The sequence below is a fragment of the Humulus lupulus genome, chromosome 4 (genome assembly GCF_963169125.1).
Source record: "Humulus lupulus chromosome 4, drHumLupu1.1, whole genome shotgun sequence".
NCBI lineage: Eukaryota > Viridiplantae > Streptophyta > Magnoliopsida > Rosales > Cannabaceae > Humulus > Humulus lupulus.
This window is the reverse complement of record NC_084796.1, coordinates 247,621,705-247,693,793: the sequence shown is the minus strand read 5'-3', so window position 1 is coordinate 247,693,793 and position 72,089 is coordinate 247,621,705. Positions and strand designations below refer to the sequence as shown.

The 72,089-nt window shown below is 33.9% G+C and overlaps 5 protein-coding genes and 2 long non-coding RNA genes across 7 annotated transcripts; 6 read left to right on the top strand and 1 right to left on the bottom strand.

The window, feature by feature from the left end:
• The first annotated feature begins 16,015 nt into the window (after positions 1-16,015).
• On the top strand, positions 16,016-16,603 carry LOC133833152 (uncharacterized mitochondrial protein AtMg00810-like). The gene has a single exon (XM_062263405.1). The coding sequence runs from the start codon at positions 16,016-16,018 to the stop codon at positions 16,601-16,603; it is 588 nt and encodes a 195-aa protein (XP_062119389.1).
• Positions 16,604-25,134: 8,531 nt separating this feature from the next.
• Positions 25,135-26,910, top strand: LOC133831602 (loganic acid O-methyltransferase-like). The gene is made up of 3 exons (XM_062261971.1): positions 25,135-25,290; positions 25,437-26,099; positions 26,414-26,910. The coding sequence occupies exons 1-3, from the start codon at positions 25,204-25,206 to the stop codon at positions 26,741-26,743; spliced, it is 1,080 nt and encodes a 359-aa protein (XP_062117955.1). The 5' UTR covers positions 25,135-25,203; the 3' UTR covers positions 26,744-26,910.
• A 1,035-nt stretch (positions 26,911-27,945) lies between these two features.
• LOC133831601 (loganic acid O-methyltransferase-like) lies at positions 27,946-30,115 on the top strand. Its single transcript, XM_062261970.1, has 3 exons — positions 27,946-28,105; positions 28,286-28,945; positions 29,608-30,115. The coding sequence occupies exons 1-3, from the start codon at positions 28,043-28,045 to the stop codon at positions 29,935-29,937; spliced, it is 1,053 nt and encodes a 350-aa protein (XP_062117954.1). The 5' UTR covers positions 27,946-28,042; the 3' UTR covers positions 29,938-30,115.
• A 17,425-nt stretch (positions 30,116-47,540) lies between these two features.
• LOC133829519 (uncharacterized) lies at positions 47,541-48,195 on the top strand. Its single transcript, XR_009891818.1, has 2 exons — positions 47,541-47,756; positions 47,917-48,195. It is a non-coding gene; the product is annotated as an uncharacterized LOC133829519 (long non-coding RNA).
• Positions 48,196-48,955: 760 nt separating this feature from the next.
• LOC133829518 (uncharacterized) lies at positions 48,956-49,628 on the bottom strand. The gene is made up of 2 exons (XR_009891817.1): positions 49,395-49,628; positions 48,956-49,234 (listed from the first exon to the last, which is right to left on the bottom strand). It is a non-coding gene; the product is annotated as an uncharacterized LOC133829518 (long non-coding RNA).
• Positions 49,629-56,589: 6,961 nt separating this feature from the next.
• LOC133833151 (uncharacterized) lies at positions 56,590-58,010 on the top strand. The gene is made up of 2 exons (XM_062263404.1): positions 56,590-57,586; positions 57,666-58,010. The coding sequence occupies exons 1-2, from the start codon at positions 57,527-57,529 to the stop codon at positions 58,008-58,010; spliced, it is 405 nt and encodes a 134-aa protein (XP_062119388.1). The 5' UTR covers positions 56,590-57,526.
• Positions 58,011-59,942: 1,932 nt separating this feature from the next.
• Positions 59,943-62,341, top strand: LOC133829517 (UPF0481 protein At3g47200-like). Its single transcript, XM_062259227.1, has 2 exons — positions 59,943-60,901; positions 61,505-62,341. The coding sequence occupies exons 1-2, from the start codon at positions 60,013-60,015 to the stop codon at positions 62,131-62,133; spliced, it is 1,518 nt and encodes a 505-aa protein (XP_062115211.1). The 5' UTR covers positions 59,943-60,012; the 3' UTR covers positions 62,134-62,341.
• The last annotated feature ends 9,748 nt before the right edge of the window (positions 62,342-72,089 follow it).

Here is a 72,089-nt window from a genome sequence, read left to right as displayed (position 1 = left end):
CCAGTTCGATTGCGATTTGTTCACCAACTTTTGTGAAAAGAACGGCATAATAAAGAGTTTTTCATCAGTGGCTCACCCTCAAGCGAATGGTCAGGTCGAAGCCGTTAACAAAACTCTCAAGAGTTCACTAAAGAAAAAGTTGGAGGAAGCAAAGGCATGATGGCCCGAGGAATTGCCTCAAGTCCTTTGGGGGTATAGGACCACAGCTCGGACATCAACATGACATACCCCGTTCTCTCTAGCATACGGCTGCGAGGCAATGTTGCCTATCGAGGTCGAAATCCCAACGATCCGAACTCAAATTTACGATCAGAATTCAAATCACACTCAGCTCGAAGAAACCCTAGACTTGATCGAAGAAAAAAGAGAAGAGGCTCAGCTGAGAAATGCCGATTACCAGCAACGCACTATCAGATATTTCAACAAGAGGGTTCGAGATCGAAAGTTCGGAATGGGAGATCTGGTGTTGAGGCGCGTATTCTTAGCAACCCGAGATCCAGCAGCTGGAGTGCTCGGGCCGAACTGGGAAGGACCATACCAGATAGAGTCAGTAATCCGACCTAGCGTATACAAACTTGCAAGATTGGACGGGAGCCTAGTACCGCAAGCATGGAATGGCGAACACCTTAGACCTTACTATCAGTAGTATAGGAAGTGTGCTGCCTGTAACCATGATTTTCTATATGTATTAGCTTGTCTGTTTTTGAATTCCATCAAATAAAAGATCTATTTTGTTCAATATGTAATCTCTTTTTGTTTTTATTTTTATTTTTGCAATCTCTCTTAATTTAATAACCTATGGTCACACTCATAGGATATTAAGGGGGCATCATTGGTATATATACCATTAGCTTAAAAAAATAAAAAAATATATACAAAGTATTTGGATATAACCAAGTACGCGAGTTTAGATAGTTCGGACATAACCGAATTATCAAAAACATAAAGTATTTGGATATAACCAAGTACGCGAGTTTAGATAGTTCGGACATAACCGAATTATCAAAAACATAAAGTATTTGGATATAACCAAGTACGCGAGTTTAGATAGTTCGGACATAACCGAATTATCAAAAACATAAAGTATTTGGATATAACCAAGTATGCGAGTTTAGATAGTTCGGACATAACCGAATTATCAAAAACATAAAGTATTTGGATATAACCAAGTACGCGAGTTTAGATAGTTCGGACATAACCGAATTATCAAAAACATAAAGTATTTGGATGTAACCAAGTACGCGAGCCTAGATAGTTCGAACATAACCGAATTATCAAAAAGTATTTGGATATAACCAAGTACGCGAGCTTAGATAGTTCGGACATAACCGAATTATCAAAAACATCAAGTATTTGGGTGTAACTAAATACGCGAGCTTAGATAGTTCGGACATAACCGAACCATCAAAAACCTAAAACATTTGGAGTTGACCAGATGTGCAAACTTAACAGGTTTGGAACAAACCGGCCAAAAAATTGATCGATGATAAGTAGGAACCTAAACCTACTTCGAGATAAGTCGAGATCGAGGCTGGAATATCTTAAAGAAAAATAGTTTCGAACTCTTAACCTCGGAGCAAAAACTGAGGATGAGGAAAAGTGACTAAACAAAAAAGATATAACCAAATCATATATGTTACATACCATATAAGTACTTCTGGGTTCATGGTTAAAGTAATATCCGACCTTGATAAATAACGAGGTCGGAAGCGGATAATTCGAACAAACCATGCATGAATGCATCGAGTTTCAAGCCTAAAATCCAAACTATGTTTGTATGAATAAATAAACATAACTAATTCATCAACAAAAAATGTGCAAAATATTTCGAGCCAAGAAATGTAAAGCATGTAAAAGAATAGTTAAAGAAATTGTATCAGCCCCGTGGGCATGAATTAAAATAATTACAAAATAGGGGGACGCAGCCCCAATAAATGATCTCCCCAAGGTCAGATTCAAGGAAGAGGAGTCTCCTTGGCCTTCTCAGCCTCAGCAGCACCAGAGTTATCAGGATGAATAGCATGACTATCCTCCTGGGGCCCCTCCGAAGTGGCCTCCTGAGCAGCTTTTTCCTTCTCGAACTGGGCAGCTTCTTCCTCCTCGAGCTGAGCATTCCACCTCTCAAGAAGAGTCGCCTCGTGAGGGCCTAAGAAGCTGGTGTCCAGATCTTCATTGTAGGCCCACATCCGGTACATGGCCGAGTCGACCGCCCTCTCTTTCTTCTCTTTGTACTCGGCAAGGAGACGAGCTTTTGCATCCTCCATGATGTCGAAGGTGGCGGCCTTGTCCTCTTCAAGCTTCTTATTGGTCTCCCGAAGCTGGGTGATCTCTTTTTTATGCTCCTCGAGCTCGACCTTCATAGTCTCACGCTCCTTAACTCCCGCCTCGAGTTTCGCATTCGCTGCCTTCAGATCATCGCTCACCTTGAGGTGAAGATCTTTCGCCTCTTGAGCATGAGTCTTGCTCGAATGGATCTGATGGTTTAACTGGTAATTGAGCTGAGCAGTGAAGGCAAGAGCCTGGAAAGGAAATAAACCACCATTAGCTCCAGGTCAGTATGATTACAAGTAGAAAATGAAGGAGTATAGAAGAATACTTACCGCGGCGGTGTGCTCGATACTTTTCTCATAAAGGGCAGTGCAGTCTCGGGTATCATTTAAGCACTGCCACTGGGGAGCTTCGAGGCTGCCATAGCTCTGGCCGATCCGGGACATGACATCCGAGACCAGCGTGGATCCATGGGATCCAGCAGCATTGTCCACCGCATATGCGTCCATATGGGTGGAGATTGATAGCTTCTGAACTCGGGAAGCAGAAGGCCTTTTTGAAAGCGGAGCAGAGGATGATTGACCCACCACAGGAGGTTGGGGCTCAACCATGATGGGGGTACCAACCAGCGTAGTCGGTGCCACCGCAGAGGCGACGGCCTGCGAGGATGGCGCCGTCGTGGAAGTGCCAGCCTGAGTAGTCGACGCAGCAACAGAGCTCGGAACCGGCGGAGCAAGGGGGGGTGTTTTCTTGGACCTCTTAGAGCCTTTGCCCGGCTGGCCGGTCTTCAGCGACCCCGCCCTAGGGCGTTTGCTCCTCTTGGCTCCAGCAGTGTCGATGAGGGTGTCAAGGTCGGAGTCCATCTCGCCTGAACAAGTCACAACACGGTGAGTAAAGTGAAGCACACAAGTTGTTTCAGTATCACAGATATAGAGTGATGATATAAGAAACCTAACTGGAACTCTCCCCCGAGCTCGAGCTTGGGGACCATGAAATTCCCCCGTCTTCAGAGGAGGCGGGGGGAGTGCCTTCCCTATAGGTAGGTGATAACCTCGAGAGGTCCGTATAATCATTGGTCCCATACTGCACAGCTATCCCATTCCACACCTCGTCCGTGGTGTACATGGTGTCGTATTTCCCGAGCCCACTATCAAACCTATGGACACAGTCATCTACCCAACTCCATATGTAGAAGTGGTATCTATCCTGTGGGCACGAGACTAACCTATTGGGCCTGTGTTTTAGTAAAGTGGGGGACCACATTCTCGAAGTAGGGAGGACTTTACCTTCATCTGAATCCGAGCTCGAAGCCTCATCATTGGCCTCATTCCCAGATCGCGGACTCCTCAGGTGAACTGGGAGTGATGGCCTCGTTTCTCTCCTCGGAGGAAGGGCGCCTGTGGGCAGTGGCACCTCCTCTCAGTGTTCATATTTTTTATTGGACCAGTCAGAGGTTGACTGGCCCTCTCCCAACAGCCCACAAGCTCGGAGCTTGCCCTCATGTAATAGGTACGAGAGAGACCTCCTGCCATAAGGGAGTTAGAGCAAGGCCTCTCTGTGCCCCTTCATTGCTTCATCAGGGGTGGGACGCTGAAAGTTAGCTGAAAGGCGAAACACATTTCAACTGAATATGGATTTAAGAACTAAAGTCTCGAGCACAGAAATAAAGGTAACGAGAATACTTACGAATCCGCCTGAACGAATAATGTCGAGACGGGGACAGACCATCTGTCCAGAAGAAGGCTCTTTTGAAATCAAGCGGGTGGTTGGGAAGATCCTCAAAAATCTTCGTCTCCTTGGGGTAGCTCGAGAGGTAGTAAAAGCCATCCCCTCCCCGAGCTCGAGAGGGGTTACTTTTTAAACAAAAGAGATATAAAATCTCTTGAGGTGAAGGTCCTTTCCACCCCAGCTCGTGGTACAAGGACCTCAGGGCAGACAGCACCCTGTACGAATTGGTGTTGAGTTGGAATGGAGCCAACCCAACGAAATCAGTAAAGTCTTTGAAAAAAGACTTCAAGGGCAGCAGTGCTCCTGCCCTCATGTGCTCCTGGCTCCATGCTGCGTATTTCACTGTGGCGTCACGGCCGCCAGGGGCGAAGCAGCTCCGTTCTTGACCAGTCGGAGCTCGACACTTCAAGGTGCCCGACAAACCAAGGCCATGGAAAGCCAGGATTTCAGTTATTTGACTGGTTGTGGTAACCGAGCTCCAGTAGAGCTCGGCCTCGAACATCTCTCTCCTCGGCTGTGAGGAGGAAGGTTCCCCCATTAGTGAAAATTTGAGCTCTCCGAGGGGGTATGCGACAGTAACCTTTAAAGTAGGATCGAGAGGAATCGGCCTAGGGCCTGAATTAGATTCCGGATAGATGACCTCCCGAAGAACTCTCCTCTTCCCCTCTATGACTTCGTCTATTTGACGGCGGTAATGAGCTCGAATGTCCTCTTGCTCGCGCGCAAGCTCGTATTCTCTTATCCGACGTTGATTCCGGGCGAACAACGATTCTGGGCTCGGAGATTTTGGCTCATAAGGGATTGCCAGCGATGACCCCCACAGTCTTTCCAGATTCTGTGACATCTAATGAGAAAGAAAAAATGGTGAGGGCCATGCATACAAGAATCATGAGCTCGATGGAATGAGCTCGGAGATTTAGGAACAAGACAAGCTAAATATTAAGACCCTTATTGAGGAGTCAGGGGCGTGTGTTCCACGGAAAAGAAAAGGAGCGTGGATAATTTTTTGAAAATCCTGAAATTCAAGGGAAAGAAGAGTGGCGGTTAACCAGGAAAGGCGTCTTTGGGTTTCGTGCATTTATCAAGGCCCATGTTTTTATCCGAAAACTTAGTGTACAAGAAACGTTGCCTAAAAATTTCAAAACCCAGAAAAATTGGAACCTCACTCAAATATGAAAACTGGGTATAAGCCAGTGATGTAAATCCAGTACGGGAGTCTAAAAAGCATCTGAGCCTATCGGATCAAAACCTCCTATCACATTATGCTAAGGATGTAAACTAGTATATACACATACACAGCAAGAACAGTTTGAATAAAAACTGACAAAATGGGAAGCAGAGATTGCTTACTTACACAATAATGGCGACTGCAGAGAGATTGTTGATTGAAGAAGAGGTTGCAAATAGGAACTCACTGACTCGAACAGACCAGGATTTCTTTGTTTCTTTGGCTGATAAAACATGCACAGAATGGAAAGTTTTTATGAGGAGGTCTCTGGTTTCTTTTTTCTTCTTTTCTTGCTCTTGGTAAACGAAGGTAAAAATGAAGACGAAGAGTAGGGTCTTGTATATATAGGTGGGAAAAAGGGATTAATCTGGAACGTTGAACAAAATCCTTGCAAAATCCAATGGTCAGGGATCAATGACAAGATAGCGCCGAAAAGGTGTCAGACGGACGATCGTGGGCGTGTTTCCAGGGTACTCAAGTACTAAAAATGAGCAATGCCCAATTGACGCGTGTCCATTTTCAAAAGTGTGACGGTACAGTTCTCAAGAAAAAGTAGTTCAAAAGTTTCCTTCTCTTAGGATTCGAACAAATACTTTTGAGGGGGCAAGATGTTACACCCGGATTTCGAGCTATGTTAATTATGACCTCGAAAGTTGGATTCGCAAGTCAGTGGACTCATAAGGTTGGAAACATGCTCCAGGATTGTATGTCGAGCTTGCAGGATATAGACGACCTCGAGTATGGTGACCTCGAAGTATTCATGATCTCGGAAGATAGCTCCGGGAACACACTCATCTTCAGGGACGACTTCGGATCAGGGGTCCCGAGCTCGACGCACGTACGATCTCGAAAGCCATGTGGCCTCGGGAAATGTTTCTAGCTTGATAGATGACGGGAAACCTGGGAGGCTAAAGCCTAAGAGATACGCGATAACCACCTTGAATATCTACAAGTGTTATAAATATGAGATGTAATCCTCATTTATTATTGTAAATCCCCTAGAATTGTGGGATATTATTTGGTCAGTTATACGTCTCCTGGTCTTCAGGGGACGTTTCCTTTTATATCTGATTATAGGCATTTAAAGCCATAAATTTTATTTATACAAAAAGAGTAACTACCCAAAATATGTGGGATAGTATTCTTTAGCCTTCTCTATAAATAGAGAGGCCATGCACCATTGTAAGGGACCGAAATTCTGATCCTTGAGAGAAAACTCTGGAGAATTCATTCTTGAAGAATTCCTAGAGATAATCTTGAGTTTAATAACAGAGACTCGTGGACTAGGCAGATTTAACTGCTGAACCACGTAAAAATCGTGTGTTTACATTGTTTTATTTCAATTGGCCATTATTAACTATTGTTTATGTGCTCTTCTTTCACTGTTTGACGAAAAACGGCGTCAACGTATATATATATATATATCTTCTATATAATAAGTGTGTAGATAACAGAAATTTTTTGTTTTAACAGTTTTTTATTTTTTTTAATATTAACTTTAGCAGAATATTCTTATATTTAACAAAATATTCTTATATTTTATCAGTAGTTTGTAAACACTCAAATTTAAACAAAATAAAATAATTAATTAAAAACAAATTAAAATGTGATATTTTTCAGACATTATACAATGATAATTATTTAAAAATAATAAATAATTAAACAAATTAAAATATGATATTTTCATATATTTTATAATGATAATTATTTTAAAATAATAAATAATTAAACAAATGAAAATATGATATTTTTGAGATATTTTACAATGATAATTATTTAAAAATAACAAAATCATATGTTTTATAACTTAAATAAAATTTTATTAAACTTAAACTCACTTATTAGAATAATATCATATTAAACATATAATATAATTTGCTCTGAATTAGCAACAAACTTAAATTTAAAATTCACGTATAATATTTAATATTACATTAAACATATAATATATAATATCATGTTGTCACTCCAAAATTAAAAAACTAGAACAAACATAAACTTAAACAAAAATAAATAAATTATTTAATTAAAATAAGATATTTATTTCAAAATTTATATGACGTTAATATAAATTTAATAAAAATAATTAATAAATTCTATAAATAAAATTAAACAAACGTGCGTATTGCACGTTGCTTGTATCTAGTTCTATATAATAAGTGTGTAGATAACTAAAAAATTTTGTTTTAACGGTTTTTGATTTTTTTTTAATGTTAACTTTAACAGAATATTTTTAGATTTAACAGAATATTATTATTCTTAACGATAGTTTGTAAATACTTAAACTTAAATAAAATAAAATAAATAATTAGAAAAATTAAAATAAGATGTATTTGAGATATTTACAATGATAATTATTTAAAAATAATAAATAATTAAATAAATTAAAATATGACATTTTTCAGATATTTTACAATAATAATTATTTTAAAATAATAAATAATTAAATAAATTAAAATAATATATTGTTAGGATATTTTACAATGATAATTATTTTTAAATAATAAAATCATACATTTTATAACTTAAATAAAATTTAATTAAACTTAAACTCACTTAATATCATATTAAACATATAATATAATCTGTTGTCAATTAGCAATAAATTACTTTTTTAAAAAACTAGCAAAAAACTTAAATTTAAAATTCACGTATAATATTTAATATTATATTAAACATATAATATATAATATCTTGTTGTCACTCCTAAATTAAAAAACTAGAACAAAAATAAATAAATTATTTAATTAAAATAAGATATTTATTTAAAATTTATATGACATTAATATAAATTTAATAAAACTAATCAATAAATTCTATAAATAAAACTAAGTAAACTTGCCTTGCAAGTTAATTGTATCTAGTATATATATATAAATATATATATATATATAAAATATATGACATAACAAACATAAACAACACATACAGTACAACACACCACATAGCTCTATGGATACAAACGGTTCTCTTACCTATGTCCCAAGCTTCATAAGCACCGAAATCAAGAGCACAGTCCTCTAACCTGAGCCTCGCTGAAAACGTAGTCACAACACACAAGTAACACTTTCGTTGCTAACCAATTTATAATTATACTCTTGAACCAATCTCGTGCTCTCATGACCTCCCATTTCCCCACACAAGGTGGCGAAAGTGTCCCCCGAGCCCCCTGAGCCAAAACCCTAAAAACACAAAATCCCAAAATCCTAAAAGTGGCCTAGCGCAGCGACACAGCCCTATAGGGGTTGCGGCCTCCAGCAAGGCTCCCCTATCCTGATTCAACCTAGCGCCATGGCACGGAAGAACAGGGTCACGACGCTCATATGCGAACATAGAAAACTAGGTTTTTCCTACCATTTTTCCCGAGCCTAAACTTATCCAAATAAATACCCAAGTACTCCCTGTTATCCAAAAAACAGGCACAGGTGACGTGGCTAACACCTGGCAGAGTTCTGTTAGAGTATCGACCAGTAAGATATTACAGGCACGACGGTTAAGTTTTTCTTACGACCAGCATGATCGTACATTCCGCATATTTCAAGATGATCTTGTACAGATCATAGTCAATCCCGAGATTGTCTCCAATGATTCATGATTATCCAATTAATTAGGAGAGAATATCTGTAACAAATTAATGTAGTCTTTCTTGAGCCTATAAATAGAGAAAGATAGCTCAAGGAAGGGACTTTTTGGCTTTTGATCAATTGAGATTATACACTCACAGGAGAATTAGAGCTATTGTATTACGATTATATTACCTATTTCTCTCAGGTTTGTGAAACTCAGAGAAACCTAGTTCTTTGATCACTCATTTGAGATCCAATATCAATAATAGCTCAAGTGGACGTAGGTTATTACCAGTTTATGGGGCCGAACCACTATAAATTCTTGTGTTCTTTACTGTTTTAGTCATTATACTCATTCCAACACACCGATCCACATCAAGCATTTTGACTCCGTGTCAGTTGACCAAAACTAGGGTCAACATTCTGGTGCTTTCATTGAGAGCTTGATACGATTTTGTTGAAGCATAAATGGCAAAAACAACAAAGAAGACTGGGTAGGCAGCTGGCGCTGCACCATCTCAACCGCCTTCTCCTCCAAACATGGCTGAAAATGAGCCACATTTGGAATTCGATGAGGAAGAATTGGATTCCGAGACGCTGAGAAATACCCTGGGGGTATTGCAGAATGAACTGGCCAATCTGAGGGCCAACCAAGAAAGTGTTGCTGAGGTTATGGCGCGGTAGCAACAAGAAATTGAGCAACAACGCCAGGAATTGAGTGAAAGGCAGGCGGAGATGGATCGCCGTCAGAGGGAGGCCATGGCAGCCCTACAGTTGGCTAGGAATCAGGCTGCACCTGCCTCACAGCCTGATCAACCTTCAAATAGGCCACCCCAAAGGGGTCCCAATCCTAGCCCGCCGATCCAGCCCTTGAGCCCCCAAAGGCCCAAGCAGCCACCAATGCCTCAGGAGGATGTCAATTTTCAAGTCATGCACACATTTATCCACTTCAAGCTCATCGTCCAGAATGCCAAGCAGTTGCTCATATGTCACACCCTTCTCCACGGGCAGAGCTTGATTTTCAGCATCTCTGAAAATCCAATCCCTATTTTTGAGTTCCCAAACACCATTGAATGCAACAAATACGGAAACAGTCGAATCTGCAAAAAAAACAAAAACAAAAACAAAACAAAAAAGGTCAAAAAGTTAAACTACAACATAAAACAGAAAATATCTGTAATGCCCCAAATTTCCTAATAAGGTTTAGGACCTTGATTAGGAGGCCGGGAGGGCCATAATTGATTTATTATAGTAATTAATGATTATATGCATGGTTACGTGAATTATATTATTATATGATGGTAAATGCATGCATATGGGAGTATTTTTTAGTTATGAGGGCATTTTGGTAATTTGGCCTGTTAAGGGCATATGTATAAATTGGGTGCATATTGTAAATTGTGAATGAGATTTTATTATTATGGAGATATATTCGAGCTATTCGACATGAGACGGTCATATATAATGGATTAGCGGTTTTGTCATAACGGGGTCAATTTCGGGGTAATAGAAATGTTTATTTGGTGATGGGTTGGGAGTATTTGAGATCAGGATGGAATTCTGGAAGTTTTGACTATAATGTCTCCGGGGGTGTTTTCGGGACCCCGAGCACTAGGTTTTATTTGAGGTTACTTAAGCTTGAAGTAGCTTGTCAGATAAGAACGTACGTTAGGAAACCTCTCGTTCTCTCTCTCGACGGTCCGTTTTACCGTTTGAGCGTTTTCGAAGATATCTTGAGTTCTAGGAGTCGGAATCAAGCGAGGGTTGAGGCATAGCGATCCTAGGAAAGAATAGAAGCTTCTTAGCCGAAGGATTTGACGGAAAACAACCCAATCAAAGGTAATTGAAGTTTAAGTTCTGAGTCATTTCGAGTTTCTAAGCTTTGAATTGATTTTGTGAATCGTTGAGTTTTCGGTTTGTTTGAACCTTGGGTTTTGAGGTATTGGGAAGCTTGGGAACTTTGTTTTGATTATTGGGGAATGTTTAGGTGTGTTTTTGGGGACTTTTAAGTGTTGAAAACACGTTGGAGAATGGTTCTGGGTTGGGCACCACGGCCTTGTTCTTGGGCGCCGCGGCCCTAGCTCGAGTTAACAGGTGGCCTTTCTGTTTCGCTGGGCACCGCGGCCCTTGTGTGGGGCGCCACAGCGCTTGCCTCTGGAAATTCTGGGGGCCGCGGCCCAAGGTGCTAGGGCCGCAGCCCTTGCCCTGTTTCCCCCGTTTGCTCGTTTTGACCCCGGGAACTTAGCTATGGGCCTCGGGAGTGTCCCTACTACTTGGATTAGTTTGGATTGATCTCTTGGAGGCTAGATATTGGTTTGAAAACCTTTGGTTATCATGTTATTGATGGTGTTCCATATTTGGTTATGATTAGGTGACCGCTAAGGGCTTAAAGGTTGACCGTTCTCAAGGGTCGTTCTTATATTGGTTCTAGCTCGGATTTGAGGTAAGAAAACTGCACCCTGTGTGTATGAGACATGCATGGCTATTATGATGCATGTTGGTTGATTATTGAGTATGACATGCATGGTTATTCTTGATGCATGTCGGTTGATTATTATGTATGACATGCATGGCTATTCTTGATGCATGTTGGTTGACTGTTAACGTGACATGCATGGCTGTTATTGGTGCATGTTGGATTGTGGGATATATTGCATATGATGCATGGGAAACATGTGATTAGGACATGCTTTGCATATTGGGTGTGATATCATTCAGAGCTTGAGCCTCTGTGTTAACGCATAGTCCTAATTGTATTAATATCTGTTAAGTAAGCATGCTGAATACCTTGTTTATGGATATTGGACATGTGATATATGTTTGGTGGCATGGCTTACCTGTGTATGGCACTAACTTATTAGTCAGAATCGAAAATGGTGTTAGATCCGTCTGTGAAGCTGTGACTTATTAGTTAAGTTCACCACGGGCTGAGCGCTGGTCGTGTTTTACCGACCCAAGGGTCAGAGGTGGCAGTGCGTTGTAAACGCCGGGCCAAATAAAGACTAGATCTAATCGAGGTCGGCATTGAATGACTCATATGGGGTATTAGTGCTGGACCGACCGGAAGGTCAATGAGAACTATAAGCGCTTGCCTGGTCTACGACCAGATGACTATAGCCAAGGTATATGACCCCGGTGACTGTTTGTCACAAGGCTAAGGGACGTTGTCCATAGTTTCGACTCTAGAGTCGTGAGGAAGGTTATGTTGGTGACAAATCACCTTGCACCTGTCCTAACCAAGCTTATGAAAGAACCACTTATCAGTTGAGCCCTGGTGACCCTATCGTCACATGGCTAGAGGGAGCGATGCTCATTACTGTGACTTTTGGCTATTGTCACCTACCTGTATGGACCGTTGGTTCTGAATGGTTACTTTGGTTATTGTTGATATTATATCATGATGTATTATGTTTTCTTGCTGGGCTTCGGCTCACGGGTGCTACGTGGTGCAGGTAAAGGCAAAAGGAAGCTGGACCATCCTTGAGTTGGAGAGCTTAGGTGATGACGTCTACATATGCAGCTGCTCGTCCGCCACGGCCGAGGTTTAAAGTGGAACTAGGGTTGAACCCTCTTTTGCCGCTTAGAACGGCCTATTGTAAATATTTTCTGTAATAAACTCTGAAATTATATTTTCGGGAACCCAATGTATATATTAAACGTTCTAGTGAAACGTTACATCTTAACCAAAATGCTTAAACCCTAAACCGCTAATCATACTTAGTTACACGTTTTGGCCAAATGACTCGATTAGCGAGTTTAACACTGTTTACAAGGCACACCGTAACGGTCCCTGGAGTTTGGGGCGTTACAATATCGATTTCTATCGATATATGTCGAGTCCTATCGAGGTCACACATATCGAGTTTTATCGAGTACAGTCAATGACTATCGAGGCAAGCAATCCAATTAAACTCTTATACACCTATCGAGTTTTATCGAGTACAATCGAGGCAAACAATCCAATTAAACTCTTATACACCTATCGAGTTTTATCGATTACAATCGAGTTATTAAATCCAATTAAACTCTTATACACCTATCGAGTTTTATCGAGTACAATCGAGTACCATCGAGTTATTAATTCCAATTAAACTCTTATACTACACGTATCGAGTTTTATCAAGTACAATCGAGTACCATCGAGGTACTAACATCCTAACACTATCGAGGCACGTCGAGGTCCATCGAGGACCATCGAGCCAGCATGCATGCAACACATCGAGACCTATCAAGTTTCATCGAAACTCATCGAGGTAGGAAAAAAATCCAGAAAAAAACGCACGAAGTATCCAAAATTTATTCCGTGAAAAATTGCAATAAAACATGAAGGCATACACAGATTTGTTCGAAATAAGACAAGTAATGTAACCAGACAAGTTTCCTCACTACATATAACAAATATATACTTACCCATACAATTTTTTCCCTTAGATCCGAAATCCAAAATGAAGTTTCTTGACTTGAAAGGACTCACAACTTGCCTCTAGATCTGAAATGCAAATTAATGGTAGCTGGTTTTTTTTGTGTGTACGAGAGTTTGAGAGATAGAGAGGGAAATAAGAGATAGAGAGTGAAGACTATGAGAAAAAGAGAGGGAAAATTATGCTAGGGGTATTTTGGGTAGTAACGACATTAGTAGGACCAAAACGAGAGACTTATAGGAATAATGTATTTTTCAAACGGAGTGTGACTTATTACATTAAAAATCAAATTTCCCTATGAGAATTAAGAGAATTTAAGTAACAATATATCTCTATATTTTCCCGTGGAATATAATATATATATATATAGTTATTTATTATATATATTTATATCAGGTAGGTAAATTTGAACTTGGGATCTCACAAATGTAACACCATGCTACTTATATCCTTTGTATTTTCTATAGTGCAAAAATATTTATTTCACAAAATAATATAAAAATAGTCATTAAGTTTAGTTGTGATCAAAATTATTTAATTAAGACAATATTATACTCAATTAATTACTTAATATAATTTTCAAAAAGAAAAAACTATATACATAATATAATTTTACAAAAATACTTAAATATAAAGTGTTTTTTCACAATATTCAAACTAAATTAGTGGTATATTCATTAGAATAAATATATATTTTCAATTTTTTTAGGTACTGAGAGAGTAAAAATTTTATCACATTTAAAAAGAATGAAAGTCCATCTATATATACAATTAGAAAACATAACTGCATTTCACGTAGTCTTTTGTAATTATTAAAAAATATACATATTTTAAAATATTTTTGGGAGATTGTAGGGTTCGGATACTTTTTCACCTTACTCATACAACATGATTTTTATAGGGACATGTGAGGGCGTCTTGACCACAATTTTTTTTCATAATGGTGTTTGTTATATAGCAAACCTCTTGCAAGTTTTTTAAAAATTATGAATAATTAAAGTGCCGAAAATAAAGTTCAAAAAGTTTGTTGTACATGCACTTTTTTTTATTATTATTATCATTATTATACGCTGTGCGTGATTTTTTTTTAATAAAAAGTCTAAATTATGTATAAAAAAAAATTATGTTTTGTGTAATACTTATTTTGGTCGATTACTTGTTTGAACCCTTTATTTTTAATAATTAACTTTTAGACATCGTGTTTTGTCAAAAGGTTAAATATAGGAATGAATAGATCGATTATTTGAACAATGTATTTTAGCTGATTACCCGTTTTGACCCTTTATTTTTATAAATTAATCTTTGGACCATGTATTTATTCAAAATGTTCAAAATTCTTTATAAAAAATAAATTATGTATATCATTTATGTTTTCTGTAAGGGTTCATATCATTTTGAACCTTTTATTTTAGCCGATTACCCGTTGGGACCTTTATTTTTGAAAAGTAACTTGTGGACCTCAAGTTTTGCCAAAATGTTAAAAATAGGAATAGATAGATCAGTTATTTGAACACTATATATTTTGGCCGATTACACATTTTGACTCTTTATTTTTAAAAATTAACCTTTGGACCATGTATTTATTCAAAGTGTTAAAAATTCTTTATAAAAATTAAATTATATAAATATATATAATTTATGTTTTCTATAAGGGTTCACACCATTTTGAACTTTGTATTTTAGCTGATTACTCGTTGGACCCTTTATTTTTTAAAATTAACTTGTGGACCTTGTGTTTTGTCAAAAGGTTGATTACCTGTTTGGATCATTTATTGTTAAAAATTAACACTTGGATCACGTGTTTTGTCAAAATGTTAAAAATAAAATTAGATAAATTATTTATTTATTATTATATATATTTTTTTAATTGACATCTATTATTATTATTATTATTATTAAAATAAAAATGAGAAAAAATAGAAAATAGATAGAGTTTTTTCCTTAATTAATTAATACTCATAAATTAGAAAAGTAAAATAAAAAATGAGAAAAATTCACAGTTATTTATATTTATAATTTAATTAAATAGTTGTTGTAATTAAATATCTAATCAAATTTGAATTCAAATTAAAAAATGTGAAAAAAGAAGAAAATAGAAAGGGTGCTTTGGAGCAATTTTAGAATGTACTCACATCATATAAATATATTAGAAAATATACTCGCCTTCGCATAATATTTTTATTATAATTTTAAATATATATTTAAGGCAATTTTATATTTGTTTGATAAATATTATAATTTGAATTTATATACATTTTGTAATTCAACTCTATATATTTAACATAATTCTATATTTGTTTGATTGATTTTATAATTTGTATAATGTAAGTGCGAAATTTATACCTTTTGTAATTCCTCCATTCTTTTAAGTTACGCTCTAATAGTAAAATTCAATTATTTGTTTCTCTCTCCTTTCAAGAAATTAACAAAATGTATAATATCATTTGAAAGCAAGAGATGTGAAAAAATTAAGCTAACAAACAATATTAACATCAATTGTCATAATTATATACTTTTTAATTCATAATATTTTCCTTGTTTCTAAAAAAAAAATTTTGTCCTTCACATCAACCTCCACATCTTTTGTTGCTGTTGGAATGTCCACTAAATTACAATCTAGAAAACATTTATTTACTATAGTGAAAACAAATCACAAATCCAAGCAATACCATTAAGCTTGAAAAAATATCAAAATGAGAGAAAAATATAATTGTTAATCTTGATAATAAATAGTAGGTGTATTTCTTGGTTATTCCATAAATAGTAGGGCATATCGTGCGTACAATATGAGAACCCCAACTATTATGGAGTCTGCTGATGTTGTTGTTGATGATGACAACAATTTTTCAGAATTTTCAATAGAAGACGAGATAGAAAAATTTCTGGAAGAATCTCTTGATCAATTAAAAGTCCAGAATTATGTATTAGAAATTTCATGTGTTGCAAAAGGAACTAAAACTCAATCATTATCTTACACATCTGATACATCCACATCTGAACAGGCAGAGACGCAAATGCCTAAAACTATCACTAATCCAATTCAGAGAGAACCTTCAGCCAGGGTTAAAAAGAATCATCCAACTGATCTCATTATGGGAGATTTAGAAGAAAGCATAGTCACAAGAAAAAGGTATGTAAATCTCGTCAAATATGTGTGTTTTACCTCTTCACTTGAACAAAAAAATGTGAAAGAAGCTTTAAGTGATGAGTCTTGGATTAAAGCTATGAAAGAAAAGAATGACAAGAAAAGCACAAGTGGGGGATGTTTCTATTTGGGGAACAACTTGGTGTCGTGGCACAGCAAAAAGCGAAATTCAATTTCAAAATCTACTGGTGAGGCCGAGTACATTGTTGCTGGCAATTGTCGTACTCAACTATTGCCGATGAAATAAAAGATGACTGACTATGGGTATAAATTGGATACTTTAACTATTTTTTGTGACAAAACCAGTGCAATAAATATTTCTAAAATTCATGTTCAACACTCACGCATAAAGCATATTGATATTATGCACCATTTCATTAGAGAGCTTGTTGAAAATAAGACATTGATCATGAATTACATTGAGAATGACAAGCAAATTGCTGATATTTTCACAAAGTCCCTAGATTCAGTTCAATTTGATTCCCTCAGGAAATCCTTGGGGGTTTGTAGCATGTAGTTTTTGTTTTATTCCTGACCATCCTAGCTGCTTATCAAATATTTGTATACCTGCTAAAAAAAAATTCAAATGTTTTTCAAAAAATTTGTGAGTACGTTCTGTTAGATTAATTATTTTTGATATATATGACATGCTAAGTTTTTTGGTTTCAAAATATTTTTTTCATGATTTATTATTGGGAAAAACGCCTACTAAGAGAGTATTGAGGAAAATTAACAAAATTTCTTCAGTTTCAGGTTCCTCTGAGAGAATAGAGCTACTTATGCCAGTGTGTGAAAACCAGCTTTGAGTAAGTTGAGCCTGTGTAATTAGATCTATGTAGACGATACACTACCATTGAAAAAGGCTACCACTGGTGTAGTGTGACAGCGTCTCCATTGTGTACTTGTAACGTCCCAAATTTGATAATAAGGCTTAGAGCCCTAATTAGCATGTCGGGAGGGCAATGATTGATTTAATTGTGTTAATATATGAATTTGATGATTATGTGATTAGAAATGCATGTTTAGATGAATTAAATACGCATGTGGGCCCCATTTGGCTATTAGGGGCATATTTGTAATTTTAGCCCGTTGAGGGCATAAATGTGATATTTTTGTATATTGTGATTGGTGATAACTCTACAAAATAGAGTTATTTTACCATATTTTATATACTAATTGTTGCTTAGTTCTTGAGTTTTTAATTAACTTATTAAGTTTTTATGTAATTTTTAATTTATTAGTCTTAGTGTAGTTTTATAGATTTTTATATGTTTTTATAGATATTTTATAATTTGTTGTAATTTAATTATATGGAATTTGTATTGTTAAGTTAGAAGTTAAAAATATAATTCTTTTGAACTTAAATGCTTTATTAAATTAAGTTATAATCAATATTTTCAAATAATTAATATAATTTATTTATAATTGAAAATATTTGATTGTTATTTAATTTATTTTTATCTTGTAGGAATTATATTGCATGCTTGAAAGAAAGAAGAGAAAAGAAAACAAAAGTGGCATTTATGTAGAGAAAATAGCAAATTGTGGCAGCCATATCCTTCAGCAGGCCCGCCAGGCCCACTGCCACCTTCGGCCCAGTCCAGGCCCGCCAGGCCCCCAGCCTCTTCATGAAGCAAGCATCTTCACTTCTCCACGCCAGTCGTACACCTCCAGCATAATCACCCAAGCAGCTCCCCAAGGCGCCACCTGTCCTGCCTTTCTCCCACCCCAATTCGGTTCACGCCTCCTGAAGTGAGCCATTCACTCATGCCAAGCCAATTTCTGCCTAGCCAAGAACCTTGGGCCTTGCCTTCAGCCCAGCCCAAACCGTGGGCTTGCCACCAACACCTGCCCAAGCCTCTCCTCCACGCCTTCAATGACCCAGCAGCAAGTTTTCATTTCAGCCAGCATCACACAATGCCAAAGCCTCCAACCTCTCTGCCGTACAGCCTCTTGAGCCCATAAAATTGCATTTTGTCCCCTATGACAAATATGCCACCTTTTTACCCATTTTCTACACACTTTTTACCCCAAAATAATCATCACTCCTACAATTTACCCCTATTTACCATATTATTATTAATTTAATATTTTTACTTAATTTAAATTGATTATTTTAATAATCTCATTTTGGCTATAAATAAGGGTTTTGAAGACCATTTTGGGGTGCTTAATGTTTTGGTTACCATCTTTTTCTCTCATTTTCTCTCTACCATTCTCTCTTCCATTTGGGTTTTTCAAGAGCATTTTGCAAGTATGTATGTCTTTTATTTTGTAATTTCTACTCTAGTTATGTGCTTCTAATCTTTTTCATAAGATTATTAAGATCATGATGAAGCAACTTGTAACTAGGTAATATTTATGTTGGATGTTGATTTCCCTTGTAATACAACAAAGTTTATGGATTTTTCTTCTACATATATTTCTTTCATCTTAAATCTCTTGTATTTTAGATTGTTAGAACATATTTACACTTTGTTCTTCATTAGTGCATAAACATAATATTCTTTGTGTAAGATGTGTCATTAAATTGTACACATCCATGCTTAGAACAAAAATATTATGTTTTGCCTTATAAATAATGTTAATTGATTTATTTGTTATTTCATTAGATTGATTTACACTAAATGCTTTGAAATTATAATTTTGAAAAGTGAAGAAAAATCCTATCTTTTTATAAGAAAATTGTGCTTAAAATTATAAATATTTTTTGGAAAATGATAGTTTAAATTATTTTAACTATCACTAAAACTTGGGAATCAATATACTAATAAATATTATTAAACTTACATTTTGTGGATTCTAGTATCTTAATAATCTTTTCTTTTAACACTTATTGTCAAATCATTATTGGTTTATTTTCATTCTCTTAAATAGCTTTATTTTTCAATCTTTTATTTCATGTTCATAATATTAAAACTCATCAATCTTTGGAACTAGGTTAGAATTTATTACTTTTGACTTAAAATAGTTTTCTTTTTGATTTTAGACAACTCCCTTGGGTTCGATCTCGTGCTTACACGAAAACTATTCTATAAATACAATTCGTGCGCTTGCGAGTATACATTTTTAAACATACCCGTTTTGGGTCTATCAATTGGTACCATGAGTGAGTGGTGATATATTTGTGATGCACAATCTGAGACGGTCCTAGGGAGCAGTTTAGCTAGAAAGTCACAACAAGTTTGAATACCCATCTCGGGAGGAGCCTAGGGGTATTTTGGGAACGTGATGCGTGTTGGGGATTTATTGAGTAACAAGTAGTAATTTAATAATGATTTGGACATGTCAGGATTAAACGGAGATTTATAGGAATACTCGAGGACTTAACGGGAAGTGGTAATTGACGAAATTTCCCTTGGTGACAATTGAGGGTTTAGATAAGCTTAAGGGCATTTTAGACTTTTTGCTAAGGTTGGATATACACTCACCTAGCTTGAGAAAGCCACTAGAATTAAGTAAGGGATAAGCAACAACAGTCAGCCTTTTTCTCTATCTCGGCTCACTCCTTCCCTCATTGAAGTTTGGAAGTTTTTTAAGAAAATTAACCAAAGATTGAGGACTTAAGGCTGGAACTTGGGAGGCTAGAATCTTGGAACTTAGGGAATTAGTTCAGAGGCTTAGTTAAGTTCAAAGGTAAGCTCTTAAACATGATCAACAAGTTGAATTTTTCTCGTTTTGTTATTAGAACTTAGGCTTGCATGAATTTGGTTTCCAAGGTTGGTTAAGGGTGTTTGCTGGGTATATGGGATTTGTTTATGGATTCATTGTAATGTTTAGGCTATATGAGTATGATTTATGGGCTTGATTATGAGATTAGCTGAGGTTTGGAGTGTGAATTATGGGTGTAGGCTCGAGGAAAAACTTGAGAATTGGCTGATTTTCTGGGTTCTGGGGTCCAGGTCGCGACTCTGTTCATCAGGCGCTGCGGCCCGTGCTTGCGAGAAGGCCTCTGTTCAACAGGCGCGCCGCGACCTTGGGGGTGCAGGTCGTGGCCCGTGTCCCCCAGCAGAGAGGGATCTGCTTTCTAACCTAGTAGCGGGTCATGACTCTTAAGATCATGCCGCGACCCTAATTGGGGAAAATAGGGGAATTAAGGCTTTAAGACTCGGAAACTCAAATGTTAAGGCTCGAGAAGGATTTTACTACCCGGATTGATAGAATCCAAGGTCCCAGAGGCTAGATTTACATTCCAAAGTTAATTATTGGTTTAGAATTTGCTGGTTGGTTATTTAAAATGCGTTGTGACTAGAATTTCATCAAGGCTCAGGATAGAGGACTGTGCTCGTGATCGCAGTGCTCAAATAGCTTGGGACACAGGTAAGAAAACGGTTGTACCTGTAGAGCAGAGTGTGGCCCTATTGTGTTGTATTGCAGGTCGTGGCCCTATTGATTGAATTTTAGGGCGTAGCCCTAGTGTTTAAATTTAGTATATGATATATATTTGTTGATATTATATTATGTGATGTATATGTGTGAGTGAACGACGAAGGTCGGGAACGGTGAAGGCCGAGAATGGCAAGGAGTCGTATACGGCAAGAGGGTTGGGATCGGTGTTAAGCACGCAGAGTGCAGGCCGTTAGGGCGAGACCCTCCTAGGATGATGGAGACATCCTCTCGATGAAGACCGCAAACCCAGGGCTTGGTAAAGCGCCTAGGACGGCATGGCTTCTATGTGTTAAGCCTATTGGCTGTTTTGTTATATGTTGTTGATATATATGCATATGTTATTTGTTTGTGTTGAGTTTTCTTGCTGGGCCTCGGCTCACGGGTGCTCTATGGTGCAGGTAAGGGCAAGGGCAAGGTCGACCAACCATGAGTACGGAGAGTGTGACGGGTACATGTTCGGCCTGCCTGGCCGCCACGACTAGGGTTATTTTCTGGAAAATGTTCTGTAGTAGTTGTTTTGTTGCCTAAGTCGACCATGTGTATATTTTGATCTGTAAAGTATTTTCTAAATAGTATTTTGGGATCCCAAATGTATAACTCTCTACGTTTTCAATGAATGACCACACTTTTATATTAAATGCCTTTAAACAACTTTTATTATAGTTTAGCCACACTTTCAACCTAAAACTTCGATTAGTGAGCTAATGGAACATTTTTATCTCACTTAGTAACGACTTTAAGGAAGTAGGGTGTTATAGTACTACAGAAAAATGCCAAATTTTCCAACATGGGCAATGCCCTATTTTTACACTTCACACACAAAAATACTTGTTCTCAATGATGAAAAGTAAAATTGTAAGTCTCATCCTCTATGTTGATATTTTCCTAAAATTATTTTGTCTCTCGAAAAATTTATTTTTATTCCAACACTCTCAAGCATGTTATATAGATCAAATCATTTTTCTAACATTATAGTACTCATTTAATTTTTGATCGTTTGATAATTGTTTTATAGGATTTGAATTTTTGTTAGCAGCAAAAGGAAATGTTATGGTCATACAATAATAAAAAAATACAAAAAAAATATTTTAAATAAGGGGGGAAGAAAACCAAATGAATTGTGTGGGGTTTGAAAATCTTGCTTGAATTTTTTTCCTATTGATTAAGTGTTATTTTTGACAATATTCTCTCTAAAGTGAAGGTCTGTCTATATATTAATTGTTTTGTGTGAGAAAAATGACTCGTGAAAAAAATATTTGTTTGCATTTTTAATTTGGTCACAATTAAGACAGAAAGTTTATTTTTTCTCTCCTAGTCAAGAATCGGGTAACTACCCATTTTGTGCCTATAACTCACGTTGGTCCTCACATTCCCACGATCACTCTCCCATTTACTCACTCTATCATTTCTTTTGTTCTTTCTCCTTGGTTCTTCTCTACTGTTTTTTCTTTCTTGTGCTTTCTAGTGTGCATGAATGAATGGTTCGAACCAAGATCGTCGATACTCTGAAGCCCTATGTCGGTGCTTCCAGTTCCTCTACTCCAACTGGTGTTATTCCTGAGACATCAGAGATTCTCGTTGTCAAAGCTGATCTTGTAATGGTTAATAATCGCCTTGGAACCATGGAGGTCACCAACAAGCAATCTTTGATCAGCTGTCTGCCATATCCAAGAGTGTTTAGTTTTTATCCTTGATCAATTTTTATCTGTCTTTTTAATTTAAAATGTCCACACTAACAAGGTCTCTTGTCTTTTGTTCTTTTTATTTTTGTTCCTTTGGCACATTGATAGAAAAAAAAAGGGGAGGAGTTGGTATTTTGGTATTTTAAAGTTTGTTTGTGTACAACTTTGGACCCTGTTTTTATTGGGAGTTGTGTGGTTGTGTCTTATTAAACTTTTTTAAGAAGTTGATGATTCTTATCTTTGTTAGTATGCTTGTTTGCATGAGGAGTTCTTAGAAACTTAATGATTCCTCTAACAAATTTTTTGCTCCAGGTTTTGTGCTCACATTGATAAAAATATATTTAGTCTAAAAAGTTGCCAAATGGGAAAATTGTAAAGTCCTAATATTGGCTGACTTTTTATTAAATATATTTTTCCAATTCTATGATAATTTCAAAATTTTATATATGGTAATTGGTGGATTTTGTCACTTTATTTGGGCAAGTATGGATTTTATATTAAATAAATTATATATAGTCAAGTTTCCCTGTTTGTTTATGATTTATGATAAATTTGTCTATAATAAGTATGTTTAATATAGAATTGGTCACTAAGCATATTTCTTTATTTTATTTTATTTAATTTGAGTAAACTGAAGTATCTTTGTGCCCAAGTAAGTTCAATTTCCAAATGAATCTGGTTTGAAATTAAGTCTAGGTTCGTCTATATTCTGATGATACAGAATGATTTTTTGTTACATCTGAATTTATTTGCAGTAAAGTTAATTGAGATTTATTTTTAGAAACTCTCTAATTTGATCTGATTGAGATCAAGAACGAGATTGGCTTTGCTTAGGATTTTCTAAACTCTATAAATATCATACCTAAGCAACAACTAATCTCATCTCTTCACCACTCTAACATTTTATATTTTGAAGAGTTCTTTTATATGTAAAAAAGTAGTATTTCTTCAACTATATCTCCTTATTTGTTTATTTTTCTTTCTGTTGTTTATTCTTAAACAGGTCATAAAGCTTGTGAATGTGACATACAATCTTCGGGAGAAGATTTCCATGGGTCTCACTTCGGGAGGAAGGAAGCACTCATCAAGTTCAGAAGGGATTTCATGTTCTTGGTGTTTGTCAAAATTAGATTATTAAAGTGGAGTATACTTCAAGGTTGCGACCAGTATTTAAATGGAGTCTAAGCTTGTATAAGTCAATTGTTTGTTGTATTCTTGAGACTTTACTAATTGATTTTATCTCTGGGCGTGGCTCCGTGGACTATGTTTTCCGAACCACGTATAAAACTTCTTGTGTTACGTTATTTTTAGTTTATTTACTTTCTGTTCGTATATTCTTATTCATCAACATTCTGTCTTGATACATCAGAATATTTGTCTGATCAAACAATTGTTTAACTATTCCGCTTTAATTAAATTGTTTGTTAAATTCTAATCTTAAAAAATAGAATTTCAACATTTTCTATTTCACTTAAATTCGACAAAAATAAAACTCTCATAATCATGATTAATAAATAAACTGCATTTGAATCAATTTATACCCACTAAATCTTTCAACAAAATCACTCAATATTATTATTATCTAATAAGTTTGCTATACTGACTGATTTCCACTAATGTAGACAATACATGCTCAATCAATATGACTTTCATGACTTATAATTGGGTAAAGGTAGATGAAAAAGTCATTTAGACTCAAATATACCATAAGCACAAAAACCAAACAAATCACTCTTTATCAACCTTACATACCCCAAAAACAATCCAAAATTTCTCAATCTTTATAGTTTTGAGAGAGAATTCATAAACATTAATTTTTTTTCATTATTTACCTCATTTAAATATTATATCTTTAAATATTTTTTATTAATTAAAATAAAAAAATAAAAAAGAAAGAGAAAGATAAATAATAAAAAAATAATTAATTAGACAGATTGAAAGAAAAAGTAATAAAATAATGATTTTTTTAGTACAGTTGGAATACTTTCTTAATTTTCTATTCTTTGAATACATGACTTTGAATGTATGATTTAGAATAAAATATTCACTGATTACAACATTATGATAACATATTGATTTGTTTTTTAAATATTAACTGTAAAACTTTTTCTTGAAAGAATGTTCTATTCAAATTGGAGACGGAAGTCATTAATCAATTCATGCATTCGTGTCATCTAGCTTTACAAAGGAAACTTAATAGATAACTTTGTTCATGGAAAAATGTAGAAGATGGCTTATAATACATATTTATTTATTTAATTTTGAGCCAGTAAAATTTTTGATTTTGAATATTTTAAACATAAAAATAGAAATATTATTATTTTTTTATTTTTTATTTTTAAAAAATAAAAATATATTTGGTAACTATATTTTTGTTTTTTGTTTTTAAAAACAAAAAATAATAAATGTATTTGATAATTTTTATTTTTATTTTTTGTTTAACAATACAAAATTAATTTGAAGAAGAGAAGAAAAACATAAAAGGAAAAAAATGAAAACTATTGAAAAAAATTTTGAAAGTGAAAATTTTTTATTTTTAAAATTTAAAATAATAATAAATAAAAATAGAGTTATCAAACATATTTTATCTTTAATTTATAAATTTTTAATTAATTAAATAAAAAATTATTTTTTTAAATGTTACCAAGCCTTTGCGTTTGAATGCCAACATTTTATACCATAGGCCTGACTTTGTTGAAAACTCTTAGCCGCCAAAACCAAGTACTTATAAGCCTCTGCTCTGTGATCTAAGGTAATCAAAGAAAAGAATAGAGAGATGGCAGAAACTAATAATATTGAGGTAGTTGTGAAGGTCAATAGTGGAAATGATCGCTACAGTTACAGCAAAAACTCCAGCTTTCAGGTATCTTCAAGTTGATCAAATCTTGTGTTGTAATAATCAACTTTAATTTTCAAACACTTATATGGCCACTGACAATTTTCTTCAGAGAATACTATCATGGTTCTAACAAAGTACACTACTAAAAAACCCAGTTTTTTGTTTTGTAGAGAAATGCTATACAATCTGCCAAAGAGCTGATTAACAAAGCAATAACTGAGAAACTTGACATGAAAATCCTTGCATCTTCAAAGACCTTCAGAGTGGCAGATTTGGGCTGTGCTGCTGGACCCAATACATTTATTGCAGTGCAAAATATCATTGAAGCTGTGGAGGTCAAGTGTCAAAGTCAGGGAGCAGAAATCTCTCAACTCCCTGAGTTCCAAGTCTTCTTTAATGATCATGCCTTGAATGATTTCAATCAGCTTTTCAAATCCCTTCCTTCTGAAAGGCGGTATTTCGCCGCAGGAGTGCCCGGTTCTTTCCATGGCCGAGCATTTCCAAGTGAGTCTCTTCATTTTGTGCACTCCTCATATGCTGCTGTCCAAGTTCTTTCAAGAGTCCCAGCAGAGGTGATGGACAAAGGATCTGCTGCTTATAACAAAGGCAGAATAAACTATTCCCATTCTTCTGATGAAGTTGTCAAGTGTTTTGAAGCTCAACATGCTAAAGATATGGAGAGCTTTCTCAAAGATAGAGCAGAAGAGGTTGTCCTCGGAGGATTAATGGCTTTCATCTTCCCTGCCCGCCCCAACGGAACACTTCATTCTGAAACTTTTGTGAATAAGACTGCTACACTTCTGGGGTCTTGCCTCATGGACATGGCAAACCAGGTATGGTATCATGATCACCCTTTGAAGAATTTCTGTTTGTTCTTACTTTTGTATAAACTGATTGTAGTATTTCCACATGAAAAAATGTGAGAATATTGAACTATTTTACAAGATTGGTGTTAAGATAGAACCTTGTGAGTCTTAGTATTTGGATCTGATCAAGCTTCTATTGCTAGGCATATAAGGTTCTTGAAACTAATTGGTTACAAGTAGAGTAATCTTATTTATGGTAATTAAAGTTTTTTTTTTAACATACATAACTAGTTTCTTATGATCTACCTTTAATTTTTTTTTGTTTTAATATCTTGAAACAGGGTAAGATCAGTCATGAGAAACTAGACACCTTAAACCTTCCAGTATATTTTACATCTCCTCAAGAGCTGGAAACAGTGGTGAAACAAAATGGATGTTTTAGCATAGAAATAATGGAGAGCCTAGACCAAGAAAGGCCTCAACCCAAAGTGATGTCCTCCGCAATAAGAGGGGGCATGGGAGGAATCTTTAAAGAGCATTTCGATCTTCAAGAAGAGACTTTAGACGAGCTCTTTGATTTGTTTCAAAAGAAAGTTGAAGAACAGTCGTCCTCAATCTACAACTCAGGAAATGCAATTAATCTATTTGTTTTGCTTAAAAGGGTTATATAATTTGTTGAGAATTAAAAGCAATAGAATAAGGTGATACCAGAAATAATGCTTGATTTGTAATATCAGCTTCTGTTGGTTTAAGTTGCTTTTACTAATCTGTTTTGTATGCAACACAAGCAGTCATTTACATGATTATCAGTATCAATAATAGTGTCTTTGATCTTTCACTCTTTCTCTCTCTCTCTGTTAAGTCATTATTTTAATATATATATATAAGTGCTTTTATATGTAATGTTCATGGTTGAAAGTTAAATTTTAGATAGAAATTTTAAATATTCATCAACAGTAACTATTATAATAGTGTATGCTTTTTATGCACGGTGAATCTTACATTTTTTATACGTATATAAGTTATGATTATAAATTTGAAACAGGTTTGATGTGACTACAATAGTTATTATTATTATATGTAAAATAAAAAATTGGAGTTCTCATTACACACCATTGAAGTGGTACCCTTCTTTTTTTATCCAATTTCTAATGTGACAGATTGGTTAGTGTAAAATACATGTAGTAAATAAAATAAAACAAAATAACGATTATAAATAGGAATAACGATTATCTTCATGTTAAATCAATTGACTTTCTTGCTTGATCATTGACAAGATACACATATTGCTTTGGTCTCCAATATTGACTGCAAGATATTTTTCTAATGAAAAAAAAATAATGTTTTACTATATAAAAATATACAAATAGAGTATTGTATTCTTTGAATACATGAATTTAAATTACAACATTATAATAAGGCGGTGTTTGGTAAAGGATAAAATAAATGTGAGAATTAGAATATAAAATTATTTTTATATTTAGTTTAAATTTTAAAGAGTAAAATAATTAATTTGTGAAAGTCTCATATATATATATATATATTTTAAAAATAAAGTGAAATTTATTATACACAAAAATTTAATATTATATCTTTTCTAAACCTCTTTGCACTTTCTAAAACAAACTCATCTACTTCTCACAAACACTCGTAAAATAATATTACTCTATTTTTATTTGTTCGCAGCAGGACTTTTTCTCCAAAGATTGTCCTATATTCAATTTGGGGATAGTCATTTGTCAATGTTGGCGTGCCATAAATATATATATATATATATATATTTCTTTTTACTTTTCAATTTCGTGTTTGAACGTCATATTACTTTTTATAAGATAAGATATTTTATCTTTTTATTTTGACAGTTCAGCCACCAAAACCAAGTATGAATATACATCTAGAAAAAACCAAGTATTTATAAGGCTTTGCTTTGTGATCTATGATTTACAAGGAAAAATCAGAGAGAGAGAGAGATGGCAGACACTAATAATGGTGGCAATGATCGTTACAGTTACAGCAAAAACTCCAACTTTCAGGTATCAAGTTGATCAAATCTAGTGATGTAATAACCTTTTTCAAACAGCTACATTTTATCAAAAAAATTCTTCACGGAATATTAGTATGGTTTTTGTTGAGAAGGCTACATCATCTATTAAAATCTATATTAAATTTCAACCAATATACACTAAAAAAGCCATTTTTGTTTTGTTTTGTAGAGAAATGCTATACATTCAGCCAAAGAGCTGATCAACAAAGCAATAGCTGAGAAACTTGACATGAACATCCTTGCATCTTCAAAGACCTTCCAAGTGGCAGATTTGGGCTGTGCTACTGGACCCAATACATATATTTCAGTGCAAAATATTATTGATGCTGTGGAGCTCAAGTGTCAAAGTCATGGAGCAGAAATCTCTCAACTCCCTGAGTTCCAAGTCTTCTTTAACGATCATGCCTTGAATGATTTCAATGAGGTTTTCAAATCCCTTCCTCTTGAAAGGCGGTATTTCGCAGCAGGAGTACCAGGGTCCTTCCATGGCCGAATATTTCCAAGTGAGTCTCTCCATTTTGTGCACTCTTCATATGCTCTCGATCTTCTTTCTACAGTTCCAACAGAGGTGATGGACAAAGAATCTACTGCTTGGAACAAAGGCAGAATAAACTATTCGGATTCTCCAGATGAAGTTGTCAAGTGTTATGAAGCTCAATATGCTAAAGATATGAAGAGCTTTCTCAAAGCTAGAGCAGAAGAGATTGTCCTTGGAGGATTAATGGCCTTTATCATCCCTGCCCGCCCTGATGGAACCACTCATTCTGAATCTTTTCTGAACAAGACAATTACACTTCTGGGGTCTTGCCTCATGGATATGGCAAACAAGGTATATATATTATCACACAATTGACAAAAGCATTACTTAGTTTGTGTCACAATATCAGCCTGTTGGAGAAAAATATACATAAAAGCATGAGTTACTCCACTCATCACTAATTGGTTTTGAGATGAAACTCTATGCTTCTTACCATGCACCCCACTCTACTTCTAGATCACTTTCCATATTCTAACTTGGTATCAAAAGCCAAATAAAACTCTAACGAGTATGTCTCCGATCTAAATCCAAAACTGGTCCAAAAAAGAGAACCAAAAGAGTCCCTTGTCATTCGGGGATAGTGAGCCAAAAAGAGTCAAAGAGCCACTTGTGATCGAGCCGTTCAAGATTGGTGAGCATAAAAACCATCATATTGAGGAGCCACTTGTGATCGAGTCGTCCAATATTTGTGAGCATAAATAGCCACCCTCTTACATAAAAGCATGCGTTACTCCACTTATCACCAATTGGTTTTAAGATAGAACTCTATGCTTCTTACCATGCACCTCACTCTACTTCTAGAACACTTTCCATATTCTAACTTAGTCATACCAATTTGTGTCATGCCTAGCATCTAAGCTTAAGTTGAGAACTGATTTTTTCTTCATTTATGGTTTTTCTTATGATGATGTACCAATATTAAGTTTTTTGTTTTAACATCTTGAAATGAACAGGGTAAGATCAGTCATGAGAAACTAGACGCATTTAACATTCCAGCTTATTTTGCATCTCCTCTAGAGCTGGAAACATTGGTGAAACAAAATGGATGTTTTAGCATAGAGATAATGGAGAGCCAAGACCAAGTAAAGCCTCAACCCAAAGTGTTGTCTTCCACATTAAGAGGGGGAATGGGACAATACATAAAACTGTATTTTGGTCTTCAAGAAGAGATTGTAGACCAGCTCTTTGATTTGTTTGTAAACAAACTTGAAGAACAGTCGTCCTTAATCTTCGACTCAGGAAATGCAATCAATCTATTTGTTTTGCTTAAACGGGTAATATAACACGTTAAACATTAAAAGCAAGAGAATATATAAGGTGATATATATACCAGAAATAATGTTTGTTTTGTAATATTGGATGTAAGAAATGATTTTGCTCTTTCTGTTTGATTCAATAAGTAGTTGCTTTATTTGATTTCTTTAATCTTATCAATAATAATATATACTGTCTTTGATCTTCCACACTCTGTCAAGTCTTTCAAATGTAAGTAGTAGCATTAATTAAATAACAATAATCCAACATATAAAACTCAACAATTAAAATTGCATAGTTTTGCCAAGTATTAAAGCCTGCTTCCACAGCATGAACAAATGTATAGGAGACTAGCCCCAAATACTAAAGCTTTTGAAAGGCCAATGAAGAGTAATAATTCTGCAATTTTTCTTTTCTACAAAAGTATTATTATTAATATTAAATTATTATTAAAAGCAGTAGTAGACTTCAGAGCAATGAAGCATACAAAAAAAAAAAAAAAAAAACTCCAACTTATTTGTGTTATATAAAGCTTATTGATTTACTCTGTAGCGATTTGTTCAGCTTTTTATTAAAATAATATTAAAAAAAATATGCGAGCTAACATAATTCAAATAAAAAACAAAAAATAATTGTCTAAAATTGATCAAAAATTATATCCTAAAAGTTATCGCCAACTTTACCTAACCCTTGCCTCCTTGAGTAAAATTCGAGCTCCGTCATTGAGTTGGGGACCAATATAAGCCCGTGTCCCCATTGGATTATTTAAAAAAAGGGGCAACGAGCAAAATAGCCCCAAAAACAACTATTATTTAGGTAAATGTCTCACTTTAAAAAAAAAACCAATAAACAATCCAATACAATAAATTAGTATAGCGGAATTCTACATTTACCCTTCCTTTCTTTAATCTCTTTAGCCTTAGGTAAACTATAATATTCACTTGGGGTTTGGTGTAAAGTGATAACTTAGGTAATCAACAATATAAAATTGTCATTTCTCTATAATTTTAAAAATGAGGACATTAGTTTTTTCATGTTATTATTTTGGGTCATTTACTATAATTTCTCTTAAAAATGTCTTCATAACACAATGACATGTTCAATAGTGATTTCTTTTCTGTCCTTAAAAGATATATTTTTCCATTAAATTTTATAAACAACATAGTATCCAAATAAACAAAATCCTCTATTAAAATTTTTTTAGAAACATTTTGATATATTCATTACAAAAATAATAATTATTGGATGATAAATTTTATAAACAAAATAGTATCCAAATTAACAAAATACTACATACATATTGATTCATAAACAAAATATAAGATGTAACTAATTGGTAAACAATGAAAACAACAATTAGTTACATTATAGAAAATGAATAAAAACAAAATTTGGAAATGAATCTGTAACTAATTAGTAAACAACAATAATCTAACATTGAGTATACTAAATAGGAATCACAATTTTTTTTTTAAATTATTAACATTATTGTCACTAAAATTAAACAATAATTACGAGTTTGGAAATTCTTATGTGCAATTGTTGTGCCAGCTAGGAAAATTCAGCAATCAATAATTGAGATAATGCCTCCAACTCCACGAATTGCTCTAGCTGCTTAATTTTTATGCACCAACTGTAAAAACACAGAATCATGCCTAATTAAGGATGAAATATTCTCAAGAATAAATAACATTTTTTTGAATTTTTGACTCTGCTAGATTGTGTCCCCTAAAATATACGGTCTGTTAAAATTTCCTCATGAATTATTGATATTATCATATCGTGCCCCTTGATATGATTTGTATAAAATAAATAACATTTTCCCCCCAAACTTTGACAACTACCGAATTGTACATCCTTTAATTATAAAAAATTTAAAAATTATTTTTCTATTAGTTCATAAAAAATAAATACAAATTATTTAAAAAATTTCAATAAAAGACTAACATTATTTAAAATTCATTTTAAATACATTTAAGTTTAAAAATATATTTTAAAAGAAAAACTAAATTGTTACAATTAAAAAAAACATATTTCATTCTTCTTTTTTATTCTTTTTTGTTAATTTTTTTAATTACTTTCTATTATTTCATTTGTGTCCCCTAAAATCATTTTAAAAATAAAATATTATAAAATTAAAATATACTAATTTTAAAAGAAATATATAAAACTTAATTAATTAAAAATATTAGGTAGAAATAAAAGAATAGAAAGTAATTAGAAAAATATATTCCCTTAAATTAAGGATGGAATATTTTTACATAGTATCCTAATTTAATAGTTATATGTGAAAATAACTAATAATCTTGTCAGATATTTGGAATTTTTTTTTTTATAAACTTGTATATAGATTAAAAGAGATGATCAAAGGCTGACCTAAACACAGTACCTAATAAGGCTAACCTCACTCCAAAAAGGTTTCCAAAATAAAAAATTGAAGCACAAAAATAATAATATACTCTTTATAGAGTTTTATGGTATCACAACCTAAGTTCTAGGTTAGGTTGTTGCAGATTTGTAATATCTATAACTTAAGTGGTCAAATGTCAAATTTTTTTACCCTTGTTGAAAAATAATCCTTATAAATGATCTTTTAATTTATACTAAATAGTACCATAATTATAAGTAAAAAATAATGCACTAACTCCTATAATTATATATAAAAATATTAGTCATAAAAGCACGATCTTACAAAGTCATAAAACACCAAAATAATACTTAGCATCTATCATTCCTCGTTCCTAACTTTTACACAGCTAATTAAGAGATACAGACCATAATGTTCAATAACTTTAACACAAGTTGAAAATTGGTTTTTTTTCCCTTCATTTATGATTAATACGAATAAGTACCATAAATATTATAGGATACTACTGATGTCTAATAATACAAGAATGTAATTGTTATTGGTGCAATTCAATATCGAATATCACATATTATAATTTAATAAACATTATAAGATATCACTAATCAATCATAGGATGTCACATCATATGGTGTTGGACACCTTAATATATCAAATAGAAACACTTTTTTTTTTCTTTCAAAAATACAAAAGTTAATTAGGAAGTTATATGGCCACCGGTCCCTCTAGTTTTATCAATGATTATAGTTTATGTTTTTCACACAATTTATATACGACAACATGTAAATATATAAAGAATACGTGTGCATCTTAATGAAAGCAAAAATATTCACACAAACTCGGCGAAATAATGTGTTATGTAAACTTTCAATTATAAAGTGTACAATCTCGTACAAAAAGTAGAGTACTATATCGTAGGGGTGAACATTTGACCCGAAAAACTCGCAAATCCGTCTGACTCGTAACCTGAAAACCTAAATTTTTGCACAACCCATCAAATTCGGGTGAAATCCGGTCCGAACCCGACATGGTTCGGGTCGGGTTCAGATTTTGAAATTAAGACCACACAGGTTCGGGTACATAATTAAAAATGATTAATTTTTGAAAAAATTAATGCATTTTTGAAAGAGGAAATTAATAGTGTGAAAAAATATGGCTTTTTTAAAAAAAAAAAATAGTTAATCTATGGCTTTTGTTAAGATTTTTCATTTTTATGGGTTTATTTTCCCATATTTTTGTATAAAAGTTGGTTTATGCCATAGTTTTACCCATAATCAAGTTTTATTAATTTGGAAGGGTATGTTTGTAATTCGATTATTTTTTTTAGCTTATTTGTTTTTTTATATTAAATTTTTATTTGGTTGTTTTGCAAATTTTTTTTTTTTTTGTGATATGAATTGTGTTTATTATTATAAACATTTTTTCCTTATTTTTATATTGTACGTTTTTTTTTTCAAATCTTGGGTAAGGTAACCAGTTACTTGATTCATCTTTGACAATTATGTAAAAAAAAATATCCTAGAGCTAGGTTAAATAACATGTACTAGGAGGATTAACCAGTTACCCTAAGAGGAGTAACCTTCTGCTATAAGAGGGGTAATCAGTTACCATAAGAGGGGTGACTAACTACTCATTAAATATGAAAAGAAACATAAAATCTGAATGAAAAAGAGGAAGAACACTTCATTAAAAAATGAAGAAGTAACTATGATTTCAGTAACATAGGTAACCAGTTACCATAAAGAACTCAAAAATATACACACACATCATAACGTGAAAGTAACCAGTTACCCCTAGAAATATACACACAAATAACGTAAATGTAATCATTTACCCCCAGAAATGTACACAAAAATAACGATAAGGTAACCAGTTTCTACAAATTTGAAGATAGAAAAAATAAATCAGATCCACCCCATTTCCCTTCTCTCCTATCTTCTTCATATAATTTTTTTTCTAGATTTGAATGTTGCCATCAGGGTAACTGGTTACACATTCATGTTTTCATATTTTTATTAGTTTTCTTTCCAAATTTTGGTGTTCCTATAAGAGTTATAATATAAAAAGAAAATGCTGAAAAAATTGATTTGAATTGTTTTACATATAGTAGAAAAAACTATAAAAAAAATTACAATAAAAAAATTAAAATAATTATGTAGTGTTAAAATATGTGTGAAAAAAGGAAAAAAAAATTGGTATGAGAAATAATAAGTACAAAAAAGAAGAAAAAAGAAGGAAAAAAACTTAGGAAAGATAACTAAAAAAAATATGGAAAAAACTAAAACAAAAGAAATGATGAAGGAAAAAAAATAGATGAATGAATAAAAATGAAAAGAAGAAGAAAAAAAATAATTGAAAAATGGAAATAAAAAAATGAATGAAAAAATTGGTAGAAAAAAAAGGAAAAAAAAAGAAAAAGAAGAAGAAGAAGAAGAAGAAAAATAAAAGATTAAAAAAAAGTTCATGTGTGTGAAAAAATAAAAATAAAATGGGAGGAGAAAATAATAAATACAAAAATAAAGGAAAAATGGGAAAAAAACTGAAAAATATGATAAAAAAAAAACCAATACAAATAAAATAAAAAATAGATAAATTAATAAAAGAAGAAGAAGAATGGAAAAATGCAAAGAAAAAAAAAGATAGAGGAAAATATTGGTAGAAAAAAAAAGGAAAAAATAGAAGAAAATAAAAAAAAAATCTCCTTCAAAATCAAATAAAATACAACTATGATAAAAAATGTAGCATTTCCATATTTTAATTGGCTACTAATTATGTTTCTCATACTTTAATTTTGTCTTTAATAAATTTTTCCATACAAATTAATAAAAATATAATTTTCATATTTTTGTACTTTGATGGTATAAAAACAATATTTTTGAAAATTTTATTTTTTAAAAAAAATATCAATGCCCTATTTGTAAAAGATCAACACTACCAAACTAACAACAAAGTTAAAAAAAACATGTGAAAAGTAAAAAAAAAAAAAAAAATTTAAAGTGTAAAAAAAATAGTATTTTTGAAATATTTTTACTAATGCCCATTTTCGACCCAAAGCCTATTTTTTGACCAATTCCGCCCGAAGCCCGAAATCACACCGAAACCCGAAAATTTCTAACCGGATTCGGTACTACTTTCCTCCACCTGAAACCCGTAAAACCCGAACTCAATGCACCTGAAACCTGAAAACCCGACTCTTGTACACCCCTACTATATCGTCTTCTCAGAGATTGTGCATTATAAATTAATTGCAACATTCATTATTGAATATTATCAGACCTTAACAAATACTTATGATTATTTATATTTATAACATAAAAATAATAGTGAGAATAAAAATATAAATAAGGTCATAACAAATGTACATACAAAAACATGTTATTATTACACTAGGAAACGGCTCACGAGGCACCGTTGTTATTTATTATCTCTATTTTGACCCGTTGTTATTAGCAAAATACTTTCCCCCAAGATTTGCTAAAATAGGAAAACTAGTTAAATGACATTTTTATTTTATTTTATTTTATTTATATATTCTTGATAGTGTGTTTTCACGTGCAGAATATACTCCATTGAGATGAAGCTTCATGAAGTAAAAATTTCTAACTAAGGTAAGATTCTCCCCTGCCTTTGAGCAAAGTATAGATACAGAACTTGAAAGGAAAGTACGTTAAACTTTAATTTACTTGATGTCCTTACCATTTTTATGCCAATCTTCAACAAGCATATATACACACACTCACACACATATATATATGTATGTAAATATTGAAACATGTATACATTCAATCAAGCATATTCAAATAAAATTGTACTTGAATCAAACTCTCACATATATTGTAAAGATGGGCCATGAGAATGAAATAAACAATGCAGATGTCACAGATGGTGCCATTATGGTCAGTGGTAATGCACCCTCAGCTCGTTCAAAACTACACCAACTAATCGAGTCGAAAAAGGAGAAAGATGGTAGCTCGACAAGAGCAGTGAGCCCTAACCCATCACAACCCAAGATACAAAGGATCCTTCCCATCCTAGTGTCAGATATAACACTTCTGGTGTATTACCAACCAAAGTGGATTTCAATTGGTCCAATTCATCATGGCGAGAAGAATCTCAAGCTGGCAGAACGGTACAAGCTCGAATTTGCATCGAAATTCATCGAGAACAGCGGTCACGATTCGGAGGAAGTGCTTTACAATGTAATAGAGGATAGTGTGAAATTAGGTGATCTGAAGATGTGTTTCGACGAAGAGGTGATCGAGTGTGACGATGAGGCCTTGGCGTGGATGTTGTTCTTGGATGGATGCTTCATACTCCAGTTCATTTATAGCATTTTTGGTGATGGTGAGTTCGAAATTTCTAACCTAAAACCTGACCAAATTGCTTTTGTGTTACACGATCTTTTTCTTCTTGAGAACCAAATTCCCTTTGAAGTGCTTAACCTGTTGATAACTCGTTCGAGCAATGTGGCCTTTCGCATGAATCTTAAAAAATCCATCTGGAAATTTATTCATGCTAGTGTTATGATACCCCAAAAGAAGATAACTGACAAACCAGATTTAAAGGAGCATGTTCACCATCTTCTTGATTTTCTTCGATTGGAACTCATACACCAATCTGATGACCACGAATCCACACCACATCAGAAGAACTTTTTTTCTTTTCTTACAAAATTCCACAAACCTCAAACTGGGGAAAACAACACTATTCCAATCAGGGATGACAAGAGCAGCCGTGGCAAAGTAAAAAAGCAACAAAATCAGAGTAAGAATACTAATATTATATAACTTGTATGAGTATATATTATGTGTCTTATATTATATATGTTGAAAATTATGATGAATTTTAGAGAGAACTTGAAGACTTTGTTGAAAACTAAGGTTAATATGAGAAATAATATTATGATGGAATAGGCTTTTTTATAAAACTCAATTTGTGTTTTTGGCTTGATGCAAAATAGTGGGACTACATCTTTATTTATAGGACTTTATGGACCTTTCTAGAAATATAATTAAATTGTTAGCTAGTAGATTATTCTATATAATTCTCATTTACTAACTTAGAAATAAGAGTTCTAGAATACTAAAGACTCTACAACTTCTAGTAAATACATGAACATTCTAGAAACTCTAGTAAATACATGGAAACTCTAGAAACTTTCAATTCATGAAAAGTCTAGAAACTAATCATAATAAATCAAGTTTAATATTTCAACACCCTCCCTTAAACTTGATTTGTGACTCCAAGAATGCTTCATAACTTGGCGAACGTTTCTCCCTTGAGTGGCTTGCTGAAGATGTCTGCCACTTGATCTTGAGACTTCACATACTCTAACCTCACTTCTTTTCTTCCAATGCATTAATATCGTATGTAATGATGACGTGTGTCGATGTGCTTGCTTCTTTTGTGAAAGACAGGATTCTTTGCTAGTGTTGATTTTCTGTCAACACGAAGTCAACACGAATCTCGATAGACTTCTCTTGTGGCACATTCAAATCTTTCAGCAAGTTTCTTAGCCAAATAGCATGGCAAACACATGAAGTTGCAGCAACATATTCAGCTTCACAAGTTGATAGTGTGATGATTGGTTGCTTCTTTGACATCCAAGTAAAAGCATTGTGCTTCCCATGAAAAACACAAATCCGGTGGTGTTCTTTCTACATCCAAGTCTCCACTCCAGTCGCTATCACTATATCCAATTATCTCATAATTGTTAGAAGATGAATAAAACAAGCCATAGTTGAATGTACCTTTTATGTACCAAAGTATTCTCTTTCCAGTCTTGAAATGTATTGTTGTTGGAGCTTCCTTACATCGACTAATGATTCCAACAACACAGAGAATATCTGGCCTCGTACAAGTTAGGTAGCGCAAACTTCCAACAATGCTTTTGTAGAGAGTTGGATCCACCTTTTCTCCTTCGTCATGCTTTGACGACTTGATTCCACATTCCATCGGTGTGCCAACTAAATTAGAGTCATCCATCTTGAACTTCTTAAGCACTTCTCTAGGATAGCCTTCTTGAGTGATGAAAATGCCTTTGTCTTCTTGCTTCACTTGAATGCCGAGGTAATAAGACATTAGCCCAATTCGTGTCATCTCAAACTCTTTCGCCATGTCTTTCTTGAACTCCTCAAACATAGTCGAGTTGCTACCTGTAAAGGTCAAGTGATCTACATACAAGCATACAATCAAAATACCTTCATTTGTAACTTTGATATAGAGTGCATGCTCATATGGACACTTTGAAAAATTCTTGTCTTGAAAGTACTTGTCAATTCGTGTATTCCAGGCTCTCGGCCCTTGCTTTAGTCCATACAAAGCCTTCTTTAACTTCAATACTTTATCTTCATGTCCTTTTACTTTATAGCCCAATGGTTGCTCATTATAGACTTTTTGTTCGAGGAAACCATTCAAGAAAGTAGACTTTATATCCATTTGGTATATCTTCCATATTTTTTGGGCTTCCAAGGAAATAATTAATCTAACAGTTTCAAGACGAGCAATAAGAGCAAACACATCGTCATAGTCAATGCCTTCTCAATGACTATAGCCTTTTGCAACCAATCTTGCTTTGTATCTTTCCACGTCTCTATTGGCGTTCTTTTTTGTCTTGTACACCCATTTTACTACAATCGTCTTATTGTGTCCTTGTGGAAGCGCAGCTATCTCCCATATGTTGTTCTTCATGATTGAATTGATTTCTTCATCCATAGTGTCTCTCAACTTCCATGCTTTCTGCCACTTCTTGGTAGCTTAGAGGTTCACAATCACCAAATAGACACATAAGAGAGATGTCATTTTGGTTTTTAGTTACCTCATAAAGCTCTTGTAGGCTTCTGAAGCATAGCGTCTTCTCATTTGAACTTTCTCCTAATGAATCTTCATGTAAGTTTCCGGTTGGTGAGATCAATGGAGTAGTAGGCTCTTGAGGTTCTTCTTCCATCCTTGGTTGTTCCACTTCTTCTTCTTCCTCAAAGTAAGAAAGAAAATCATACTCGTCTTCTTGTGTGTTCCAATCCAAAGAATCTTCTTCATCGAACTCTACATCATGACTAATGAAAATCTTGTCGGTAATTGGGTTGTACAACTTGTAGCCTTTGGATCTTGAGTCATAGCCGATGAATACATACTTCTCACTTTTGTCATCAAGCTTGGTTCTTTTCTCATCGGGCACATGAACATAAGCAATACTTCCAAAGACTTTTGAGGTAAGAAATTTTGGGCCATCTTCCACTCCATGCTTCTTGAGATGTCTTCTCATACACACTTCTTGTTGGAGAGCGATTTGACAAGTAGACCGCACAAGCCACTACTTCAGCCCAAAACTCCTTGAGCATTCTTTTGCTTTTGAGCATGCTACAAGCCATGTTAAGTATGGTTCGATTCTTCTTCTCTGCCACTCTGTTTTCTTGGGGAGATCTCGGCACCGTTAAGGGGCGATGAATTCCATGCTCTTCACAATACTTTTGGAACTCATTTGATGTGAATTCTCCTCCTCAGTCAAATCTCATGGCCTTAATAAGAAGACCACTTTCTTTCTCAACAAGAGCTTTGAAATTCTTGAAATTTTTGAACACTTCCGGCTTCTCCTTTATGAAATAAGCCCATGTTTTTCTTGAAAAATAATTAATGAAAAGGAGAAAGTATTTACTCTTACCAAAAGAGTTTGGTTTTATCGGTCCATAGACATCCATATGTACGAGCTCAAGCGACTTGGTGGCTCTTGAAGTTGATTCCTTCGGGAAGCTTCTCCAGGATTGCTTTCCAAGCAAACAACCTTGGAAAAATTGATCTGGTTGATTGATGCATGGAAGGCCTCTCACCATCTCCTTCTTCTCCAAAAGTTTGAGCCACCAAAATTAAGGTGTCCATAGCGTAGATGCCAAAGCCATGATGAGTTGTTAGAGCAGGCCTTAATTAGGCATTTTGGAACATCATATTGAATATTCAAGAGGAACATTCTCTTCTTTGACATGGGCACGTTGGCAGTAAAATTACTTTTATCATCTCTTAAGAAAAAGTTATTTTCTTTTAAGTGAATATCATAACATTTCTCTATCAATTGACCTAAACTCAAAGTATTGTTATTCATGTTGGGCACAAAGTAAACGTTTAAGATGAATTGACGACCTCCATTTTTCAAGCGTATGAGAATTTTACCTTGGCCTTCCACTGGTATTTTTGACTCTCTCCAAAAGAGACATTTCATTTTGCCGCTTCATTGAGCTCCACGAACATTCTTCTTTGTCCACACATGTGATTGCTAGCATTGGTGTCAAGATACCATCTATTTTCTTGGCCTTCATCTTTGTCTTTGCAAGCTAGTAGCAATGTTCCTTCTTCTCCGCCTTTGTCTTCAACAAGATTGACATTTTCTTCAACCTTCCTTGATCTACACTCGGAGGCATAGTGGTCGAATTTATTGCAATTGTAGCATTTGATGTGGGATTTGTCATTCCTTGACCATGATAGTTGCATCTTCCGCGTCCTCTTGTTACTTGTGGATTTCGATTTCTTTCTCCATTATTGAAATTGTTGAAGCCACCCCTTCCTTCTTTTCCTTGTCCACGACCATGTCCACGTCCGCTTCATTGGTCACGTCCTCTTCCTCTTTGATCTCTATTATTGCCGAAATTTTCTTCCTTCAAGTTGAGTTGTAGTAATTGCTCCACGGTCTCCTTTTGCTTCCTTTTCCTCTTTTATTTCTCATAGGCTTGTAAAGAACCCATGAGTTGCTCAGTAGTCATAGTTTCTAAATCTTTATTTTCTTCAATGTTTGTAGCAATGTATTCAAATGTTGGAGTTACAGTACGGAATTTTTTCTCTATAACCTTCACTTCACTAACGTCTTCACTATTTCTTCTTAATTGATTGACAATTGCCAATACTCTAGAAAAATAATCAGAAATTGATTCAAGTTCTTCCATGAACAAAAGTTCAAAGTCACCTCTAAGAGTTTGAAGACAGATCTTTTTAACTTGCTCCACTCCTTTGTTGCAAGTTTGAAGCTTCTCCCACGCTTCTTTGGTCGTAGTTGCATTTGAGATCTTCTCGATGCATCTTCATCCACCGCTTGATAGATGAGGTAGAGAGCTTTCTTGTCTCACTTTCTTGAATCCACCAAGGCTTCCCGTTGAGCTTGAGAAAGAGCAACATCTTCTTGCTCCTTATGGCCTTTCTCAACAATCTCCCAAACATCTTGAGCTCCTAGTAGCGCCTTCATCTTGATACTCCAATTTTCATAGTTACTCTTGGTGAGCATTGGAACTTGGAAGGGACCATTCCTCGACTTGCCATTTTTCTTCAAGAACCTTGCTCTAGTACCACTTTGTTAAAAATTACGATGAATTTGGGAGAGAACTTGAAGACTTTGTTGAAAACTAAGGTTAATATGGGAGATAATATTATGATGGAAGAGACTTCTTTTATAGCACTCAACTTGTGTTTTTGGCATGATACAAAATAGTGGGACTACATCTCTATATATAGGACTCTATATGAACCTTTCTAGAAACATAATTAAATTATTTGTTAGTACATTATTCTAGATAATTCTCATCTACTAACTAAGAAATAAGAGTTCTAAAATACTAAAGACTCTACAACCTCTAGTAAATATATGAACATTCTAGAAACTCTAGTAAATGCATGGAAACTCTAGAAACCTTAAATTCATGAAAATTCTAGAAACTAACTATAATAAATCAACTTTAATATTTCAACAAGATATAGAGTAAAATGTCATTAGTTTCATTTTTTTTTTTTTGTAAAATAACTTTCCAGGTAAGGTGCGTATGGAATGGATCCAAATCCTTTGTCTCATTTTTCATGTACTCACCTCCTTCACCGCTAAATATCTACCACATTATTTAAAAAATAATAATTTATTTTATTCAATAGTTTTTTTATACGCCAATTAATTATTATTTTAAGTGAGATGGTTATATCTTTAATTAAGTGGTGGAACATTTAGGACAGAGAAAATAGGGATAGAGGATTTAAATCTATTTGGAATTTTCTACAAAATGTCAAAATAATTTGTCAAGATGTCAAGCAGTGTCAGAGTTGAGGGACAAAGGACTTAAAGATCTGGTTGGAATTTTTTACAAAGTATCGAGAATTTTTGGTATGACGACGAAAGGTGTCAATCGTGTAACATTTGAAATGTTATTTTGTAAAAAATTATTAAATCAAAATTATTATTATGCAAAATAATTAAATAAATAAAGATATTTTTCTAAACACCCCTTACTATTTTATATTATACATTAAGTTACATTGTGCTACATCATAATTAGTACGTATTATGCTAAAAAAATAATTCTTTTTCTTGTTTTAGAATTGTCATCAGCTGCTACATTTCGACCTGAAGATGATAGTAAACGACAACAATTTTTTCGCAGCGTGACCGATCTTAAGGCATCTGGAATATACTTAAAACCGAGCAAGAGTACTTCTTTGCAAAGCATAAATTTTTCTTCGAAATTTTTTTATGCTGAGCTAGAACTTCCTGCACTGGTCGTAGACGACTCAACAGCACCTAAATTCCTGAACCTAATTGCTTACGAAATGTGTCCAGACAATTTCAATACAAAGTACGAAATCACATCTTTCATAAGTCTTCTAGACTCACTCATCGACTATGCCACTGATGTTAAAGAGTTGAGGTTGGCTAAGATACTCAACAACTGTCTGGGCTCTGACAAAGAAGTGGCTAGGCTCTTCAATAACATAGCCAAATATTTGGTGCCCAACTCTGATGTTTACCTAAAGGTCGTAAACCAAATAGAAAAGCACTACATGAACAATGTCAAGGTTTGGATTGCTCAGTTCTTGAACGAGCATTTCTCCAGTCCTTGGACACTGATGGCTTTTCTTGGTGCTATTTTGATCATCATTTTGACCCTCGTCCAGACTTGGTACACCATTTACCCTCCACCAAATCCTTGCGATAACTTCTGCAAAAAGCTTTAATTGTGACTCGTACGTGGTGGTGCATTCTCTTTTGATTAAATCTAGTGCTTATTGAAACTTTTCACCCCAATAATATGTGGTGCGACTGTATATTTAAATTTCATAATATAAAAAATATTTCTATTATTAATATATTTGTACCTAATTTAATTATCTTACTAATGAAGAGGCATGTCTGTCATTGTCAGATTAATTGCCAAGATAAACCATGCATCCCCCACATTTGACACATAAAAGTTCGAGTTTGTTAAAAAAAATGTGTGATGATAAATGACCACTACCACTAATTGTGTAGTTTCTGTTAATAACACTAATTGTAAATGGGAAATTTGAGTATGGATGCATAAAATGGGGTCTTATAACAAAATTATTCCATGCTAATTACACATTACCTTTTTATGCTAGTATTCTCCTAGATTCCCAAAATGCCCCTAACATAAATTTCTCTCTCTTTTTCTCATATCGTCTTTGCCCTCTCTATCTCTCACGTTTTCTCTTCTCTCAATCTCTCTCTCACTAAAAAAAACAAGGCAACCACCATGTATTCTCTCAATCTATAATAATTTTGGAGCTCATCTATTCTGAAATTTGAAGTTGTTCTTTGGGCAAGTTTTGATTCCTATCAAGGCAAGAAACTTCATTTTGGGTTTAAGATCTAGTGGCACAAATCTTATGGGTAAGTATATTTTCGTTATATGTAGTAAAGAAAATTGTTTATTTACATTGTTTTAACTATTTCGAACAAATCTGTGTATGCATTCGTGTTTTATTGTATTGCTTCACTGTCGGATTAGATCTTCGTCTCTCTGTGTTTTTCTTGGTTTTTTGTCTGCCTCGATGAGTTTCGATGAAACTCGACAGACCTTGATGGTTTCACATAATCAGAGGCTCGATGGTCATCGATTTGCCTCAACGTGTCTCGATTGGTGTTAGGATTATTAGGGGACCTCGATGAGGCTTGATGGTCCTCGATGGACATCAATATATCCACATTCATTTAAGTAAATAGTCCACCTCAATTTGGCGTGATGGACCTCGATAAGTCCATAATAATTTAATTAGATAGGCCACCTCGATGTAACTCGATGGTCATCGATGGACCTCGGCATTTTGAGAATAATTGAACTAGAAAGATTACATCAATTGTTCTCGATTTGCCTCGATGGAGCTCAATAGGTACCCATGCATTTACTTTGGAACCACCTCAAAAAAATGAATTACGTAACCAGAATACAATTAATGTATCTATTTTTTTAGCACAATTAAGGTATCTTAATAATTAGTTCTATATTTTATTGTTGGAAAATTTTCAAAAATATGGCTTTTATACTATTAATGTGCAAAAATATGAGAATTATACTTTTCTTAATTTGTATGAGAAAATTTATTAAAGAAAAAATTAAGCATGAGAAACACAATTAGTAGCTAACTAAAATATAGAAATGTCACATTTTTTATCATAATTATGTTTTCTTTAATTTTGAAAGTAATTTTATTTTATTTTTTTCTTCATTTTTTAATTATTTTTTGAGTTATTTTTTCTTTCTTTTTTTCCTTACTTACTCTTTCTTCCATTTTTTCATTTTTATTTTATTTTCTACCAATTTTTTCCTTCATCTTTTTTTTTTATTTCTTCTTCTTTTTCTTCTTCTTCATTTATCTATTTTTTTTCTTTCATTTGTATTGTTTTGTTTTTTTTTCATATTTTTTCAGTTCTTTGACCTCTTTTTTCTTTTTCTTTTTTTTTCATTTTTTCCTTCAATTTTTTCTTCATTTTTGTATTTATTATTTTCTCATTCCATTTTTTTTTCTTTTTTCACACATATGAGCTTTTTTTTCTTTCTTTTTTCTTCTTCCATTTTTTTCTACCAATTTTTTCATTCATATTTTTTTTTCTTTCCATTTTCCATTATTTTTCTTTTTCTTCTTTTCATTTTTATTTATTTATCTGTTTTTTTTCCTTCATCATTTCTTTTGTTTTGTTTTCATATTTTTTTTAGTTTTCTTTCCTAAGTTTTTTTTCCTTCTTTTTTCTTCATTTTGTACTTAGTCTTTTCTCATTCCATTTTTTTTTCTTTTTTCACACATATTTTAACATTACATAATTATTTTACTATTTTTTTCATTTATTATCTTTTATTATTGTAATTTTTTTTATATTTTTTTCCACTATATGTAAAAAAAAATCAAATAAATTTTTTCAGCATTTTCTTTTAATTGTAACCCTTATAAGAACACCAAAATTTGGAAAGAAAACTAATAAAAATATGAAAACGTTAATGGGTAATCAGTTATCATGATGGGAACATTCAAATCTAAAAAAATATATATATGAAGAAGATGGGAGAGAAGGGAAATGTGTGGATCTGATTTTTTTTTTCTATTTTCATATCTGTGGTAACTGTTTACCTTCTCGTTCTTTGTGTGTATATTTATGGGGGTAACTGGTTACCTTCACGTTCTTTGTGTGTATATTTCTGGGGTAACTAGTTATTTTCACGTTATGATATGTGTGTATATTTCTAGGTTCTTTATGGTAACTGATTACATATGTTACTAAAATCATAATTACTTCTTCTTTCTTTTTTAATGAAGTGTTCTTCTTTTTCATTCAAATTTAATGTTTCTTAATATTTAATATGAGTAAGTCGTATCCCTCTTATGGTAACTGGTTACCCCTCTTATGGCAGAAGGTTACTCCTGTCAGGGTAACTGGTTACTCCTTCTGGTATATGTTATATAACCTAGCTCTATGATTTTTTTTACATAATTGTCAGAGATCAATCAAGTAATTGATTACCTTACCTAGGATTTGAAAAAACAAACATACAATCACTACAAAAATATTAGTCTCTAGCGACGACACCTCTAGCGACGACATTGAAAAAGTCGTCGCTAGAGGTAATTTCATAGACGCGCCCACATCTTTTCTATTACGCGCCAAACTAAATAAAAAGACCTCCAAAATTTTATTTTTCTCTCAGACCGTATACCCAAACATCTCAAACCCCTCTCTCTCATCTTGACCCCAAACCTCAAAGGACCTCAAACCCCAAACCTCTGGCAACTGAACCCCAAACCCCAAACTCTCTGTAAGGATCTCTACTCTCAAACCTCAAACCCCAAACCCTCTGTAAGGCTCTCTTCTCTCAAACCTCAAGCGACTGAACCCCAAACCCCAAAATAGTTTCAGACGCCGACGGCTCCAAACGCAGACGCCGACGGGTCCAAACGCATGCGCCGACGGCTCCGATCTTGGGCAACTCCATCGTAGACGGGCGTCCCCAAGCTCTCCGATCTTCCTCTCGGCATTTATAGGTATATGTGTATATATATATATATATTTTTTTTTTGAGGTATATGTTCTTTACTTTCCAGACCCTTCTCTATCCTGTCTGGGTATAAGTTTGATCCCTAAAAGTAACTTAATCATGTATTGTTTGGGTTCTCTTTGTAGTGTTCCATAACACCTTCTACTGCTATCTTCTTCTAGTTGGACTCCTCAGGTTTGATTTCTTGACCCTTTTCTTTTCTGTAATCGATTATGTTTAAATTTTGTGATGGGTTTTTCAAATGTTGAACTTTTAATTATGTTACATTTGAGCTATTTTTGTATATATTGGCTCAAGAATTCTGAATTTTTTTTGTGATGAGATTTTGTTTGTGTTTTGGGGCAAAATATGTTGTCATTCTGCAATTTCTTTATCTGGTAACAAACGGATTGGTGGAATATTTTTGAAAGAGAAACATCTAGAATTAAGGGTAGTTTTGCAGGACAAACTGGATAGCTATTCGTGTATGTTTTCAGTTCACAGAAACATGTTCATATTCGTGTATGCATACCACTAAGGTTGAAATGTAGACAGAATTAATTCATGCATAGTGGACTTAGATTAGACACCTCCATTGCCCTAGAAGCACTTGAAAGATTTAAAAAGTGCTCTTCAAAAGTATCATAGTCTTTACATCTTTTATAGAAAAATTTCTTTTACATGTTTTTTGAGGTTTTTCACGATTCTGGTTTTACCATATCTATGACCACTCACTCCAATGGTACACTACAACATTTTATACTTTATATTACATTGAAAAATGACATTTTTTAAGAAGTGTTATTGATAAAGATCTCATACGGAATGTTATTGGGCTGTTTTTATATCACTAAACTAATTGGTACACCACACATCACTAAACTAACTATTGGGCTTTCAATGGAATGTTGAGTATTAGGGCCCGAATAAAACATATACCGCTCATTTTACATCATTTCTTTCTCTCTCTTCAATCACTCTTTCAGTTTCTCCCAAACACTCATCATTCCGCCTGTGATGATCCCCCTGTGATCTCTTTCTTCAATTTCTCTTAATCCCCCTGTGATCTGATTAAATCGCTCATCATTCTTTCTCAATGACTCTCATAAATTCTTGATGAGAAGCTTTGGCACAAGCTTTGGCCCGACGTTCTTTCTCCTCCAATCAAATCTCTCACGAAGTCTCTCCTATAGAAGTGAGTCCTGAATATTTTCCAACTTTTGATTTGGTTCTGTTTATGCTTCTATTGATTGAATGATATAGTTTTTAGATTTCTTCGTTGGATATTAATCTTAACCAACCAATAAGTTAAACTAAATTCCTATGTCTTAAACGACTTATAATTTTCACCTCAGAAATGTACTCTTTCTTCCCCTGTGTTGATCCTTCAGACACCTTCTTGACCAACATGTGGTTTCAACATGGAAGCTGAAATCAGATCCTGGAATTTAGACATTTTCTGCTTCAGATTTTGATTCTGTATATGGTTTGTATCTGAGCTTTTCAGATGTTCATTGGTAGTCCAGGATCTTTGTATATTTTAATCGAGATGTAAACACATGGGCCTGATAATATTTCAGGTTTTGAATGTTTAATTCATGCCAAGAACTTGATATAACCGTGATAATTAAGATTGCATGAGTCTTATACTTGTATGAGCAGATTCAGATAAATAGACCATAGTGAAGTTTGCTATCTATTTATTTTTCTGTTTTTTGAGACAGGGGGTGGTTTCATATTGGAGAAGCCTTGACATATCTTATCACGACTTACTTTAAGTTGTGGAACTACTTGTTCTAAATGCAATAAAGGAATCGATACAGTTATATATCAAACAAAGATAGAACTTGTACAAGGAAGATAATAAGAATACAAAGTTTCAAAGCACTTTTCACGTGATACAATAACTTTTGGCCATTATATTACAATTTAAGCTTGTGTTTTTGTTGCCTTGTAGAAGTACATAATCACGCAGAAGCTCCTGAGCAGAGGCTGGAAATAAAGGAAAAATAATTAGAATCAAACTGTGAGGAAAGCCTCTGCTCAGGAGCTTCTGCGTGATTATGTACTTCTACAAGGCAACAAAAACACAAGCTTAAATTGTAATATAATGGCCAAAAGTTATTGTATCACGTGAAAAGTGCTTTGAAACTTTGTATTCTTATTATCTTCCTTGTACAAGTTCTATCTTTGTTTGATATATAACTGTATCGATTCCTTTATTGCATTTAGAACAAGTAGTTCCACAACTTAAAGTAAGTCGTGATAAGATATGTCAAGGCTTCTCCAATATGAAACCACCCCCTGTCTCAAAAAACAGAAAAATAAATAGATAGCAAACTTCACTATGGTCTATTTATCTGAATCTGCTCATACAAGTATAAGACTCATGCAATCTTAATTATCACGGTTATATCAAGTTCTTGGCATGAATTAAACATTCAAAACCTGAAATATTATCAGGCCCATGTGTTTACATCTCGATTAAAATATACAAAGATCCTGGACTACCAATGAACATCTGAAAAGCTCAGATACAAACCATATACAGAATCAAAATCTGAAGCAGAAAATGTCTAAATTCCAGGATCTGATTTCAGCTTCCATGTTGAAACCACATGTTGGTCAAGAAGGTGTCTGAAGGATCAACACAGGGGAAGAAAGAGTACATTTCTGAGGTGAAAATTATAAGTCGTTTAAGACATAGGAATTTAGTTTAACTTATTGGTTGGTTAAGATTAATATCCAACGAAGAAATCTAAAAACTATATCATTCAATCAATAGAAGCATAAACAGAACCAAATCAAAAGTTGGAAAATATTCAGGACTCACTTCTATAGGAGAGACTTCGTGAGAGATTTGATTGGAGGAGAAAGAACGTCGGGCCAAAGCTTGTGCCAAAGCTTCTCATCAAGAATTTATGAGAGTCATTGAGAAAGAATGATGAGCGATTTAATCAGATCACAGGGGGATTAAGAGAAATTGAAGAAAGAGATCACAGGGGGATCATCACAGGCGGAATGATGAGTGTTTGGGAGAAACTGAAAGAGTGATTGAAGAGAGAGAAAGAAATGATGTAAAATGAGCAGTATATGTTTTATTCGGGCCCTAATACTCAACATTCCATTGAAAGCCCAATAGTTAGTTTAGTGATGTGTGGTGTACCAATTAGTTTAGTGATATAAAAACAGCCCAATAACATTCCGTATGAGATCTTTATCAATAACACTTCTTAAAAAATGTCATTTTTCAATGTAATATAAAGTATAAAATGTTGTAGTGTATGGAGTGTCTTTTAGGTCCATTTTTAAGTTGTGGAGTATTTGGATAGAAGGTAGGTTGTATATATATGTTCTGTTTTTGTATGATTGAGAAGAAACATTAATGCCTAACATATACATATATGTTATATATAAATATATGCAATTGCCATTAGTTAATTAAAATGTGGTTCCCATATAAAAAAAAAATAAGTGGACAATCTTCATTAAAAGTTGTTTAGTTAAGTTTTTTTGAATGTCACCAGAAGAAAACTCTGATCTACTACGGACAAGTTTCCTGTATATGAAGTGGGAGACAAGTTTTACAGTTAATTAATTTTCCCTATATATCTATATATTTAATTTTCATTATTATTATTATTATTATATATGAGTCTTAGGCTGTTAGACTTATGGACCACTAATGGTCTCTTTCTCTATGATTGATAACTATATATTAAATGAAGTGTGCACATGACGATTCAATTAATACAGATCTAGAGCTGACATTATAAGAAAACGAAAATAATATGTTTAAATGTTAAAAAGAAGACAAATAAACTAGCTAGCAAAAAAGTGAAACATAGTACTTTATTTATTAAATAAGGAGAGTTATATGTCACCCAATCAAAAATTAATTGACTCTGGTTTATGGTCTTCAGAGGTACTTGTCATATAAGTATGTATAAGTTATATTGGCACAATTTGATCTTGCTCATCAGGTTGGTACTTGAGATTTATCCTTGTTTTACTTTTCTGTAGCTTTGATTATTAAGATCATTTTCTTTTTGATGTTTTGAAGTCTAGATTTAGCTATCTTGTTTGCTTTGTTCATTTTTATGTTATCTTAATTTATAGTGGGGTTTTATACAAATGCACGTATAGAATTGCTTTGTTCCTTGCTTGTTCTTCATTTTCTTCTTGTTTAGCAAGGAAAAAAAAACTTCTTCTTGGTCTGAAACAATAAAATAACAGTGATTTCTTGCTTGCACTATTTTGGTTTCTGTAAAAACCTCTGTAAAAGAAAACAAGGTAAGCTCTTCTCTCTCTCTCTCTCTCTCTTTGATAAGTTGTCAAAGTTGCTTTCCTTTGCTTGGTTTTGGTACTAAGTTTATGGCATTTATTTATACTTTTCTGGGTATCATGAATTTCAGAGAAAAGCCATTTGAGTTGGTGGGTATGTGTAGAAATAGAACGAGTTTTGTTTGAGTGGAAAGAGATTTTTTTATTATCATAGTTTGGGTGGTCTTCTTTGATCATATATATATATATGTATATAATGCACACACACACACATATTATTTCGAAAGATATATGGTTGTTATTAAGTAAAAGACTATCAAAGAAACTGAATTGTATTTTCTCATTAACAAATGAAAAGGAGTATAGAGTATTTATATTCAGTAAGGCTAACGAGAATTAGCCTTTGATAACAGAGAAGGTTGTTGAGTAACAACCTATAACAGCTATAACAAAATACAAGTAGAGAACTAACTGACTATTAACTAACTACTTAACAAACTCCTTAACAGGCCCCCTCAAACTGAGTGTGGTGAGAAACCACAGACAGTTTGTCTCTAAGATCAGCAAATCTGGAGTTAGAAATTGGTTTTGTAAGACAATCAGCTAATTGGCCAGAAGCAGGAACATGTTGAACTTGTATCTGTTTTGAAAGCACCTTGTCTCTAACGAAATAGAGGTCTATTTCTATATGTTTTGTACGAGCATGAAGGATGGGATTTGCTGCAAGCTGAACCGAACTTAGATTGTCACACCAGATACAAGGAATATTAGTTGACTTGAAGTGCAACTCACTCAACAAAGATTGAACCCAAGTGACTTCCGAAACAACATCTGCCAGACTACGAAACTCTGCTTCTGTAGAGGACCGGGAGATGGTGCTTTGCTTCTTGGATTTCCAGGCAATGATATTTTCACCTAAGAAGATACAAAAACCAGTTGTAGACCTCCTGTCATCAGGATCCGAGGCCCAGTCTGCATCACAATAGGCTATCAGATTGAAAGAGGAGACTGGTTTCAGGTGAAGGCCGTAGTCGAGAGTTCCTGCAAGATATCGAATGATGCGCTTAACTGCAACCCAGTGAGACTGTAAGGGATTATGCATGAATTGACAGACCTTATTAACACTAAAGGTGATGTCAGGGCGAGTGATTGTTGCATATTGTAAGGCTCCCACAAGTGATCTGTACTTGGTGGAGTCTTCAACTAGATCACTACCAAAGCTGGATAAGCGGAGTCCACCATTCATTGGTGTGCTTTGAGTCTTGGCCCCCTGAAGTTGTGCCTTGCAAACTAGATCTTGTAAATATTTCTTCTGAGAGAGAAGAACTCCATCCGGGGTATTGAGAACTTGAATGCATAAGAAATAGGTGACAATGCCGAGATCCTTTAAGGAAAAAGTGGTACTTAACTGAGAAATAAGAGCTGAAACATCATCATCATGGCTGCCTATGACTAAAATGTCATCCACGTAGACCAATATGTAAATGCAGCTATCGGGTTGAGCTCTAACAAATAGAGAATGATCTGTTTTGGCCGAGACAAAGCCAAAAGAAAATAAGGCATTGGACAGTTTTTCAAACCAAGCTCGTGGGGCTTGTTTGAGTCCATAGAGTGCTTTCTTGAGCTTGCACACCTTGTTAGGAAACTCACTGTCAATGAATCCGGGTGGTTGTACCATATATATCTCTTCATGCAAATCCCCATTTAAAAAGGCATTATCAACATCCAGTTGCCTTATTTTCCACCCTTTTGTAAGAGCAAGTGTGAGAATAACTCTGATAGTTAGTGGCTTAACCACTGGACTGAAGGTCTCATGAAAATCGAATCCAGCTTGTTGATGATATCCCTTGGCGACCAATCTTGCTTTGTATCTTGAAACTGAACCATCAGGATGTTCTTTGACACGAAATACCCATTTGCATCCTATAGGAGACCGACTGTCAGGGAGATCAACCAATGTCCAAGTGTCATTCTTTTTCAAAGCATCATGCTCAAATTGCATAGCATCAAACCAGTGAGAGACCTTTAATGCTTCTTTAACAGAGGAAGGTGTAAGCGATGCAGTGAGAACCTTAGGCTTGCGAATTCCAGATTTTGCTCTTGTTTGCATAGCATGACTATTGGCAGGGATAGTGGGAGGCAAATTTGGTACCTGTAACACATCAACACCAGTGGGAAAAGTAGTCTGTATATTAGAAATACCAGTATATTGATTTTGAGAAGGAGGTACAGTATTGTTTGCCATATCCGAGAGTTGAGGAGAAATGGGAGAAAGAGACGAAATTTCTGGAGGAGAAAAAGGAGGTGATGAGTCAGGTGGGACAGGATGAGAACATGAAGGAACTGATTGTGTGGAGACTAACCGAGAGGATGGAAATGGATCGAGTGGAGGAGCATGTGGAGCACCAGACTGTGATACTTGGTGAAGTATTGGAGGAGCAGCGGAAGGGAGAGAAGGTGGAGGAGAAATATGAGAAGATGATGGACTTGTCATATCTGAATAAGGAAAAATATGTTCATCAAATAAGACATCTATGGAAATATAGAGCCTACCATCCTTTGCAAGACATTTGTAGCCTTTGTGTGAAAGGTTATAACCAAGAAACACACAAGGTTGAGACCTGTATTGTAGTTTGAATCTATTATAGGGTCTTAGGTTAGGATAACACAAGCAACCAAACACTCTAAGGGATTTGTAGTCGGGTTTGGTGTTGAATAACAGCTCAAGTGGGGACAAGAAGTTGAGTTGAGGAGTAGGCATCCTGTTTATAAGAAATACAGATGTTCGACAAGCTTCATCCCAATACTTAAGAGGAAGAGAGGCTTGAGCTAATAGGGTAAGGGCACTCTCAATGATGTGTCTGTGCTTGCGCTCAGCCACACCATTTTGTTCATGTGTGTGAGGACAGCTAATTTTATGAATGATCCCATTTTGGTTCAAAAGATTTGTAAATGAACGATATTCCCCACCCCAATCTGACTGAATAGCTTTTATTTTGAAACCAAGTTGCAGCTCTACTTGTGCTTTAAAGCTGGTGAAGGTAGGGAGAGCTTCATTTTTAGTCCTAAGCATGTAAATCCAGGTGTGTCTAGAGAAGGCATCTATAAAGTTGATATAATATTTATAACCACTAGATGAGGTATGAGGGGCAGGACCCCATAAGTCAGAGTGTAAAAGTTGTAGTGGTTCATTATATGCAGTGTTAGATGTAGAAAAAGGAAGCTTATGAACTTTACCCAAACAGCAAGCAGAGCAGAGATCAGGAAAAATTGTATTATTTTTATTAATGGGAATATCAATATTACAAGATTGTAAAGTAAACTTGACTATTTTGGCAGTAGGGTGACCAAGCCTATTATGCCAGAGAATAAAGTCTTTTGATTGGTTGGACAAAACATGATTGTTACATTGTGGTATAGGCTGATCATTGACACTCGGTGAAAGAGTAGAGGCACGACTGTGTTGAAGAGATGAGATAGAGCTTAGTTGGAGTGGATCGAATTTGTAGAGGCCATGATCAAGATTCCCAACAAGTAAAGTCTTCAAAGTTTCCTGATCTTTGACAAAACATTGAAAGGGATGAAATTCAAAAAACACGTTATTATCCAGAGAGAATTGAGAAACGCTAAGAAGATTTTTTGTAATGTTAGGAACATGAAGAAGATTGTTTAATATGAGCTGTTTAGAATGAATGGGAGACTTGAAAAAAGAATGACCAATATGATGAATAGGCAAACCTGTACCGTTTCCCATATAAATTTTCTGGTCACCATTGTATTCCAGACTGTGATGGACATTAGAGACATCTGGTGTGAGGTGATTTGTGGCGCCTGAATCAGGGTACCAGCTGGGGTCTGCGACAGTATCAGGGGAAGCATAAAGAGCCTGCATTTCAGCTATGTTAGCACTACCCGAGAATTGCTGAAAACATTCAGGACCAGTAAATGATTTGTCAAATCGATAAAAACACTGCTTTACTGTATGACCCAATTTGTTGCACAGCTGACATTGAGGTTTTTGACCCCAAGGATTGAATTGTCCACGTCCTGTTGAAGCTGCTCCAGGTTTGGGACCACTATATTGACCACGTGAAGGGGCAGGTGGGGCAGATCGTGAGGGGTATGGGCCAAAGCCAGGAGGAGCAGCCACAGATGGGTTGTATGAGACGCGTGGAGATGTAGCTGAGGGACCACTGTATTGATTGCCACGATAGGTAGGGGTAGCCTGGCTAGATTAGCTTCATTCTTGATATCCAAATCTTGAGATCCTTTTTCCAACCTAACTTCTTGAGCCATTAAAAGAGCCTCAATTTCAGCCACTGTGTAAGCATCAGTCCTGGTATTAACAGAGGTAATGAAGACTTCGTAATCTCGTGAAAGACCATTGAAAATCGCCTCAATGTGATCTTGCTCAGTCAATGTATGTCCAATGGAGGCAAGAGTATCAACAAGACTCTTAATCTTGAGAAGGTAATCACCCAAGGAACCCTTCATACGAGTATTACGCAGCAAAGTTTTGTACTGGCCGATGTTGGCACGATTGAGAGCAGTGAAGTAGTCTTGAAGATTTCGCCAGATCTAAGCAGCCGTGTTGCATCCAACCATTCGAGTTAGGATTTTTTCAGTCATTGAAGATAGAAGCCAGGACACCAGAATGCTATCTTGTTGGTCCCAATCATCGTAGTCGGGATTGATGCGTTGTGCGAGACGATCTTCATCGGAGAGGTACATCGGTGGTGTGAGAATGGGATCGAGAAACTGTTGGAGTCGACTGCCTTTAATGGCAGCAAAAACTTGGTGTTTCCAAGGTAAGTAGTTGTGTTCATCAAGGCGTACAGAGAGCGTGTGAGAAAATGTGACGGGAGAAGTTTTGGGAAGAAGATTTGGGAAAGAGTTGGACGAATTTGGACGAAGAGAATCACCATGGACAGGATCTGAAGTGTGCTCCATAGCTCACAAAAGAAAGAGCTCTGGTACCATATTAAGTAAAAGACTATCAAAGAAACTGAATTGTATTTTCTCATTAACAAATGAAAAAGAGTACAGAGTATTTATATTCAGTAAGGCTAGCGAGAATTAGCCTTTGATAACAGAGAAGGTTGTTGAGTAACAACCTATAACAGCTATAACAAAATACAAGTAGAGAACTAACTGACTATTAACTAACTACTTAACAAACTCCTTAACAATTGTTAACTGGGTTTACTCAGATTTGACAGATCGTGCAAGAAGATCCCTTGCAAATTTTATTCCTGAAATAAAGTGATTCTAAGGCGGGTTTTTTATTTTTTATCTATTTAGGTGAGGTCTTTGGACTATCAACTTGGGTAATGTTTTGGCCTAAGTAACATGGCACATAATTTTGTTTTGAAAATCTTTAACCTCATACAAAAGTTGGACATATTTGCTTATGTAATAGATGATTTAAGCCACCACCTATTTGTTGTCTTAATGTAACAGGTGACTCTGTAACTAGAGTTTAAAATTAGTGAATTGAAAGAGAAAATGAGATGTGTACCTGTGATCATTTTGTTTAGTATATGATTCATACTTTTGACTTTGATGAATATCTGGTTTGGCAATTTGTGTGTTTCATTCCTTAGGTTTTGAGTTGTATGTGATGTTATGGAGTTGTGTTTTTTTATCAGAGGCTTAGATATGTCTTCTGCGGTTATGCAACATCACGAAGGTGATGGTGGGGCAGATCCTCCTCCAGATCCAATGCAGATGCAGGCTGATTGTAAGAGAGGTATCACATGCAATTATTATTTTTTTGGATGAATATATTGAATTAATTTATTTATGTGTATATAATAATTATATGTATTTGAGAAATAATAGTGACGACTAAAACGAAAAGGCGCGGCATCAACAAAGGGTTTTCAACTTGAGAAGCTAGAGTTGCATTAGGTAGACCACTACCACTGGAGTGGGATGTTCGAGGGAAGACTTACAAAGAAATTGGTGATTATTCCCAACATTTCTCTAGAGAGATCGGCATTCTCATTCGACAATATGCCGATCCCGACTACAACCGATGGGATAAATTACCCAGCGAAGTTAGAGATCGCATACTTCCTCGTCTAGAGGTAATTTATTTCTATAATGTTTTTATTGGGTTCACTTTAATATTAAATCTAGCTAATTTATTTTATTTTTTTTGATTCAGGATGATTTATTCGACATTGGTCGAAGTCGATATGCCTAAGAGAACCTCCCCGGCATTCTTTTGGGCATTCAACGGTCGTGCGCTGATCGTTACTCGGAGTGGAAGAATGACTTGTCCACTCATTTAAAAAAGAATGGTCGAGCACATCCTCCTGATGGTTTGGGCATGGAGAAATGGCAGAAGGCGCTCCAGTATTTTGATCGCCCTGAAGTGAAGGTATTCACAAACATATTATTTTTTAATTTATTTTTGTTAATTTAACATATAGTTAACACAAGTTCTTTGCAGAGGCGTTTTGAGATTAACTCTGCGAATCGTGCAAAACAAAAACAGAGAAGCGTGCAGGGCTCACAGTCTACGCCAGCCCTTCATTACAAAAAGGTACTTTCTTTTTTACATAATTTTTATTTATGTTTTTTTATAATGATTTTTTTTTCTCAATTTTTTTCAAACTTTTTGTATTGTAGCGTGATTTACAAACTGGGTGTCTTGCTGGGGTTCCAGAGATTTGGATGGCGACTAAGTACATAGACGGGGAAGGTTGGGTGAGCAAGGCAGCAAAGGATAACTATGTAAGTAAATTTATATTTTATGATTTTCTTACTTTATTATGTTGTAAATTCTAATATTCTTGAAAATTGTGTGATATAGGAAAAGATGATGGAGATACATGACACTCTGCAGTCACAATCATCTACGAGCGCTTCTGCTTCGAGTACTATCCCGAGAGAAGAGGATGACATTATTCTTGTTGAGACGATCTTTGGACGTCGTCGAGGCTATCAGCCGGGCCTTGGTCGTAGGATTCGCACGAGGGCGAATTGTGAAGTGGCTGATGTACCTCAACCAACCCAACCACCTCCTACCGCACAAGACATGCAAGAGGTGAGGGAGCGTCTCCGAGCCATAGAGGAGCACTTGGCTAGGATTGGTGGAGTCTCGGGATCTGGATCTTCTCAGCAAGGTCATGGTGTCGATCCTACAACACCTAATTAAAAACATTTATATTTATGTCTTTTAATTTTACTATGATACTGATTTTGTCATAAAAATATTTATATTAAAAATATAATTTTGTGCATAGTTAAATTTCTCTTCTATTTCAAATCTTTTAGCAAAAAAAAATGTCTTAGTATATATATTGAATAATGACTTTTTTTTTTAAGTATGTATAATAGTGCATTAACGATTGCCAAAAAAAATTAAATTAAAAAAAATATATATGGATTTTTAGCGACAACATATTGTCGCTAAAAGTACAAAATGTTGTCGCTAAATCTTAACATTATGACACTAATCAGAGGAAATTGCAAAGTAACAGCGACGAAAAAGTGAACCTTTTAGCGACAACCTGTAGTCGCTAGAGCGAAATAGCGACGACATTTTCCAGTTCGTCGCTAATTAAAAACAATTAGCGACCGGCAATTAGCGACGACAAGTAGCGACGACATAGTGGTCGCTAAAGGAATTAGCGACGACATTTTGGGAATTAGCAACGACTTAAGTCGTCGCTAAAACCCCTTTTTTTGTAGTGAATATAAAAAAAAGGAAAAATATGTTTATAATAAATAAAAAAATAATAATAAATACAATTCATATTACAAAAAAAAAATTACAAAACAACCAAAGATAAATTTAATATAAAATTAATTATATAAAAATGATATAAAAAAACAAATAAGCTAAAAAAATAATAATCAAATTACAAACATACCCTTCCAAATTAATAAAACTTGATTAAGAGTAAAACTATGGCATAAACCAACTTTTATAAAAAAAAATATGGGAAAATAAACCTATCAAAGTGAAAATTCTTTTAAAAAAAATCATAAATTAACTTTTTTTTTTTTTTGAAAAAAATCATATTTTTGAATACTCTATTAAAAATCTTAATTTTCTATTTATTGTTTGTGGCTTGTTTTGATAGTTGACGTGTTCGTGAATGTTTCGCCTACTGTGATCTTCAACTCTAAAATTGGCCGAAATTCCATACCTTTTTAAAATAATGTTACATTACTATTAATAAAGCAATATCTTTATAATAATGTGTTCAAAATGAGCTTATGACAACATTGATTTTAAGGTAGTGGAGTCCTTGGAAAGCCATGCGTATCACTCTTTCAACTGTTCAAAATCTTATACAATCTATTTCACGAAGGTAAGCATCTGGTCAAACAAGTCAATTTGCTTAATTCTTTGTATTAATAAGTGCGACAACCAGCATATTATTTTAATATAATTAAGCATTGTAATATATATATATATATATATATGGATTCCTAGAAAAGTCTGCACTTCATTTTAAGATCTATTGGTGGCTTTTTCAGTGTTATTGACTCGTCAATAGTTTTTGGCGCGATTTTTTTATGACCGTGGATATTGTAGTTGTTTAGAACTTCTTGTAAATTTTCAGAAAATTCTGAATAGTTTATAGTACCAAAAATTAAATTCAAACATGTTGTTTTCCACACGCATAAAAAAATTAATCATGCATGCAGCAACATTTTGAACTTAGTTTTCAGTACTTTAACTATTCAGAATTTTCTGAAAATTTGCCGAAGGTTCTAAATAGCTACAACATACACAGCCATAAAACAAATCGTGCCGAAAACTGTTTACGGATCGAAAACACTGAGAACCCCACTGGTAGAGCTTAAAACGAATCCTCCATAAGAAAATTTTCCGATATATATATATATATATATTAATATAGTTATACCATTCTTGTAAAGACATTCTACTTAACAGTTAAATGACAAAACAAATGTTTACTTTTCGTACCTTATAAGATACCATTCTTCCTCAATTTAAGTAATTTTTTCCCTTTATATATTCCTTGCTAGCAATAAAATATATCCATAAGATCTTAAGAATTAATTAATAAAGAAACGTACCCGATCAATCTAGCTAGTGAATGGACTAATTAAATGCAAGACACATTAACCTGAAGAACAACTATCAAAAAGAAAAAGAAAAACACAAAAACTTAGTAGTGAAAATGATGAGAAGTCATGAACATTCGATTTCCATCAGATCCCAGAATGAGAATAGGGATGTTGGTGGAGAAGAGAATACAAGTCATGTTGATCCAAATGCCATTGCCTCTACTCTCATGTCTAATGGCAACGTTGCTCCAGTCTATAAGAAACTGGTCGAAAAGTTGGAGGATGATGAGGCCAAAAGCCAGAAGCAAGGCGATGAAGATTGTCACGATCATCAAGAACTGAGTATGGTGAAGCCAAAGATACAAAGAGTTCCGGCCATTCTACGAACAAACAAGCATTTCGAGATGTATTATGAGCCAAGGTGGATTTCAATTGGTCCAATCCACCATGACAAGCCACAACTACAACACCAGACTCAATACAAGCTTGTTTTGGCAGCAAAGTTCATCCAGAGCAGCGGTTCGGGAACAGAAGTTTTGTACAGCAAGATCAAGAAGAAATTTGAGGAACTAAAGAAGTGTTTCCATGAAGATTTTGTTAAGGATTATGATGATGACACTCTTTGCTGGATACTGTTTTTCGATGGGTGTACAGCTCTTCAACTCATCAATAGCTATGTCAACAACAATAATGATGAGTTGAGAATTTTAAAAATTAAAACCGACCAAATAGCTCTTGCTCAGCAGGATTTGTTCCTGTTGGAGAACCAGATACCCTTTTCAATCCTCAAGGTGTTGATGGAATCTTGTGGGGAGAAGAAATGCGAAGAGTTGAAGGTATCAGTCAAGGAGTTCATTCGTTACAATGTCATGGCGCCATACAAGTACAAGAAGTCTTTACAAATCGAAATCGACAATCCAGAGCCCGTTCATCTTCTTGAGCTTCTCCGGTCAGTGATCCTGCAACAGCCCGAACAGAATCGCAGTAGCTGTGGTTGTCCCGGTAAGAGAAATGCAATATATAAATATATATATAAGTAGTTTTCATATTCAAGCAAACTATATGTTGTGTTAGGTATTAGATTATTGTGTCTCACATGGAATAAGTGTAAGAATATTGAACTATTAATAAGAATATGTGTAACTCTACTAATCACCAATTGATTTTTAGATGGAGCCTCATGATTCTTGTCATGGTATCAAGAGTCAATTCCCTAGCGGACATTCGATCCACACCGATCCAAAAAGAGTGAGTCAAGCCGCAAGAGATCCGCATAGTGCAAAAAAGACAATTGAGATCAAAAAAAAAAAAATAAGCGAATTGAAAAAAAATGTCACTTGTGATCAGGTGATTCAAGATTGGTGAGCGAAAAATCGCCACAATCTTGAGGGGATATTAGACTATTGTGTCCCACATGGAATAAGTGTAAGAATATTGAACCATTAATAAGAACATGTGCAACTCCACTAATCACCAATTAGTTTTTAAATGGAGCCTCGTGATTCTTATCATTAGGGACCTGAATTTTTATGCCTGAACAAAATTTGTGTTCGTTTTTCTACACTGTATATAACATCTAATTCAGTGTACTTGATAACTTTGTAGGGTTCAGGAGAACTAAACTAGACTTAGCAAACGACAGCGATCAAGGACAGCAGTCATTTAGAAGCGTTCAGGATCTACGAGCAGCAGGAATTGACTTGAGACCAAGTGAAACCTGCTCACTAAGAGACATAACATTTACATCTCTGTGCTTCGCAGGTTGGCTAAGACTACCTCCAATGACCGTGGATGACACTACTGGTCCAAAACTGTTGAACCTGATTGCCTATGAAATGTGTCCTGATAACATCAATACCGACTACGAAGTGACATCGTATGTAAGCTTTCTGGATTCTCTCGTCGATTATCCATCCGATGTCAAGGACCTGAGGTCATCTCGCATACTGTACAACCTTCTGGGATGTGACAAAGACGTGGCTCAGCTGTTCAATGGGATAGCCACTGACTTGGTTGCTAGCCCTGTGTACATGAATGTTATATCTCAAATACAGAATCATTATAAGAGCAAGTGGAGGACTTGGATGGCTCAAGTCTACCATGACCATTTCAGTAGCCCCTGGACTATTGTTGCGTTTTTGGCCGCCGTCGTGGCTCTCGGAATGTCGGGTATTCAGACTTGGACCGCCCTCAAAGATAATCCATCGCAACCTTCTTCTCCTAGTCCTAGCTAGTACGTACAATCTGATATACGGAGAGAGAGAAAGAGAGAGATTATATATTCTTCCTCAAAACTGTCGAAATTTTACATGTTTGTGTGAGTGTGTGTAATTAAGGTCTCTTCTTTGAAATGCTTTCTTTTATTTGTAGCCTTGAATAAGTTGAGAATGGTTCAACTAATGAAGTGTACGTTTTATACGGAGAGTTATGTGACTGGTCAACTTTTCATTATTTCTCACTCTTTTGTTTCATTGATATCACAGTTATATATACAAATAGTGAAGTTTCCCCTTTTCTTTACTTAGACAAACAAATTAGAAATGTTTGAATGTTGATCTTTTAAGCTGTTTGCAATTTATTGTAAACTAGGTATTGCACCATCCTAGCTTTAAAATTGTTGATTTTATTTAAATAATGGGATATTCAAATTTTAAAGCTCTGTATGCGCGAGTGTCGTAAAATATTTTATATGGACTGGATAAGATGATACGATTACACCATAGAGAATAGCCTATTATAACTTCGGCCAAAGATCAAGCATGTTAGTAGGTGGCTGAAACAAAAACATGGCCATTTTCACTCCAGAGTATTAGCATTAATGACAAGGTATGGATGAGGAGATTGTTACCTAAATTTTCTCAATTTTCACTACTACAAAATTGGGCTTTCCCGACACCTAACCACGACAGTCAACTCTGTTGACTGTCGTAATTGCTTAGCGGGACTCTACGCCGACAGTTAAAAACTGTAGGCATAGAGACCAATATCGACAGCTAATAAATGTCACCGTTGCTTTTGACTGTCTCTATTGACCCCAACGCCAACAATTGATTCGAGACCAATGCCGACAGTTAAAATGTGTCGTTATTGGCCCCAACGTCGACAGTTAATTCAAAACCAATGCCGACAGTTAAAAATTGTCGTTATTAACCTCAACGCCAACAGTTAATAAAAGTCCAATAACGACAGTTATAAAATGTCGTCGAAATTTAAATAAAATAATCTGAAAATATAATTAATAAATAATTTAATTTTGAAAATAAACTAAATTTTTTAAATATATATTTATGAAAAATATATATATTTATTAAAAACTTCTAAAACTATTTTTTTTTTGTTTCTAAAATTTTCATATTATTAACTTTTGTATTTATAATAATTTTTATATTAAAATTAAAATTTAATTATATAATGAGTAATAGATGGATTTATGTCTCAAATTATGTATTATTTTTTGGAATGATTAATAAGTGACATTAAAATTTAGAAATGGAGAATAGATTGTATTTAAAAAGTTTTACTTTTGTTAAATGAATAATTTAATTTAAAAAAAACTAAATTATGTAAATATATATTTATAAAAATTATGTATTTATTAAAAACTTTTAAAATTAGATTTTTTTTGTTTCTAAATTTTCCATATTATTAATTTTTGTATTTATAATTAATAATTTTTATATTAAAATTTAAATTAGCTATGATATAAAAAATAATATACTTAAATTTAATTTAACTACATTATTCTTTATCATATTTTATAAAATTAGTGTAATATTGAAAATGAGTTGTTCTATTTATTGGTTAAATATTTAAAATAATTTAAAAATGTTATATTATACAAATATATTCATAAAAAACTATTAATTATTAATTTGCAACATAGAGTAATTATTAGTTAAAAAAATAATTTTTCATTAATTTTCTAATTTTTTTAATTATTAATTTAATTAGTTATTATATATTTAATAAAAGAAGTTTTTTAAATAAAATTTTATTAATAATACTATTTCCCGCCAAAAGTCAAATAAAAAACCCCCAAATTTGATTTGCCCTCTATAATATCCCATATACCCCAAACCCCAAATCCTCCGGAGCCCAAACGAAAAATTGGTCTCACTCTCTCCTCTCAGACCCCAAACCCCAAACCCCAACCTTCTTTCCGTAAGTCTCTCCTCTATAAGTCTCCCTCTCTCACACTCAGCCCTCTAGATCCGTTCGACCCCACCGAACTCAGCCTCTGCAAGAACTCAGCTCTCGGCTTTCTCTCCCTAACGACCCCGCCGAACTCAGCTTCTGCAAGAACCAAGAGACCCCGCCGAAGCAAGAACCAGGCGACCACACAGTCTCTTCCGCTTTCACTGAGGTAAACTAGGCAGCCAAATATTTTGTAATTTTGAATTTCTCAGCCAAAACTGAATATGCGTTTGCGTTATTGTGCTCAGATTTGTTCATTTGGTTGACATTCTCTCTCTATGATCCATTCATATGCATATATATATATATATATGTATATAAAGATATAGTAAGTGTACCTTGAGGGCCATATGAAAGGCTGATTCTGTTGTGTTCCCAGCGTTTTGGTAGGAATAAATGCCTAAACCAATGAGAGACATTGTTATTCCACAATTCAATCGCACTAGATTGTTCTTCATGACACGATCCTCATCTTTCTTTTTCTTTTCTCTCTATCGCTTATCTCTTATCTCTTTTTCTTCATGATACATCTTATGCTTCTCTGCCAATTCAAGATACTTTGTTTATATTCTTCATATGAATAGCCATTATTGAGTGAAGCATAACTCCCACCATAATAAACCAAGTTCTCAAACTTGGGGGCTTCATTTGACACGAACTGATAAGAGAATTGGTGAGTAGTAGTAGGAGTAGTAGGGAAATAGCAAAAGTTAGTGGAATAAATAAGTGAGTGGTTAATTAAATATAGATATGTATATTTTGTAGAAAAAACATATGTTATATAATACTTGAATAAACATGATAAATACAATAATTATATCTATATCTACTAAATTAAAGATACATAAATATTATAAATATAAATAACTTATAATATATATAACAATATTATAATTATAAATAATGCAATATAAATAACTTATAATATATATAACAATATTATAATTATAAATAATGCAATATAAATAACTTATAATATATATAACAATATTATAATTATAAATAATATAATATAAATAATTTATAATATATATAACAATATAATATTATAATTATAAATAATACAATATAAATAATTTATAATATATATAACAATATAATAAAAGCCGAGGCCTATGTAACACACAGTTTCCTCGCCTCTACGAGGTTTCGACGTCTATCTCCCAAGATACAACGGTGAACGACAAGTAACTCAATTACTTCCCCGAACCAAATATACCCGAACTCTATCACTATAAAACATATAACTAAAATCATAATATAAATATAAAATCATAATATAAATATAATTCAATATGATTATATACCTTAAAGAAGGAATTTTGATGTACTTTAAACAACAAGGCTATACTCCATTATATAGCCCTTGGTAAAGGAGTAAAACATTTTGCAACCAATGTGGGACCAAAAAAAAAATCTCAATTGCTTTTTTCATTCTAAATATCCAACAATTCTTCACATGAATGAAAAAACTGACTCAAGAAAAACAACAAAAGAAATAGACCTAGGTGATAGAGTTCAACGGTAGAAACCTGCATAGGATAGGTAGGTGTTACCCTTTGAACCTTCCCTTATGTAAGTATATTTACTTTACTGGCTGATCAGTAGACGCGATGTCTTTGAACTGTTCTGTCATTCGTGTAAACGATGATATACCACACACAGGAATCTTTCCTGACATATATTGGTTCTCAAGATTATGTTCGTTTTGGCCCTGAACATTTCCCTGGTTCTGCAAGAGATATTCTAGGAATTGAGCCCTTATTCAATCCCTATAGAAGCGGCCCATCTTCTCTCTCACATAGGTAATTTTCTTAATTAAGAGTAACCCGTATTACTTTGCTCGACATTTCGACGCATAAGAAATCATTAAAAGCATAGCTTAACATTTTCCTTACGTTTATCACTGTTTCATCATAGGAATGGACAATGAGGATAACCCCCACAGTGATTCAACATAGTCTTTACAGTTTTAGTTGTCCCTTTGAACCTAGATCTTGGGATCTCCAGTCAACTAGGTGAGGTGTCTACTGTATTGACTTTATTCATTCATGGGCTTTAGACCCATTCCCCTCGATGATTTTTCCAACCAACTCTCTATTTAACCCTTTGGTTAGCGGATCCGCAATATTATCCTTTGACTTCACATAGTCAAAAGAGATAACTCCAGTTGAGAGTAGTTGTCTAATGATATTGTGTCTATGACGTATATGTCTAGACTTACCATTATACATATTGTTATGCGCCCTACCAATTGCAAATTGACTATCGCAATGTAAGCCAATAGCTGGCACTGGTTTAAGCCATTTTGGAATATCTTCTAAAAATTGACGAAGCCATTCAGCTTCTTCACCACACTTGCCTAAGGCAATAAACTCAGATTCCATCGTGGATCTAGCTATTATCGTTTGTTTAGAAGATTTCCATGATACAACTGCACCACCGAGTGTGAACACATATCCACTCATAGATTTTAAATCTTTCATGTCAAATTCTAGTTCAACATACTCTTGATAGATTTGATCATCTTATCACTGCTTCCAACAATGAGCATGTCATTTACGTAAAGACAAAAAATGACATAGTCATTATCTGTTTCTTTAACATAAATATATTTATCGCATTCATTGATTTTGAAGCCATTTGCCAACATAGTTTGGTCAAATTTCTCATGTCATTGTTTTGGTGCTTGCTTTAAACCATATAAGGATTTCACCAATTTACATACTTTTCTTTCTTGACCTGGGGAGGAAAACCCATCGGGTTGTTCCATATAAATTTCTTCATTTAAATCCCCATTTAGAAAAGCAGTTTTCACATCCATTTGATGTACTTCAAGATTGCATAACGCAGCAATAGCAAGTATCATCCTAATGGAATTTATTATCGTCACAGGAGAATAAGTGTCAAAGTAATCAAGGCCTTCACGCTGCTTATAACCTTTAATTACAAGTCGTAACTTGTACTTATCAATTGAACCATCAGATTTCATTTTCCTTTTGAAAATCCATTTGGCCCCTAAAGGCTTACATCCTGGAGGAAGATCTACTAACTCCCAGGTGTGATTTTGAAGTATGGATTCAATCTCACTATTAATAGCATCTTTCCATAAAGAGCCTTCAGTGGAGTTCACAACTTCATCAAAGCTTTAAGGTTCACCTTCTAGCAAATAGGTCAGAAAATCTGGACCAAAAGATTTTTCTGTTCTAATTCTTTTGCTACGTCTAGGTTCATCCTCACATTCTTGACTTTGATCCTGGCTATTTTCAGCAATAGTCTCATGTGTTCGTTTCAACGAACTTGAATCCTCTTTTGATCTAAGAGGAAATACGTGTTCAAAGAACGACGCATTTATGGATTCCATTATCGTGTTTTTGTGTATGTCAGATATTTTAGACTCATACACTAAAAACCGATACGCACTACTATTATGTGCATAACCAATGAAAATGCAATCAATAGTCTTTGGACCTATTTTTACCATTTTTGGTAAAGGTATAGCCACTTTGGCAAGACACCCCCACACTCTTAAGTATTTGAAGGAAGGTTTCGTTCCTTTCCATAACTCGTAAGGGGTCTTATCTTCTTTCTTTTTGGGTATCTTATTTAAAAGATAATTAGCTGATAAGATAGCTTCTCCCTACATGTTCTGAGGCAATCCAGAACTAATCAACATCGCATTCATCATCTCTTTCAATGTACGATTTTTCCGTTTAGCAACACCATTTTGCTGAGGTGAATAAGGTGCAGTGGTTTCATGGATGATTCCATTTTTTGCACAGAATTCACGAAATGGTGATTCATACTCACCACCTCGATCACTTCTCAACACCTTAATCTTTTTGTTAAGTTGATTCTCAACTTCGGTCTTATAGAGAACAAATTTCTCTATAGCCTCGTCTTTGCTTTTTAGCAAATACACATAGCAATATTTTGTGCTATCATCGACAAAAAGTAATAAAATACTTATTGCCTCCCCTTGTTTGAACAAATTTTAAATCACATACATCGCTACGGATTAAATTTAGGGGTTCATTATTCCTTTCAATCGTTTTGAAGGAAGACCTTGTTAGTTTTGCCTCAACACAGGTTTCACATTTATGATTTGAATCAATGTGGAATTTTGGTATGTGATTCAAGTTAATTAATCTCCGTAGAGTATCATAATTAACATGTCCTAGTCTACCAAGCCAAACATTGGAAGACTCAAGCAAGTAAGTAGAAGAGTTATTAACTTTATTGATAATTGGTTTAACAACCATTACACTGAGTTTAAACAACCCATCAGTTACATAACCCCTTCTCACATACATTCCACTTTTGGACAGAACAACTTTGTCTGACTCAAATACAATTCGGAATCTGTGTTTGTTCAACAGTGAACCAAACACTAGGTTTTTCCAGATCTCTGGTACGTACAGTACGTTGTTCAGAGTCAGCTCCTTTCCAAAAGTCATTTTTAGGATCAAACTTCCTTGACCTGAAATTTTAGATGTGGCAGAATTTCCCATGAAAATCTTCTCGCCATTATCTACCTGCTCAAAAGATTTGAACAGACTCTTGTCTGAGCATACATGCCGAGTGGCACCAGTATCAATCCACCACTCCATTGGGTTGGAATTGACTATGTTTATCTCAGACACCATGGCTGATAGATTTATTAGATCAAACTTAAAGAAAATTCTTAGGTTAGCCTGGAAGGGTAAAAAACCCAACCATTCGTGGTCTAGCCTCGTAGAATATTTCTATTAAGTATTTTATCCAGCCTCAAATATTTCTAATAGATAATTCCCAAAGAACACTAGAAGAAGGGTCTAGCCCCTGCCTCAGCAGTCTAGTTTCTTTGAAAATATTAAGTTCCCAGAACTTCTCTAGTGAGATTTAAGTTCAAACGAACTTTTCACAATAACAATATCTTTCAATATATAGATATAGAAATATCACTAATAGATATATTCAAATATTATATTTAAACAATAATCTGTTTTAAGATTATAGGAAAAAAATATCTTATATAATACTTGAATAAATACAATAATTATATCTATATCTACTAAATTAAAGATACATAAATATTATAAATATAAATAACTTATAATATATATAACAATATTATAATTATAAATAATGCAATATAAATAACTTATAATATATATAACAATATTATAATTATAAATAATATAATATAAATAACTTATAATATATATAACAATATAATATTATAATTATAAATAATACAATATAAATAATTTATAATATATATAACAATATAATAAAAGCCGAGGCCTGTGTAACACACAGTTTCCTCGCCTCTACGAGGTTTCGACATCTATCTCCCAGGATACAACGGTGAACGACAAGTAACTCAATTACTCCGCCGAACCAAATATACCTGAACTCTATCACTATAAAACATATAACTAAAATCATAATATAAATATAATATCATAATATAAATATAATTCAATATGATTATATACCTTAAAGACGGAATTTTGATGTACTTTAAACAATAAGGCTATACTCCACTATATAGCCCTTGGTAAAGGAGTAAAACATTTTGCAACCAATATGGAACAAAAAAAAATCTCAATTGCTTTTTTCATTCTAAATATCCAACATATTTATAAAGAGAGAGAGAGAGATGCTATTGTGTGTGTGTGGAATAAATATAAGTCATCAGTTATGTCAGAGTAAGAGTTAATCATCAGTGATTTGCCGAAGCTTAAAGGGCCTTTAGTTTGTCTTATATGACTTAAAGTTGAACTATTCTATTCTGTATATCATAAGGATTGGTGTATTCATTAGTCTATTATTTTAATGCAATTATTTCTCCACTTGAGCCCAATTTTTGTTTCTCTGAGTCTATCACTTTGAAACATTTGGCCTGGCAAGTCAAGTAATCAGTTTTATATATGTCATTATCCCTGGTAGGTTGTCTTAAACAAATTTCATTTTTTTCCTTGTATAATAACATTCTCTTGCATTTCGTAGACGACATCCTCCGATATTGGGCAGCTCCGATCATCCTCCCGGCACACAGGTATGTATATATATATTTATATTTATATAAATATTTTGTTTGTTTTATTGTTAATTGTTAACTTAATATATATATATATATATTTGTGAGCCAGTGTAGTCTCGGTTAGAGGACTTTTCATTTGAGATTTTGTGTACAAGAAGACTATCATTATGGTGTAGTCTCGGCTATATGTTCAAAATTTTACAGGTATGTTGTTTGTTTATTTTTGTGCCTATTTTTATGGTTTAGTCTATGTTTTGTGTTTTGTGTCTGTATACCTTAGCAAACACCAACACATAGGAAGAAAAAAAATAGTTATACCAAAACAGCTTACTAAATTATCAATAATGTATGTATATTATGTATATTTAGTTATGTAATATGTATATTCCTTCATTATGTCAACTCTATAATATGTATAAATAGGAATCAATTGGTGTGAATAAAAGTATGTTACTGGATGACTAATTAACTTGCATGTGTCTACTTATGCTTAAGATTGGGATTTGCTTTTTCTTATATATATACTCGTGAATGAGTATATAGAATACTTTAATATTGTAGATTTAATTTTCTATTTTGATGCAATTTTTTACAAATCTACAAAACTTGAACTTACACTACTATATAACTGTGAAGAAGGTATTTTTTTTATTTTTGTTTTAAAGAGAAAAATTAGTAGATCTAACCGCAATTATTTGACATAAAAAAGTATCACTTTTGTAAAAGTATGGAAATTGACTTTATGCTCATTTCTTATTAGTTATTTTGGAATATAGTTGTTATTTCATGTAGAATGTTAAATTTTTACAGGAGTTGGCGAGTGATGTTGCACACTAAGTTCATGATGCCAAATTTCCACAAGAACTTGTGTTTTTGTAAGTATTGTAGACTTTGGGTCTTATAATGTTTTGGTATATATTGACTTTTTTATTTTGTTTTAATATACCTTGAATGAAATAAAGTATTAGATAGATAAAATTAGTTCATTGAAACTATTGAGTATGAAAAAATATTAAAAGAACAAGAGAATAAACTTATGACTTGGACTAAGACATTGGTAGCAAGAGAAATGTGTAACAATTGTGAGTAAACTTATTTATTGACACTACAATAAAAATCTAGTTATAATTTTTCATGTTTGGTGTATTATATTGTGATTTTTCATGTTTCAGGGATGATTTTAGAAAGAAATTCATGGTAGCCAATTTTTACTTTGAAAAGACTATTGGTGACGAGAGTGAGTACAAGGACAAGAAGAAGAAATATATGTTGTTTGACAATGAATTTATTGTTTTATTTTATTTGTAATTTTTATTAGAGTAAATGATTCTTTTTGAGTTATTAATTATTTATTTTGTAAATCTAGTTATATATTTTTTTAAGGTCAAAACGATTATGTTTATAGACAAGGTTATATGATTTTTGAGTCAAGTAGTAGTGTTATATTTGTCTAAAATTTGTTTTATTAGATTTGTAAATACTTTATATAAATTTTGTTATTTTAATCTATAATTTTTTTTAAGATTTGTATATAAATGTGTTATTTAAATCATTATTTTTAATTTAAAATAAAAATAAATAAATTGGTGACACCAAATAACTGTCGGCGTTGCCAGCAACGGCGACACCTAATAACTGTCGTCGTAGCCAGCAACGGCGACACCTAACAACTGTCGGCGTTGCCAGCAACGGCGACACCTAATAACTGTCGGCATAGCTACCCCTACGCCGGCATAGGCAAATACGACAGTTAGTCGACTGTCGTCGTTGCTCAATAGCGACAGTTAAAAACTGTCGGAAAATCCTATTTTTGTAGTAGTGTTTATATAAGAAATCAAAATGAAAAAAATAAACTACAATTTGAAACATAAAAACTAAAACTAAATGGAAAATTCGATGATAATAATGTTAAGGTCTCAATTTCACCTTTGTGTAATTATATTCCGATCTCTACCTTGATGTGTAATG

Coding starts and splice junctions, on each gene's coding strand:
- LOC133833151 (XM_062263404.1), top strand. CDS start 57,527: ATGGCGACTAAGTACATAGACGGGGAAGGTTGGGTGAGCAAGGCAGCA. Junction 57,587..57,665: donor AGGCAGCAAAGGATAACTAT/GTAAGTAAATTT, acceptor TGTGTGATATAG/GAAAAGATGATGGAGATACA.
- LOC133829517 (XM_062259227.1), top strand. CDS start 60,013: ATGATGAGAAGTCATGAACATTCGATTTCCATCAGATCCCAGAATGAG. Junction 60,902..61,504: donor CAGTAGCTGTGGTTGTCCCG/GTAAGAGAAATG, acceptor ATAACTTTGTAG/GGTTCAGGAGAACTAAACTA.
- LOC133833152 (XM_062263405.1), top strand. CDS start 16,016: ATGGAGTCTGCTGATGTTGTTGTTGATGATGACAACAATTTTTCAGAA.
- LOC133831602 (XM_062261971.1), top strand. CDS start 25,204: ATGGCAGAAACTAATAATATTGAGGTAGTTGTGAAGGTCAATAGTGGA. Junction 25,291..25,436: donor GCAAAAACTCCAGCTTTCAG/GTATCTTCAAGT, acceptor TTTGTTTTGTAG/AGAAATGCTATACAATCTGC. Junction 26,100..26,413: donor TCATGGACATGGCAAACCAG/GTATGGTATCAT, acceptor ATCTTGAAACAG/GGTAAGATCAGTCATGAGAA.
- LOC133831601 (XM_062261970.1), top strand. CDS start 28,043: ATGGCAGACACTAATAATGGTGGCAATGATCGTTACAGTTACAGCAAA. Junction 28,106..28,285: donor GCAAAAACTCCAACTTTCAG/GTATCAAGTTGA, acceptor TTTGTTTTGTAG/AGAAATGCTATACATTCAGC. Junction 28,946..29,607: donor TCATGGATATGGCAAACAAG/GTATATATATTA, acceptor TGAAATGAACAG/GGTAAGATCAGTCATGAGAA.